The sequence below is a fragment of the Apium graveolens genome, chromosome 4 (genome assembly GCF_009905375.1).
Source record: "Apium graveolens cultivar Ventura chromosome 4, ASM990537v1, whole genome shotgun sequence".
Classification (NCBI taxonomy): domain Eukaryota; kingdom Viridiplantae; phylum Streptophyta; class Magnoliopsida; order Apiales; family Apiaceae; genus Apium; species Apium graveolens.
Window position 1 is genome coordinate 314,020,596 of NC_133650.1, and position 72,089 is coordinate 314,092,684.

General features: G+C 34.9%; 6 protein-coding genes across 7 annotated transcripts; 4 read left to right on the forward strand and 2 right to left on the reverse strand.

Moving 5' to 3' along the window:
* The first annotated feature begins 21,170 nt into the window (after positions 1–21,170).
* Positions 21,171–25,738, forward strand: LOC141721823 (uncharacterized). Of its 2 annotated transcripts, XR_012574910.1 has the most exons (4): positions 21,342–22,327; positions 23,692–24,446; positions 25,007–25,120; positions 25,214–25,738. XR_012574910.1 is itself a non-coding variant. In XM_074524944.1 (2 exons), the coding sequence occupies exons 1-2, from the start codon at positions 21,347–21,349 to the stop codon at positions 23,767–23,769; spliced, it is 1,059 nt and encodes a 352-aa protein (XP_074381045.1). In that variant the 5' UTR covers positions 21,171–21,346; the 3' UTR covers positions 23,770–24,522. The 2 variants fall into 2 exon arrangements, 1 of the variants encoding a protein (XP_074381045.1); XM_074524944.1 differs by lacking the exons at positions 25,007–25,120; positions 25,214–25,738 and having other exon boundaries at positions 21,171–22,327; positions 23,692–24,522.
* Positions 25,739–28,124: 2,386 nt separating this feature from the next.
* LOC141720226 (uncharacterized) lies at positions 28,125–29,291 on the forward strand. The gene is made up of 2 exons (XM_074522574.1): positions 28,125–28,696; positions 28,910–29,291. Exons 1-2 carry the CDS (start codon positions 28,125–28,127, stop codon positions 29,289–29,291), a joined length of 954 nt encoding a protein of 317 aa, XP_074378675.1.
* Positions 29,292–31,829: 2,538 nt separating this feature from the next.
* On the reverse strand, positions 31,830–33,092 carry LOC141721824 (uncharacterized). Its single transcript, XM_074524945.1, has one exon. It carries the CDS (start codon positions 32,937–32,939, stop codon positions 32,016–32,018), a length of 924 nt encoding a protein of 307 aa, XP_074381046.1. The 5' UTR covers positions 32,940–33,092; the 3' UTR covers positions 31,830–32,015.
* Positions 33,093–43,720: 10,628 nt separating this feature from the next.
* Positions 43,721–47,046, forward strand: LOC141720227 (uncharacterized). Its single transcript, XM_074522575.1, has 3 exons — positions 43,721–44,647; positions 44,735–45,852; positions 45,999–47,046. Exons 1-3 carry the CDS (start codon positions 43,721–43,723, stop codon positions 47,044–47,046), a joined length of 3,093 nt encoding a protein of 1,030 aa, XP_074378676.1.
* A 291-nt stretch (positions 47,047–47,337) lies between these two features.
* Positions 47,338–47,805, forward strand: LOC141720228 (uncharacterized). Its single transcript, XM_074522576.1, has one exon. It carries the CDS (start codon positions 47,338–47,340, stop codon positions 47,803–47,805), a length of 468 nt encoding a protein of 155 aa, XP_074378677.1.
* Positions 47,806–54,594: 6,789 nt separating this feature from the next.
* On the reverse strand, positions 54,595–55,502 carry LOC141720229 (uncharacterized). Its single transcript, XM_074522577.1, has one exon. The coding sequence runs from the start codon at positions 55,483–55,485 to the stop codon at positions 54,595–54,597; it is 891 nt and encodes a 296-aa protein (XP_074378678.1). The 5' UTR covers positions 55,486–55,502.
* Between the last annotated feature and the right edge of the window lie 16,587 nt (positions 55,503–72,089).

Consider the following 72,089-nt stretch of genomic DNA (forward strand, 5'->3'; position numbering starts at 1 on the left):
CTGAATTAAAAATAAACAATTATATGTACTGGAATGACTTTCAGCAAGACAATTTCAATTGTCTTGCCGATTGTCATTCTAGTATAAAATAAATTAGGTATTTATATAAATATACTGAAATGACTTTCAGCAAGACAATTTCAATTGTCTTGCCGATTGTCATTCAAGTATAAACTTAACACAAACAAACAAATATATATATTTTATAAACCAAATATAAACAGTTTTTAACAAAAACTGAACATATAAAAAATAAAAAAAATTACAGAAAACTACAATAAATACTAATATAGATATGGCAGAAAATATTTACACAATTAAAATATATCAGAGATAATTATATTTTCAGTCCAAAAATAGATTTCTTTTGAATTTTAGCAAATAAAATTCATAGAAAAATATTTTTAGAGAAAATAAAATATTCTGAGACATTAAAATTAACAAGTTGAGTAAATAAATAAGATAAGATAATAAAAAATACATAGAAATAAGCAAGAGATTTTGGAAAATGATAAAATAATTTTGCAAATGAATTTTTCATTTATGAAAAATTCATTTGTAAATTCACTCAAGAACAGATTTCAGATATTCACAAGATTAATCACTAAAGCTATTCAACATACCCAATTTACCAACTAATTTGGTAAATGTGGATTCATCAAGAGGTTTAGTGAAAATATCTGCTATTTGTTCTTCTGTTGGAACAAAAAATAGTTCAACAGTACCATTCATGACGTGCTCTCTAATAAAATGATACCTGATGTCAATGTGCTTGGTCCTTGTATGCTGCACAGGGTTGTTGGTGATGGCTATTGCACTTGTATTGTCACATAGAATAGGTATTTTGTTCAATACAGAGCCATAGTCCCGTAGCAGATTCCTAATCCACAAGATCTGAGCACAGCAGCTTCCAGCAGCAATATATTCAGCCTCAGTCGTTGAATTTGAAACTGTTTGTTGTTTCTTGCTGTACCATGAGACTAGTCTGCTACCTAGGAATTGACAACTCCCTGAGGTGCTTTTCCTATCAACAACACTTCCTGCGTAATCTGAATCTGTATATCCAACAAGGTTAAAACAAGATTCTTTAGGGTACCAAATACCTAGATTTGGTGTTCCCTTAAGATATCTTAAGATTCGTTTAACAACAACGAGATGAATATCTTTAGGATCCTCTTGGAACCTTGCACATAAGCATGTAACATACATAATAGCCGGTCTACTTGCAGTAAGATAGAGTAACGATCCAATCATACCTCTGTAGCTTGTGACATCTACCTTAATGGAGTTTTCACATGGTCCAAGCTTGACAGTTGTAGTTGACGGAGTCCTTGTTGATGCAGAATCCTCTAGATTGTACTTTTTGAGGAGTTCTTTGAGATACTTGGATTGAAAAATAAAAGTTCCATCTAACCTTTGATTTACTTGTAATCCAAGAAAGAACTTCAGCTCTCCCATCATGCTCATTTCAAATTTGTTGTGCATTAACTTAGCAAATCTCTTACAGAGATTATCATTAGTAGAACCAAATATTATATCATCCACATAGACTTGGACTAATATTGTATCATTCTTATGCTTTTTAGAAAAGAGAGTTTTGTCTATGACACCTCTAATAAAGCTATTTTCAATAAGAAATTCAGAGAGAGTGTCATACCATTTTCTCGGAGACTATTTGAGTCCGTAGATAGCCTTGAAAAGAAAGTAGACAAAATCCAAATGATCTGGATCTTCAAAACCAGGAGGTTGCTCTACATATACTTCTTCATCTAGCTTTCCATTCAGAAAGGCACTCTTGACATCCATTTGATAAACTTTAAAGTTAGAGAATGCTGCAAATGCCAGAAATATCCTGATGGCCTATAGTCTAGCCACTGGAGCATAGGTTTCATCATAATCAATGCCTTCAGCTTGAGAATACCCTTTAACTACTAGTCTTGCTTTGTTTCTTGTAACCACACCATCTTCATCTAGTTTATTCCTGAATACCCACCGAGTACCAACAGCTTTCTTGTGTGTAGGTCTAGGTACCAGTTTCCAGACTTGTTGATGTTCAAACTGATTGAGTTCATCTTGCATAGCAATCACCCAATCTGGATCAGTCAGTGCTTCCTCAATCTTCTTAGGTTCCATCTCAGAAAGAAATCCTGAGAACAGACACTCATTTTGAGTAGCACGTCTAGTTCTGACTCCAACATCTGGATCACCAATAATCAACTCAAAAGGATGAGCTTTATTCCAGACAGTCTGTCTTGGAAGATTTGATCTTGATGATTCGCCTTGAAATTCATTGGGATGTTGTGTCCTGCTAGTTGATCCTTCAGCATCTCCCCCTGAATTGTTGCCATGTTGACTTGAAGATTCTCCGTCAGTAGCAGTGGTATCTCCATTGTTGCTAAAGTTTCCATCACCATTACCTTGAGTATCATCATGACTAACAGGTTCTTCACCAGCAACAACCTCAGGTTCTTGATCATGTTCTGATTCTGAATCTGACATATCATCAAACTTCAGTTTCTCAGAAGGATCTTCAGTTTGGATACTAGGGAGTTTAGTGTCATCAAATGTAACATTGACACCTTCAGTTACTTTGTGTTGATCAATGATATACACCCTGTATGATCTTCTTCCATATCCAACAAAAATACCCTCATATGCCTTTGCCTCGAATTTACCACGACAATCATCTCCATCCTTGAGCACGAGGCATCTGGCACCAAATACATGAAAGTATTTGATAGAAGGTTTCTGTTCATTCAAAATCTCATAAGGAGTTTTCATGAAGCCTTTGTTGATTAGAGTTCGATTCTGAGTATAACATGCAGTATTGACAGCTTCAGCCCAAAAGTACATTGCAAGACCTGATTCACTTAACATCGTTCTTGCAACTTCAATCAATGTACGATTCTTCCTTTCTACCGCTCCATTTTGCTGAGGGGTTCTAGGAGCTGAAAATTTTCTGGTAATCCCTTTGTCTGTACAGAATCCATTGAGAAGTAAATTCTTGAATTTTGTTCCATTATCTGACCTTATTGCTCTAACAGGGACATTAGAATCTAACTCGATCAACTTGATATGATCAATCACAACTTGTGGTGTTTCATCCTTAGAGTGAAGGAATAAAACCCACGTATACTTGTAATAGTCATCAACTCTTCTAACCCCAAACTCTTCTCCAGCTCCTTCATTCCCCAACCCTTCCATTTCATACCCCAACTTGCTGGCCCCTTTCACTTCCCGGCGCACCTTCACTTCCCGGCGCGTGCACTTACGGCATTGCATTTGGTTTCCTAGCAACAGGGTCGATGCTCATTTGCAAATTCCAAAAAAACCATTTGAAGGCCTTAACCATTTGAAGGCCTTAAAGAAACAATTGAATTTCGGGGGTAATTACGTTTAAATGCCATCGGAGGCAACGTCGTTTCGTCATACTGAGTTGATGACTCGGATGTTTGATAGGATATATAATATAAATTAATATTTTAATTAGTTAATTATTAATTTAATTGGGGTATGCTCCTCTTATTTTTGTAAGTCCTTTTTCTTGTTATAATATATTTCTTAGCAAAAAAAAATATTTTCCTTAAAGAGATTATAATATTCTAAATTTTAAAATTTATTTTTGAGAACTCGCTTTTTAAAAAAAAATGAAATCACGATTTTAATCGATTTTATCATAAATACTACAAATAGGCATGTGGTAAAATTTTCTATTATGTTCAATTAATTGATTTTTTTGTTAAAATAATCAAGGTATAATAATTAAAAATTATTGAAATTTTGCATATATCATTTTATTTTAATCATTTTAACATTTGTATGGTTGGATCGTTCGATATTTATTCTCAATTTGAGAAACATTTTAGGGTTAGGATCAAAATATTGGTTGACTGTCAAAGAGTAGTTTGACCAGTACTTCTAACTAGTGCTTAATCCCATATTGATATTTCAATATTTTTAAAAATATTAATGAATGATCCAACCGTACGGATGTCAAGATCTATATATTTTAGTGATATGATAAAAATTTTAGAAATAAATAAATATATTTAATTTGCCTTTTTAAGAGTCTAATAGTAGTTTGACTAATACTTCTAACTAGTGTTTAATCTCATATTTATGTTTTGATATTTTTAAAAATATTAATGAACGATCCAACCGTACGGATGTCAAGATCTATATATTTTAGTGATATGACAAAAAATTTAGAAAAAAATAAATATATTTGGTTTGCTTTTTTAACAGTCAACTAATAAATTGACCAGTATTCCTAACTAGTGTTTAATCCCATATTGATGTTTCGATATTTTTAAAAATGTTAATGAATGATCCAACTGTACGGATGTTAAGATCTGTATATTTTAGTGACATGACAAAAATTTTAGAAAAAAATAAATATATTTGGTTTGCCTTTTTAATGGTCAAAGAGTAGTTTGACCAGTATTTCTAACTAGAGTTTAATCCCATATTGATGTTTTAATATTTTTAAAAATATTAATGAATGATCCAACCGTACGGATGTCAAGATCTATATAATTTAGTGATATGACAGAAATTTTAAAAAAAATAAATATATTTGGCTTGCTTTTTTAATAGTCAACTAGTAATTGACCAGTACTTCTAACTAGTGTTTAATCCCATATTGATGTTTCGATATTTTTAAAAATATTAATGAATGATCCAACCGTACGGATGTCAAGATCTATATATTTTAGAATGACAAAAATTTTAGAAAAAAATAAATATATTTGGTTTGCTTTTTTCATAGTCAACTAGTAAATTGACCAGTACTTCTAACTAGAGTTTAATCACATATTGATGTTTCGATATTTTTAAAAATATTAATGAATGATCCAACCATACGGATGTTAAGATCTGTATATTTTAGTGACATGACAAAAATTTTAGAAAAAAATAAATATATTTGGTTTGCCTTTTTAAGAGTCAAAGAGTAGTTTGACAAGTACTTCTAACTAGTGTTTAATCCTATATTGATGTTTCGATATTTTTAAAAATATTAATGAATGATCCAACCGTACGGATGTCAAGATCTATATATTTTAGTGATACGACAAAAATTTTAGAAAAAAAATAAATATATTTAATTTGCCTTTTTAAGAGTCAAAGAGTAGTTTGAGTTGTACTTCTAACTAGTGTTTAATCCCACATTGATGTTTCGATATTTTTAAAAATATTAATGAATGATCCAACCGTACGGATGTCAAGATCTATAAATTTTAGTGATATGACAAAAATTTTAGAAAAAAATAAATATATTTGGTTTGCTTTTTAAACAGTCAACTAGTAAATTGACCAGTATTTCTAACTAGTGTTTAATCCCATATTGATGTTTCGATATTTTTAAAAAATATTAATGAATGATCCTACCATACGGATGTCAAGATCTATATATTTTAGTGATATGAAAAAAAATTTAGAAAAAAATAAATATATTTCGTTTGCCTTTTTAAGAGTCAAAGAGTAGTTTGACCGGTACTTCTAACTAGTATTTAATCCCATATTGATATTTCGATATTTTTCAAAATATTAATGAATGATCCAGCCGTACGGATGTTAAGATATATATATATATATATATATATATTTTAGACAAAAATTTTAGAAAAAAAATAAATATATTTGGTTTGCTTTTTTAACGGTGAACTAGTAAATTGACCAGTATTTCTAACTAGTGTTTAATCCCATATTGATGTTTCGATATTTTTAAAAATATGAATGAATGATCCAACCATACGGATGTTAAGATCTGTATATTTTAGTGACATGACAAAAATTTTAGAAAAAAATAAATATATTTAGTTTGCCTTTTTAATAGTCAAAGAGTAGTTTGACTAGTATTTCTAACTAGTATTTAATCCCATATTGATGTTTCGATTTTTTTAAAATATTAATGAATGATCCAACCGTACGGATTTCAAGATCTATATAATTTAGTGATATGACAAAAATTTTAAAAATAAATAAATATATTTGGCTTGCTTTTTTAATAGTCAACCAGTAATTGACCAGTACTTCTAACTAGTGTTTAATCTCATATTGATGTTTCGATATTTTTAAAAATATTAATGAATGATCCAACCGTACGGATGTCAAAATAGTTAAAATTTAAATATTCAAATTACTTAAATTTTTCGGTGTACTTTTTTTTTGACAATTTTCATATCTGTATGGTTGGATTATAATTTAAAACAAATACAAAATAAATTAAAATTCAAACTATAATTATTAATTGAACGATAAATATCTACTACCATAATAATCTTTTTTACAAGAACTAAAATATAAATTTTGTGTAAATTTTATTCTATATTTTTTTCCTAAAATTTTCCGCCATTTTTAAAAATAATTCAACCGAAATCGGTTGAATTTAGTACAAAATTCGTTGGCGGGAAAATTCGACCGAATTCGGTTGAATTTAGGAGCACGCCTAAACTCAGCCGTATACGGTTGTATATATATACGGTTGTATTTATTATGTTGTAATTAGTAAGGCTAAATTCAACCGAATGCGGTTGAATTTAGGAGCACGCCTAACCTCAACCGTATACGGTTGTATATAAATACGGTTGTATTTATTCGATTGTAATTAGTAATAAATTCGACCGCGTAGATATGACCGTATTTAAATACGACCGCATGCGGTTGTATTTAGTCGTGACCTTAATTTCAACCGAAAATGGTTGAATTTGATGTCGGTTGTATTTGTGCGGTTGTATTTAGCCTTATTTTCTTGTAATGTAAGTACTCCCTCCTTCCCATTTGACTTTAACCCAGTCAAATTGACTAAAGTTACTGAAGTTTATTAATATTTTATAAATGAACAAAAGAAAATAATTACATCACCGGAAAGTAGTTTTAATCTACTTCAATATAAAAATTTTTTGTTTTTTGAAACAATATAATTAAGAGTAATGTTTAATCTTTATTCAAAGATTGGTTAATTTGACTTCTATAAAAGGAAACGTGACAATTAAAATGGGATGGAGGGAGTAGGATGTAAAACAGGTCCTCAAAATTTAGCACCAAGCCAAACAGCGCATTGGAAAACTCATAAACATTGTGTAGCGAAGGAAGAACTACGACTATTATAGAGTTTAGAGTGAAACTATAACTCATTAAGTAAATTAAGGGAAACCAAAGCAGATCATGTGGTATTATACCTAGGAAGGTTTAGTAGTGACCTGATTGGTGATACATGGTTTTTGTTTCATTGAATGAGAGGAGGTTTTATCCAAAAAAATTGAATCTAAAAAGGATATTATACTCTGAACCGTCCAGTTTTCATCATCTTTGCGATATGTTGAAACAACGAATTTGTTAATATAAGACAATGAATCCAAGATTAAGAAGACAATGAGTGTTCAAAATTCCAGAGTGAAGCACGTGAACAAGGAAGAAGTTGTTTGAGTGTCATAAATTATATACATGAGCTCTCCTTTGACCACAAAAAAATCACACCTCCCCCAACGGTTACTTTCATCAACGAAATCATAGTATGTACCTAAACTTTCTGTATTAATATCCTCCTTTATAACGTTATAAGATGCCACTTGTCCATAGGGAGAAATAATGTAAAAGATTCCCCCGGTATACATAGTCGTCCACATACTATAACGAAAATTATGATCTTTGGTAAATTGTCGAACAGTCCATTTTCATCATCTTTGAGATATGTTGAAACAATGATTTTGTCATAAAAATGGAGGGGATCTTAGAGTAAGTAGACACAATCCGCTGATTCAGGGTCCGAAGAAATCGATTGTTCAAAATATTAATGCAAAGAATCTAAGGAGGGAGGAAGTTGTTTGAGTGTTTTGGTTAAAGGATGGAACAAAATATAGTATATTTGAGCACAGCCTTGCTCTCTGGTAGTAATGTGATAAATAACCAGTTATAAAGGAAGGCACGACATCTGGAAACTCTTCTATAAGCTAAAAAGGCGAAGGTAAACAAATTTCATTCTTTCACTACTGGAACCATCAGAAGAAGGTGAAGGGCAGACTGTCAATCGGAAGAGACTGTACAGCAACATCGACAACAATGGTTGGATATGTTTTGATCATAAGAGTAAACTGTCAATAAATTAGTCCTAAATACTTTCTATCATCTAAATGTTAAGTTTTTAGATCTTTAAAGCAACATAGCAAGTCAATAGGTATTAGGTAGCATACAGTCTGGCAAAATATTATCTTCTGATTAGCAAAAAATTGAAAAACTTCTAGCCCTTTTCCGGACAACCATCATAAACTCTAGCTCCAAAATTTGTTCCACAGAAAAAAAACCCATTGTTGCTGAATTTCATTATGTTCAATGCAAACAATTTTACAGCTGCAGCAATGAGCATGCCAAGAAATCCGAAGAGGATCGATGCTGGTGAACCACTGTTGCAGACTGAGCGGACAACTGTCTGCACTTTCAAAATGGCACAAGAATTCAACAATGATGAGAAATACACAATTTCTTACAATGCATTCAAAGACATATATCATCTTCATTATCTTCATTCTTCACTTAGGGCAAAGTTAAAAGATCAGTGCTTTAAAACAGATCCTCAAAATTCAGCACGAAACGTAAACTACTAATTGGAAAGCTTCTGAAACTATATGTTGTGTGCCAATAAGTAGCTTAGTGAAGAAGATTTAACTAATTGGCTACAAGTATGATAATTGACAATGAAAAAGGTTCAATAATAGTTTACCTGATTGGAGTGTATGGTTCCTGTTTTATACAATGAGAGGAGGCTTCATCCAAAAAAATAAATTTCCAGAACCAAAAATAAATCGAGGTGAGTGAGGCATTAATTGACTAAACTCAGCACTCTCCAAGGAGCAAATTAGGCATCCGGAATTAAAAATCTCGATCATGTTTGGAACTGAATGTGATTTCTCATTATCAACAATTGCCGAATCTAGCAAGCTGCTCACAGGAATCCAAACCTTGTTTGATCGATCAAACCTTTTTACACAGGTGTTTGCTTTGTAGGCAGAAATATGCATGAGCTCTCCATTTACCATAAACAAGTTGTATAATCGCGGATGGGCAAAATTTTTAGCTAAATCATCGTCTATTGATAAACTCTCGAAAATGATTTCCTTCGTAACAACGTTATAAGATGCCACTTGTCCAGTTGGAGAAACAATATAAAAAATTCCCCCAAAATACATAGGCTTGCACGAAAAACAAATAAAATTTTGAACTTTTGTAACTTGTCTAACAGTCCATTCTATATCATCTTTGCCATAGGTTGCAATAATGAATTTGCCATAATAACTGCATGTATCCACGAGTAAGAAAACACAATCTGCAGATTCAGGGTCCGAAGAAAAGGATTGTTCAAAACACCAAAGCGAAGAATTTAAGCAACGAGGAAGTTGTCTGAGTGTTTTGGTTAAAGGAGAGAATAAAATAAAGTACAACTTATGTCCATGATTAACCGAGATGAATAACCAGTCATTTTTGCAAAAGATACTGCGGTCATTCCAAGAAGACGGTTCGGGAATACCCAATTCGCTCAAGGATATTGTATGAACTGAAATCGGGTCGTGAATTGAATGGCACGGTGCATAGAGACTTACTTCCAGTGTAATGTTATTAGATTGTCGAATTTTACGATCAACACGCACGAACCATGACAGAAGTGATGCGCCTTCAAGGCCCTCTGGCTTGAAAACTGCATGAGATTTATTTATGGGATAAACATGGCGCCAGGACTTGCAAACTGCATGAAAACGAGCCTGATCAGTAAGACAGAGTCTGCCCATGATGTCTCCTAATAAATCCGAAAACAGTTCGGACCATGATGAAACTGCTGTGATCAATCCTGGTTCTGTAGCTGCTAATTTATTTTCCTCAATTGGCTGCATGCTTAACCTTTGCTCTAACACGAGGCTATACTCTTTTTTAACCCTAATGCTGCTCTTACTTCTCTTATCCAAATTTTATTGAAGATGAGAATAAAGTCAATTAATTATATTTAACTTTAATTTAAATTTTTAAACATATAATATATTTTAGCCAAATAAAAGTATGTTTTCTTTTATTATAGTTGTCTAATGATTTTTTATTTTTATTTTGAATTATTTGTATAAATTTTTGGGCTTTTTTTAGAAATACCTTTGTTTAAAGTTTGTTTTTCAAAAAAATACGATTTTAATTTTTTTTATTTTACAAATGCGATTTTGACTTTTTTATTTTAAAAAATACGATCTGCAACTTTGTAACCTGAAATGCTAAGTCCAAATTATTTCATTGAAAGTTGATTACAAGGTTGATTAAGGTTGTGTTTTTTCTAGTTGGATTTATGCAACTTTACAAGCAATAAGATAGAGTTAAGTTCTACGGAGTACTAATTTTTTGTGGAGTCGTGAGTTTACATACGTTTTGCAATTAAAATATTACGTAAAATATTACAGAATATTTTATTTTATGAATCATCTTACACAAACATCACTATTTTAATGAAAATAATGCAAAATATATTCAATTTATGAGTAGAAAACTACAAATCTTATTATTCTACAAAACATGTTATTTTGCATAACATACATTTTTATACTGCAGAACTTGTACTTGTAAAAGTGAAATTTGCAAGATTTTCATTTGAATAGTGATGTTTATGTAAAATTATTAGCAAAATATATTATTCTGCAATATTTTAAATAATGGTTTAATTGCATAACACAAAGGGATTCCAGAACTCTAAAAAAAATAAGGACTCCATAGAATTTAACTCTATATAATTATATTGTTAATATAATCTATTAATAAGAGTTTTTTATGTTAAATATAAGAGTTAATTGCAGTTTGTAACACCTACCTTTCGTTGAATAACAAAACTATATATTTACTTTCAAAAATACAGTTTGCAACCCCAAACTTTAGACATTAAATACAATATGCATCCATTTAATTATTTTATTAAAAATATTTATATTGTGGAGGGTAAAATTGAAATTTAGCAAAATATTTAAATAATATTTTTTTTAAATTAGACTAAAATTTAGAATTTCAAATTATAAAAATAATATTAATGTCAATTATTTTATTACTCAGTATAATTTTTAAAATTTTAAAATATAGATATATTTAGAAACTTTATGATTATATATATAAACATATATTTTGCTTAATAAATATATTTTAAGTATTTTGCATTATGATTAATTTAGAGTATTACTAATAAAAATAGCTATAATTTTTTTCATGTAAAAAAAGGCATTAAAATAAATATTTTAATTAATTTAAAATTTTAGTTATTAATATTAACATCTCAATTTCAATGCATGTTATAGTTGATATTGAAAGTTAAGGGTTGGAAACTGTATTCTGCAAAGTAGGTATACTGTTTTGATTTTGAACAAAAGGTGGGGGTTGCAAAGTGTAATTAACTCTAAATATAATTATAAATTTGGAGTATGATCAAAATACAGGAAACTATCAATAAAACTTTCAGTGTTTGGTATATAATATAACTAACTATATTTAATTTATTAATTATTTTTTATTTTAGCCAAAATCAATAGACTTGTATATAATTACACGTGTATTCCTACGAGAATCTGTAGACTCTGATCCGAGTCTATAGACTTGTATGATTGTAACTCCGATCCTGTCAAGATTGACAAATGGTACCACCATGGCACCATTCACAATCCATCTCCTTCACTTTTATTGCTTGTGAGTTTCATCTCCTTTTAATTTTCTTAGATTGTCTATAATCCTTCATTTACTTTTAAAAAAATTCAGAATTCTTCATATTCTTGATCTTTCATTTTATTACTTCAACCAAACAGAACACCATACTTTGTTCATCTTGAACAATCTCCTAAATTAGTATCATTAAAAAGTTTGCCTCTTGTTTTGATACCAAGAAGTCCAAAATTAAGTAGAATGGGAACTACAAATATTCAAAACAAAATTATGAAACTAACCATTGTGTAGCAAATAAAGAACTACGATTTTAGATATAAATCTTAGCAACAATTATGAAAACCAATCCATGTCTAAGATTCAAGGTACTAATTCGGTAGACAGTCTAAGGTAAAAGAAGCATACCATATCGCGATATAGTAAGCTGCAACAATCGTTTGCCGTATACCAGACTCCGCTAATTATCATGCCTATGAAAGTTCAAAAGTTCACCTTATTGATGTGTCCTGTTTCAGGAAGAGAAGCTTCTAACCAGAAAAATGAACCTGGTCTTGTCCAGTACGAACTCCCTGAATAAAACATAAACTCAGGTGCCTCCCGCATTAATCGAACCAAATCAAAACTCTCCAACGAGGACATTACCGATCCGCAGTGAAAAAATTCTATCATATTTGTACCTGAAGGTGAACTGTCGACATCAGCAATTTCTGAATCTCGAAAGCTGCTCACAGGAATCCAAGCTTCCTTAGACCGATCATACCTTCTTGTACGCGAATTTGCCTTGTGGCCAAAATTAAACATGAGCTCTCCGTTCACCATAAACAATATGCACGTCCGGAAAAGGTATAGTTGTTCTTTAAATCAAAATATCCGAACAAACACTCAAGCTTGAAAAAGTTCTCAGTTACGTTATAAGATGTTACTTGTCCATAGGGACAAATTATGTAAAAAACTCCCCTCGCATACATAGGCATGCACACACAACGCTTAAAACATCGAGGTCTTGTAATACATCTAACAATCCACTCTTTACCATCCTTACGACACGTTGCTGTTAGACGTTCAGATTTATGATGATTTCCAGAATGCAGATAAACAGAATGCAAGTTACCGAGATTCAAGCATTTCAGTTTGCTCAGATTTTCCAGGAGACTATTTTTCAGGTTTAGGTTTGGTAGGGTTTTGTGTAAATCTTGTTTATCTTATTTAGTTTGGTAGGGTTTTGAGAATAAAGTCAATTAATTATATTTAAATTTAATTTAAATTTTTAAACATATAATATATTTTAGCCAAATAAAAGTATGTTTTCTTTTATTATAGTTGTCTAATGATTTTTTTATTTTTATTTTGAATTATTTGTATAATTTTTGGGCTCTTTTTAGAAATACCTTTGTTTAAAGTTTGTTTTTCAAAAAATACAATTTTAATTTTTTTTTATTTTACAAATGCGATTTTGACTTTTTTATTTTAAAAAATATGATCTGCAACTTTGTAACCTGAAATGCAAGTCCAAATTATTTCATTGAAAGTTGATTACAAGGTTGATTAAGGTTGTGTTTTATTCTAGTTGGATTTATGCAACTTTACAAGCAATAAGATAGAGTTAAGTTCTGCGAGTACTATTTTTTGTGGAGTCCTGAGTTGACATACGTTTTGCAATTAAAATATTGCAGAATATTTTATTTTGTGAATCATCTTGCACAAACATCACTATTTTAATGAAAATTATGCAAAACATATTCAATTTATGAATAGAAAACTGCAAATCTTATTATTCCACAAAACATGTTTATTTTGCAGAACATACATTTTATACTGCAGAACATATATGTTGTACTTGTAAAAGCGAAATTTGCAAGATTTTCATTTGAATAGTTTTGTTTATGTAAAATTATTAGCAAAATATAATATTCTGCAATATTTTAAATAATGGTTTAATTGCAGAACGCAAAGGGATTCCAGAACTCTAAAAAAATAAGAATTCCATAGAATTTAACTCTATATAATTATATTGTTAATATAATCCATTAATAAGAGTGTTTTATGTTAAATATAATTATAAATTTGGAGTATGATAAAAATTCAGGAAACTATCATTAAAACTTTCAGTGTTTCGTGTATAATATAACTAACTATATTTAATTTATTAATTATTTTTTATTTTAGCCAAAATCAATCGGTAGGATAATTTTGTTTAAATTCGGATATTGTTTTACTGATATGGGCAATATTTTTTCAAACTTCAGCATTCAATTTGCTAGTTATTAAAGTCCAGGTACCCAAAGTGCATATATCGCAAACTTTGGTTACACAAACTACAATTTATCTACTTTTTTCGTTAAAGGTGAGAATAATATGAAGTACATATTAGCATAGGGATAATTCTCTCTCTGTAATTCAAATAAACAACCAACTATATTTGCAAAAGATCCTAAAATCATACCAAGATGAGAGAACCGGAACACCTAATTCACTTAAAGATATTGAGTGAACTGAAATCGGGTCGTCAATCGAATAAGATAGTGAATAGAGATGGAACTCTAACTTGCTGACAAGTTCTTGATCTTTACGAAAACCTCGAACGAACCATGATGTGCTTTGGAGCCCCAATGAGTTGCAAACTGCAGGAAATTTATGAATAAGATAGACATTATGCCATGACTTGCAAACTGCTCGAACATGAATCTGATTAGAGAAACAGAGTCTACCAATTATGTCTCCTAGTAGATCTGAACAAAGTTCAGACCACGAAGATACTTTGAGCATATCTGGTTCTTTACTGTCGATTTTATCCTCCATGATTCGATGATTGCTTTGTCTTCTTTGGCCATTCTCTTATTCAACCCTAATGCTGGAGCAGAAGTTTATACTAATTCATTCATGACATAATTAAGCCCAAGTACATGAAGTTCGGTTTTTCTGTGGTATGCCCATGGGCACACTAAGCACAAACTTCTAAAGTTTTAACTTGTTTTGATTGACCAATACTTCTTAATAATGGTGGACCCCTGCATTTATAACAAATACACCAATCAAAACACTCCAAACTTTATAAGTTTTAGTGCTTAGCATCCCATCACATGAGCACACATTAGACAAACCCTTGAAAGTTTTACTTTTTCATATATAACGTTTCACTTTTCACACACATTTTTTATATATAATTTTGATCTCGATATCCATCCAAAAGTTTACCGTACAGAAAGACCAGCTACATCTGGAGAAGATCGCGATATCCATCAAGAAGAAGGAACCGGTATTACCTGATTACTTATAGTATGAAGTGTGAAGGGAAATTGGGATGTAAATCGAATGGCGTTGTTCATAAAGACGGAATTTTAGCATACTAACGGTGGCTTCTACGATGAAGTCGCAGAAACCATGACATTAATGATCTGCAGTTTTAAAGCCTCCATGACTTGGAAATGTGCACCAGTATATTAACGGGAACTACATTGCGCCAGGATTTACAAACTGAATGAAAACGAGCCTGAATAGTAATATAGAGCCTGCTCATGAGGTCTCCTAATAAGCCAGGAAGAAGTTCCTACCATAGTACTGCTGTGATCAAATCTCTTTTCTCACTGTCTATTTTCTTTTCCTAAATTCCTTGCATGATTACTTAATATAATTTGCTCTTTTCATCAATACTTGCCAACATAATCTAGAGTCTAGAAACTCGAATGCCAAACACGTGTATTCTTATGAGAATCTGTAGACTCTGATCCGAGTCTATAGACTTGTATAAATGTAACTCTGATTCTGTCAAGATTGTGAATGGTGATTCACAATCCATCTCCTTCACTTTTATTGCTTTTAAGTTTCATCACCTTTTGATTTTCTTATTATGAAATTTTATACAAATCGCACGTTTACTACTTGACAATACTTAGATTGTCTATAATCCTTCATTTACTTTTGAAAAAATTCAGAATTCTTCATATTCTTCATCTTTCCTTCTATAACTTCAACCAAACAGAACACCATACTTTGTTCATCTTGAACAATCTCCTAAATTAGTATCATTAAAAAATTTTCATCTTGTTTTGTTACCAAAGTCCAAACTTAAGTAGAATGAAAACTACAAATATGCAAAAAAAAAAATATTATGAAACTAACCATTGTGTGGCAAAGAAAGAACTACAATTTTAGATTAAAATCAATACATAAATTAAGGGAAGAACAACTTAATTAGCAACAATTATGAAAGCCAATCCATGTCTGAGATTCAAGGTACTACTTCGGTAGACAGTCTAAGGTAAAAGAAGCATACCATATCGCGATATAGTAAGCTGCAACAATCGTTTGACGTATACTAGACTCCGCTAATTATCATGCCTATGAAAGTTCAAAAGCTTACCTTATTGATGTGCCCTGTTTCAGGGAGAGAAGGTTCTAACCAGAAAAATGAACCTGGTCTTGTCCAGTACGAACTCCCTGAATAAAATATAAATTCAGGCGCCTCCCGCATTAATCGAACCAACTCAAAACTCTCCAACGAGGACACTACGGATCCACAGTGAAAAAATTCTATCATATTTGTACCTGAAGGTGAACTGTCGACATCAGCAATTTCTGAATCTCGAAAGCTGCTCACAGGAATCCAAGCTTCCTTAGACCGATCATACCTTCTTGTACGCAAATTTGCCTTGTGGCCAAAATTAAACATGAGCTCTCCGTTCACCATAAACAATATGCACGTCCGGGAAAAGTTATAGTTGTTTGTTAAATCAAAATCTCCGAACAAACACTCAAGCTTGAAAAAGTTCTCAGTTACGTTATAAGATGCTACTTGTCCATAAGGACAAACTATGTAAAAAACTCCCCTGGCATACATAGGCATGCACACACAACGCTCAAAACTTAGAGGTCTTGTAATATATCTAACAATCCACTCTTTACCATCCTTACGACACGTTGCTGCAACAAATTTGTCCTCATAGGACCATGTATCCAATAATAAGAACACACAGTCTGCAGATTCGGGGTTCGAGGAAAAGGTATGTTCAATACTCCAAGCTGAAGTGTGTAAGAAAGGAGGAAGCTGTTTTAGGGTTTTAGTTAAAGGAGAGAACAATACGAAGTACATGTTCGCGAAGGGACATAAATTTCTTTCAGTAATGCAGATAAACAACCAACTATATCTGCAGATGATTCTGATATCGGACCAACATGAGAGAATCGGAACACCTAATGCAGTTAACGATATTGAGTGAACAGAAATCGGGTCGTCAATCGAATGGGACAGTGAATAGAGATGGAATTCTAGTTCTTGATTTTTACGAAAAACTCGAACGAAGCATGATGTGGTTTTAAGCCCCAATGAGTTGCAAACTGCAGGAGATTTGTGAATGAGATAGACATTGTGCCAGGACTTACAAACTGCTTGAAGATGAATCTGATCAACATAACAGAGCCTGCCAATGATGTCTCCTAATAGATCTGAACAAAGTTCAGACCATGAAGATGCTCTCATCATATCTGGTTCTTTACCCACAATTTTATTCTCCATAATTCGTTGCATGCTTTGTCTTCTTTGGGTTAAAAAAATTGGATTTTTTTTGACAAATATGCTTATAACCTTATAAATGAATATCTGTTCTCGAAAATTCAACCACTTGAGTTATCCAACGGTGCTAAATTTGAATATCTAAAAATCTTTATAATATGTTGGTTTTCTATAAGGAGTAGAAAAAGTCTTTTATAATATGTTGGTTTTCTATAAGAAGTATTAAAAAATTTAAAATCGGGTGTTATTCAAAAATCCCTTAATATTTTATATTTTGATAAAATGGTAAATTTTGGTGAATTTCCCCGTATATTATGTCTTTTGAAATCTTAGCAAGATCTGTAAGATTTCGAAAGATTTGTAAAAATCTCTAATTAAATCAACAAGATTCTCATATTTTTCAACAACTCCGATGAAATTCGTAAAAAATTAAATTTAGTAACAATTGTTTAAAATCCTAGAATTGTTAGAAATTTCATAAAATTCAAATTGAATGCACCTCCTTGACTTGATCAACACTGGTGCTGGAGTAAAAGTTTAGTAAATACTTTTTGAAGAAAATAGTTTATTACTATTAATTCAGAACAATCTAAAATATAACTATAATATGGGTTACAACTTACAAGTACAATTAGTAGATAATTCCGGGTCCCAATCAAGTACTCTATCCGTCTCTTTCAATTGTTTACATTTTTTAGAGAGTGCCCGACACGTATTTTAAGGTGCATATAAAATATAGTTCTGTAATTTTTTTTTACAATTTTATGTTTATGAATAAAAACTAAAACATTCAATTTTTATTTAAAAAAAGAAAATTGTAAAAATAAGTTACATAACTATACTTTTTATACATCTTAAAATTCGTGTCGGACACTTTCTCAGAAATGTAAACAATTGGAAGGAACGAGGGAGTAAGAAAAGTAAGTCCAAGTCGAAATATGGCCCGTGTAGCATATACACATGGCCGACATTAGAAGTTTTAATACTTTTTTCATGTGACAAGATTAAAAAAACTTTAAAATATTTCTTTGGTTTTCCTATTTATAAAACAGAAAAATATTACTGTATCCTGAAATTGGTAAACTTTGTAAGAGTTACGGAGAGTCCAATGATCGTATTATCAATCTCAACAGAAAAATATTTCATTTTGGCCGATCTCATGTTATATCGGGTTTTCTACCATATGCCCATATACATATAATAAATGTAGAAATTTTTCGTCAATTTGAGTTTTACTCATATCTAATATTTGATCATTTTAATTGATACATTTTTTGCGTATGCAGGAGTTCATCACTTAGAAGAAGAAATTAATTAAAATAACTTAAAATTTAAATTTTCATATTTATTATGTATCTTGGACACGTAATAATAAAAAATTCGTTAAAATATTAAAGGATTTATCCAACGGGAGTGAGATTCCCCGTCTATGTACCAAAATTACTTATCGGAATATCAATGCATGGGTCGCGATTCTCATTTATGTTAATCGATTCGATAATTATGAATCAAACAATCCCATGATAAACTATATAATGTGTTACTCCCTCCGTTCCAGTCATTTGTCTACAAATGGTTTGGACACGGAGGACAAGAAATATAATAAAATAATATTATTTTTGTTAAGATAGTGGGATGAGAGAGAAATAAAAAGTGTAATTTATTGAAAAAAGTATAAAGTTAATTAAAATGGTGGGATAATTCAATATTTAATAAATAAAGTGAGTGCAGTGGGAGAAAGTAGTGGGTGTAGTTGATTTTTATATTATAAATTTTTTACTATTTTTGGTAAATTTGACATGTATATAATTGAATGAGACATCAAAAAAGGAAAGTGTATAGAAATGAATGGGACAAAGAGTAATAAGCTCCTATCAGGAATTGAAGTAATGTTTAATAATGTTTAATAGGGGGATGATCTCCGGATTTTTGACACTGAAATCTTTATTCCTTGTCCCACATTTAGCTAGTGAATCACCTTTAAATAATAATGAAAGAGGGATTCATAATTTATCGAATATGATTAAAGACATGGACTGTGATATGTTCAGTTGTCCATCAATTGATGCCTATATTATATGAAATTCACCAATAACACGATTGTCTCATTTATTTTATACAATATATTTTTTTATGTTCAAACCATAATTTAAAGAGAATATAAAGTATATTTTTATAACTTATTTTTAAAATTTTCTTATTTCGAGTTATACTTTAAATATTAAATTTTTATTTAGAAAAAATAATAATTAAAATAATTAAAGAAACCATATTTTAAAAAAATGTTATAATGTATGTTAAGTTCCCGTCCCCCAATATATATATTAGAGGGACAATTTTTAAGGGTAAAATGTAAAATGGTTGCCTATAATGATTGGTTATAATCATTTTGTAAAATTTTAGCTAAGGGTTTGATATACACTCCAATGGTATTATCTATAATATGATTATGTAAATTTATACCTAACGGTTTTTTTGATTGGCCAAATATAGCCAACTAAAATTGATTGTTTATAATTTTTGCTAAGCGGATACATGATTTGATTGGAGTGTAATTTTTTTTACATATTATATGAATATGCCACATACTTGACATTTAAATGTCAACTAGATTATTTATCTAAGGTTTTTGGAGTATTGGAGATGCTCTAAGTATTTGCTAAAATTACTCCCTCCGTCCCAATTTATCTGTCTTGTTTGACTTTTTACAGTCAAATTGACTCAATTTTGACCAAAAATTTCACATGGTATAATATCAAAAATACTTATAAAAGTTATATCATTAAAAAGTATATTTAATCTACTTTTATATGTATATTTTAATTTTTCAAAATAATGAAAGAATAAATTTTTATTTACGGTTAAAGTTGAGTCAATTTGACCATCAAAAATCAAACAAGACAGATAAATTGGGACGGAGGGAGTAATAAATATGGTGACAATTATTTTAGGCCTCGTTTATTTCCCCAACTATGTAACTTGAAATTTCTTAGATTTGAAATAATAACGATATTTGGTTTGTTATATTTTAAATCAAGTAACGGAAATTGCAATTTCCAAGATTTTTACATTTACTACAAAATATGGGAAGTGAGTTGTCAAGATTCACCATCATCAGAAGTTACATAGTTATTCAATATAAAAATATTAAATAATTACCAAAATTAATGATGTAATTTATAGTTGTATTCTAATAAACCAAACACAAGTACTCTATTTACCTCAGAACTTGTAATTACAACTTAATTATAGGGAAGTTTAAGTTCCTTATATATTTATAAAATTAACTAAACAAACGAGACCTTAATATGAACAAAATATATTTTAAATCGATGGAGGTAAATAACGAGAGTCGTAAAATATTTATAATTTATTATTATAAATTTTATAAAATACAATTGTATCTATACTATAGTATAATAACCGGAGTGTGGTATAATTTGATATGTTTTTTTTTGTTGATTTGGTTATCCTCATTTATGACCGTCGGATCTTTTTAATCAAGTGATCAGGACCGTTAAATTCAAATACTAAAAGAATATATATAGTACTCAAGCTTCCGGGTTCAAAACCCGATAATACAAAATATTTATATTATTATTATTTTTTTAACAAATATGGCTTATAACCTTACAAATGAGTATCTGTTCTCATAAATTTTCGGGATGAGCGAGGATCGAACCTAGTACCTGAGACGACAGATGATAACAAATATTTATATTATTATTTATACATTACCGAAGATTCAGGTTCGAATCATACCAATAACAAATTTTTATATTATTATTTATACATAGATTAATAAGATAATGATAAAAAAAATTATTATTATTTTAAATAATATAAAATTATTAATAAAAATTTGTGGCTCGCGCGAGTTGTAAAGCAAATTCGGAGAAGCCCGAAAATAGGAAAAAAGGTAAACATGGTGGAATACATGAACGCAAATGGATGGCGGACCTTAAGCCAACAGGCCCAGCACAATAAATGAACAGACAACAAAAATAAAACTATCTTTTTCACGTGCCTCTCTTCCAACTCAGATACTCTCTTCTTCCACGTGTTCTCATCATCATCATCCTTCATCTCTTTCCTTTCTCAATACTCATTCTCTCTCAAATCTCTCCAATCTCTCCCAACACAAATCTTTCCGACTAATCGGAAAAAATGGAAGCCGATATTCAGACGAACTTCACTTATCTAGGAAGAACTTTCAACTCTCTCAGCCTCAACGACTCTTCTGCGGCGTTCAGCGATTGCAACAGCGATCGCTCCGGAGAATTCTCGTCTACTTCTGTTACGAGTCGTCAGATGCTCACGTCGTGCGCGACGGTGAACTCTGACGACATGATAGAGCAGTTAGTTTCTGATCTGGACTCGAGCTGTGTCGATGATCAGAAACTAGCTGCTCTCGAATTACGTCTGCTTGCGAAGAATAAACCGGAGAACCGGATTAAAATCGCGCAAGCAGGCGCAATCAAGCCGTTGATTTCGTTGATTTTATCAACTGATTTGCAGTTACAGGAGTACGGTGTGACTGCGATATTGAACTTATCGTTGTGTGATGAGAATAAGGCACTGATTGCGTCAGCTGGCGCGATAAAGCCGTTAGTTAAGGCTTTAAGGATCGGGAATTCGACTGCGAAAGAGAACGCTGCTTGTGCTTTGTTGAGATTATCGCAAGTCGAGGAGAATAAGATTGCGATCGGACGGTCAGGAGCGATTGAGATGTTAGTTAATCTTCTCGAAACGGGGAATTTAAGAGGAAAAAAGGATGCGAGTACTGCTTTGTATTCGTTGTGTTCGGTTAAGGAGAATAAGATTAGAGCGGTTGAGGCGGGGATTATGAAGCCTTTAGTGGAATTGATGGCGGATTTTGGTTCTAATATGGTCGATAAATCGGGGTTCGTGTTGAGTTTGTTGGTTAGTGTGGTGGAGGCTAGAGTTGCGGTGGTGGATGAAGGGGGGATTCCGGTTTTAGTTGAGATTGTGGAGGTTGGATCACAGAGGCAGAAGGAGATTGCGGCTGCCATTTTGTTGAAATTGTGTGAGGATAGCTCGGTTTATCGGACAATGGTGGCGAGGGAAGGTGCTATTCCACCTCTGATTGCATTGTCACAATCGGGTACTAGTCGGGCTAAACAGAAGGTAAATTCGATACATAATTTATTTTTGTTGTAAATTATACTGCAATTTTGAATTACCGATGATGATCAATATATGCAATTGAATTGAATATGCAAATTTATTGTGCATACATTTAACACATTAGTTACTTTGAACATATCCAAATGAACAGTATATGATTTTAGGTGAATATGGCATACATTTATGAAATGTGAGTCTATGTTGCTAAAAAGCTAGTGAACTCTGCACATTTTAGATTTGCATATTGTGTTTCTTCTTAATTGCGGAAATGGTCAATAGAATCAGTAACAGGAACTTGTTCTGTCCAACTCATTGGGGTCAATAGAAATGTTCATTTACAAAATTTTAAATAGTCATACTCAGGGTGGTGAAAAGAAATGTAAGATAAGGAAGACTTGAGTAGTCATTCTTATGACCCCAATGACTTGAAGCCCCACCTTACCTCTTCTTACCAATAGCGGAAGGTATCCGCTAAATTACAATATAAATTGGGATATAAAATTATGAGCCTTGATTGCACCTTCTACTACCCGGAAAAGCTATCTCAGATACGCATAATGAAAATGTACATCTCCACCCAGTGCGTAGTGTTTTTTTTTTAAAAACTCTTTACCGCATACACATTACTCATATCATATCTGTAGTGTATATGATGTGGTATTCTGATTCCTCCCTTCGAAATCGTTGTAGTTAGGTCACCACTTGTTTAAATCGCGGTATATACTATCCAAGACATTTTCTGATAGACGGAGTGGCCTACAAGAACAGGGGCTGACGATTATGTTTGACTGTGTAAAAGTCTCAATGTTCAAATATTCTAAGTGGTTTAGTGTCATGAACCATGATTTGTTGTGTTAGGCTAGATGTTACTTTACTAAGATATTAAAATATGGATGTAGCTTGATCTAGAATAATTAACTACATCCATCACCTGGTGGCCACCGAAGAAGTCGCAACAAGGTGAACTAGTGGCATTAGTTTATTTCTTGTCTTGCGGAGTGACTTTAGTGATTATAGATAGTTTCTTTTTGTATGTAGCATATCAAATTGCACTGGAATCTTCACGTCGTGTTTGAAATGTTTTGTACTGACTTGGAACAAGTTTATACCTTCACCAAGTTAATTGGGCACTATAAAGAGTGTAGGTTTCTTAAGAGCCTACCAGTTAGAATATAAAATCTATTCCTTTTTATCTTATAAAACCCTTTACCCGCCAAACAAGTTAAGCCAGCCTATCACGTTGCCAATAGATTATACTTTTCTTTTGCTTGTTTAATCAAATTAGTTTCTTTATTAATTTTGTTGATTGGGTAAAACATGGAAGTCCCTGAAGTGATGTGTGAAATTTTTGTCGTTATGTACAGGCAGAAATATTGGTTGAACTTCTACGGAGACCAAGATCCGGTAACGCAGCTGCCAGGACGTCAGATGTTTCAGATTAATCAAATGGTTCATGTGATATATGATAATCAAATCCACCACACAATAGACAAACAGAAAGTAAAAAAATGTTCTAAAAATTTCATATCTCGGGAAAAAGAAAAGGAGGCATCAATTTAGGATATAATTTGTACATATACTGTAGTATTAGTTGTAAATTTATCGAGATTCGAGACAATCAGGTTTTGGTTCATGTATGTTTTGGTTTTGGCGAGAGCTCAGGGTTCAGAGTTTTGATGTGCGGTTGTTGAATTTCGTTAAAGGCACATCTGTTATCCGGAGTTTAAAGCGTGTTTTGCAAATTTGAAGTTAATCCAAGCGAAAGGAGAGGTACGAGACAAGCAGACTGGTCTGAACTATGAAGCATGCATCAGCATGTATCAGAAGACATATTTCAGCAGGAGATGACAATGCTTATTGCTTACTATAACCTCGGCTTGTGTAGTGTATACAATGTAATAAATTTACAACGAAAGGTGCGACAAACCATCATGTTTAATGGATGATGAGACATGCAATGTGCACATTGTAAGAGACAGACAACTGCAATGTCAATGTACATTTACCAGTCTTTGACCCTTATGGCCTTTCGTGACCCCTTACTCTCAATTAAAGAAACAACGGCATCAGATGATTGCTTGTCGTACAGAATATTGTAGGCATCTTACAACAAAGCCATGTGAGTTCAATAAGCCAAGTACTTTGATTTTAATTTTGTTGTACGGTTTATTTCCTCTTAAACCGGAAGGTACTCTATATATTTAGATTACTCTAATCTTAATCTTAAGAATGTTTAGTTGCGAAGCTCTCAAATCCGAACTAGTCATAAGCCTCGAAGCCTAAACTTTAACTCTCTCTGAACGGCATGGGAGGGTATCCACTAGGTTACAAGAACGTACGTCATCTCAGCTCTTGCTACGAGAAAAACTCTTATTTGAAGTGATTACGAAAGGAGGTGTATTCTAATCCCTTATGTTACACAAGAACCGGTATAAGATTTGTAATTGACCAAGTAAAACGAAGAATTTTGAATCATCCTAATTGTGGTTAGTACACTATGTTATGTTAAGCAAAATGTCAATTTGTTAGGATAATAAAAATATGGATGCAATTTTGGTCTAGAATATTTAAGTACATTGCCACCGTAGAAGTCGCAGTAAGGCGAACTAGTGGAATTAGTTTATTGTTTAATCTGCGGAGCTAATGAAGTAATTATAAATGGTTTGTTCTTGTTTGTAGCATTTAGATGTTGTGGAATCTTTCTGTCGTGTTCGAAATGTTTCGAGTACGGATTCAGAGCAATTTTATTCCTCCGCCAATTTAACTGGAGTACTGGACATATCGAAATTGCAGGTTTCAAGTTACTAATAACTTATACTTCTTTTTTTCTTGTTTTTGTGGAATTTTTTGATTGGGATGACATTGATGTCTCTGATGCGTGTGCAGTTTTTGTCGTTATGGATGGGCAAAGACACTGGTTGAACCCCCACAGGGACCAAGATCCGGTAACACAGCTGCCAGGACAGGTTGGATGTTTCAGATTAATCTAATGCTCTGTAATGATATTTCTTAAGTAAATCAAGGCAAATGACAGCAAAAAACAGATAAAAATTTCGAATCTCATGCCCAGAAACAAGTTTTTTTTATCTCGTTATGTACATTAGTATCAGTGCCAACCGACATTGGAAATTGATCGAGACAAGCAGGCTGTTCGTGTATGTTTTGCTTTTGGAAAGAGCTCCGGTTCAGAGTACTAATGTACTTCTGTTCAGTTCTTAAAAAGTGTTTTGTTGAGATTAATATTAATCCAAAGGAAAGGGGAGTTCAGAAACAAATAGACTATCCCAGAACCTGTCTGAATTATGTATCAGAAGGCATATTTCAGCGGATCAATCGTGCATAGGATTAGTACAATGACAACAAATGTAGTAAACTGGTTGTCATGCCTGTAGTTAATAAATCAGTAAAAGCTATAATTTTTTCCATCGGAACTGTCAAGTATATTATGTAAGCTGTCATATTACCTGCATCTGTTTCATACTACGTGCAACAATAATTTTGTAAGTTAGACCAACCATAACTAACAACGATAAAACACCCACCCGGGGTAGCTCAACAGGTTAAGACCGGGACTTTAGGAGCTTACCATCTCAAGGTTCTAGGTTCGATTCCAAGTGGATGCTCGGATTTAAGTAGAGGGTCACTGCAGATGTTGTTCTAGCTTCATGGAAACATCGAACTGCCATGACTCCTACTTAAATCCGAGTGTACTCTTGAAATCGAACCTAGAATCTTGGGGTGATAAGCTTCTAAAATCCCGGTGTCAACCCGTTGAACTACTTTTGCTAGTACTCTAAACATCATCTTTTATATAGGTATCCTTTTTGAAGAAGACGGAATGTTTACTTGAAATTTGATTTAACTTCATTTTTTAACTCTATTCACACTCTGAGATTTCATTATATGCATAACTCGCCAGCAGATCAGCCCTTTGTTTTGTTAATCTTTTATCTTATCTACTAACCTTCACCTTCTCTGGTTATTAATGTTCCATCAAGAACGAAGTTTTGCTAGATCTAGGCCTGCTGAAGAAAGGATAATGCTGAAGAAAGGATAATGTATAAAAATTATGATTATAAAATTATGACTCAATAGCATGAGAGTATGACTAGCATAATTTTAACATTCAAATATCAATGGCTCGAACAATCCAACTTGCATCTCTCCCGGACGGAAACAATATATTCACAATTGATCTTCGTATTAATTTTAAGGTTAATGCAATGTTTAGACGACTTATTTGTAAAAACTGAGTTTAAAGTCCTCTTATAATGAACAAATATTAACCAAAATATTTAAGAATTTTGAAGCGGAAGAGTTCAAATTTTGCAAGCTTGACAAGCCCAGCTACATGCAAACCTAAATAAATCGTTGATAAATCGTACAATTTTTAAAATCATCCGATAAATTACAAATCTGTATCTCAGCCGAATCGTTCCGATTTTAATTAACATGTCATGGACAGGGGCCTTATACGTGACACCAAGCTCGTCCGCAAGTACTATTCGTGCTTTTGTGCAAATTACATTGAACTAAATCTAACTCTGACAAGTATACTAAAAAAATTAGGGTTTTGAGAGTCGACCCGAAACTAGAGTTCTAGCCACCATTTCTCCATTCTTCAACCTTCATCCATCAATTGATCAAACCCCTCTTCGCTTTCCCATCTCCTCTTTTTTAATTTATCATTTTCTCAATAAATCAAGATCTAATTATTTCCGGGTGAGATCTTGTCGAGTACGTTGTTATCAAGATTGTTAGTCATGCCCATCTTTTTGAGATGTTAGTATTTTATATTATGATGTTATTTTGTCTTTTGTTGCTGGTTTCGGCCGATCTGAAAAGGATTTATATGATATTTTTTTAGATCCGTAAGGCTTGTATCAGATTTGAGACGGTGGTGGATATCACAAAAGCTCACATTTCACAACAAAAAAATGTTCGTATTTTAGGGGTTTTTGTTGCTCTAATATTAATTGATATAATTGATAGTTCTGAACATTGGGTTACAGATGATACTTATGTGAAGGTCAATTGTGGTACTACTAATTTCAGAATTGATGTAGGTTGGATTATTCGAGATGTCATTGTAATACTTTTTAGATTAAAGAATTTGAATATTATATGCGTTAAACAATTTGAAAACAAAACAGCTATTTGGTTAGCTCGATTTTTGTTTTACAATCAGATTGCAGTTGACAGTGAGGGAGTTTGTCCCGGCTGGGTTCAATATTTTAACGAATTCTTCATTTTGTTCGTCAAAAAAATCTAACTCTGACAAGAGTACAACGAAGGAGCATTTTGTTGAATTATTTTGTAAAATGTCTTGCACGTAATCTCAACTTGTAATCTTTCCATGATGTTTCTTCCGGCATTAATGGAGACCAGACTGCTGAGGTTTTGATACGCCAGCCATGTATATCGTGCACACGTTACTGGCTTAGCATGCAGCCCAAATGCTTAGAGCATCTCCAATGGGGTTGACTATAATGGTTGGCTATAATAGTATAAAATAATGATTGACTAAAACTTGCTAAACCTGTAAGGTGTGTGACTCCAACGAGGTTGGCTATAATGGTTGGCTATATTTTGAAACTACTATTTTATTGTTATTTTGAATACTTTTTGAATTCAAATTACAACGGCTATATTTCCAACGGTCATATTTCCAACGGCCATATTTCCAACGGTCATATTCCAACGACTATATTTGAACTTGTTATAAATAGTTGGTAAAACAAGGGATTGAGTAAAACACAAACTCAAATTCATTCTCACTTTAAAATCTTCTATATCGATGGATAACACCACACAGATGATTCTCGATATTATGCAAGCTGAAGAAGAAGAACAACAAAAAAGAATGAGAATTGCTGCTGTCCACCTTCATCATCGGCGTCAGAGAGCAAACTCTATCTCACAACACGGTGGTTCTGTAATGAATCATCGTGTAATTGATCGAAATAGAGAAGAAGGTCATGGTAGACTGTATCAAGATTATTTTTCTGATACACCTACATACACGGAAACACAATTTCGTAGAAGATTTCGAATGCGCAGATCATTATTCTTACGTATCGAGGAAGCTGTTGCAGCTCATGATAATTATTTTACTCAAAGAACTGATCCTCTGGGAGTTCGTGGATTATCATCACTTCAAAAGGTGACAGCTGCGGTTAGGATGCTTGCTTATGGAACGGCTGTTGATGCTGTTGATGATTATGTACGTATTGGCGAGAGTACATCAATAGAGAGTCTAAAAAAGTTTGTTAAAGCAATTGTTGAAATATTTGCTGCAGAATATTTGAGACGACCAAATGCGGAAGATGTATCTAGATTATTGGTAGAGAACGAACGACGTGGCTTTCCTGGAATGTTGGGAAGCATCGATTGTATGCATTGGAAGTGGAAAAATTGTCCAACTGCTTGGCAAGGTATGTATTCAGGTCATGTTCGTGAACCAACTATTATATTAGAAGCAATAGCTTTAGAGGACTTGTGGATTTGGCATTCCTTTTTTGGATTACCAGGATCTTTGAATGACATCAATGTATTAGATCGATCACATCTATTTGAGAATTTGGCAGAAGGTCGTGGACCTGAAGTGAAGTATACTATCAACGGTAATGAATATAACATGGGCTATTATCTTGCTGATGGTATATATCCTTCATGGCCGACATTTGTTAAAACTATTCCAAAACCTCAAGGTAATAAAAGAAAGTTTTTTGCGGCTGCACAAGAATCTGTGAGAAAAGATGTTGAAAGAGCATTTGGTGTGTTGCAATCTAGATTTGCAATGGTTCGTGGCCCATCAAGGTTTTGGGATGTGGGCACAATGAAGTATATTATGACAGTTTGTATAATCTTGCACAACATGATCATCGAAGATGAAAGAGATATCCATATGGAACAAGAACACTTTGATACAGATGCTGAAATACCAACCGTAACACCACTCTGATTTCTTCCACTGATTTGGTTGTAAAAACCAATAAACTTGCTTACAGAGGTGTTAATTGCAGACCACCTATTACACAACGAAGTAGGCGTCCGATCACTTGCAAATGTCTTGTTTTCATGAAAGTAGTTGCAAATTCTATTTCAATAAGTTGTTTGTGTTTGATTGTTGCCTTGAACTGGATCCAAGCTAACGTTTAGCCAACCAGATAAAAGTAACATGTCCTCCTCAATTAAAAAATTCTTTGATCGTCCTTTTTTCGGTTTGCTTGGCACTTGTTGACTCTGTTCCTGCGTTAAATGGGGTGTTGGAGAGTACGAAATCTCCTCAGCTTCATTATACGTGCCGTCACTTAGTAAGGAAATGAAAGTGTTGGACATTTTTATGACACCTGCAAAAATTATATACATGAACAAGTCAGCTTATTCAAGAGATGTGATCACTGTCCAAATTCAACAAGTGTCCGCAATAGTCTGCCTATATTATAACTACATTCTTTGTCCATCTCTACTATGATTTCAACTACATGTTTTGTTCATCATACCTAAAGTCGAAATTATAGTACTAATATAAATATAAAACCGGACACTATCTAATCGCTGAAATACAAATCCCATTATCCCTATTATACTCCTTCACTACTTGAGCAACAAAAAAAATTTAATCATTCTTTGAGACAATTAATCAAACATGTGTGCTGCTTCACAAATCAATTCTATACACACAAAAACAATTTGCTATAATTTAATTTTCCAAATTTTTCACAGATTAAAAGCCCCTGATTATACACTAATCACAATAATAGACCTAATTTGAAACAAAAATTAAACAAATAAATTACAAAAGAAGTCATACCTTGGCTTGGAAAAATCGACGGGAGTGAAGAAGAAAGCAACAAATGTAGAAGAGCGGGAGGAGAAGAAGAGCGGGAGGAAAAGAGCGGGAGCTGAGGTGTCCAATGCTACAGATCTGTATGGCTTCAACAAATATAACCACGCAAATGGCGTTGGCTATATTTTTAGCTAACAGCTTCTGTGAGTTGGAGAGCTCAAAAACAGATAGGTTGGCTAAAAGTGATACTGTTGGGCTGCCAACTAGATTGTTTTAGACAAGGGCTTCTTCAGTTGGAGATGCTCTTACGAGCCTTTTCTATTCAAAGGTTTATTTGACAACAAAATCAATCCAGTAACCAAATTTTATTAGTAAATTTCATTATAATTAAGAAATATTCCTACCTACCTCTAATCGTTTATCAAACTTTTTCTCCGATGAAAGGTGACGACACCTCGTATATATGATATATTAATTTAATTAATTTGTGAGTGCATATATACAGACGCGTTATTATATTTTACTGTTTTTTCTATTTGTCATTTTAACTTTTACACACATTTCAATGTCTTTTAACCGGATAATTAGAATTCTCTTTTGTAAAATTTTTGTTTTGTAAATAAAAGTAGACAACTTATATTTTAATTCACAAAAATAAAATGTTTAAAATTATATTTTCTAATTAACCGGTCAAAATACATTGAAATGTGTGCAACAAAATGACAAAAAAAAATATTTATTATTAAAAAACTTACTAACTATGCGTGCTACCCATAAATATTTAGGAACGAATATGTGAGCCAATCAAGGGTATCAAACATTTATCTATTGTTAATATAAAATGCAAAATTACATTATTACGTAACAGTGTCTCTCCCGCTTCCTTAACAGAATTTTGAGAATTAACAAAAAAACTTTGTTTAATAACAAAAAAATATATAAACATAAAACTTTGTTTTCTATACTATTATTGTTAATTAAGATATAATTTTTTTTCTTGACAAAAAAAATGTACATTGTTTTTTTTAAATTTTAACATAAGATCAATATTTTTGTATTATAAATTCTTTGGCAGAATGTAATTACATCATTCGTTAGAAACCGGACCCTTTGGAATAATTTAAGCAAGATCGATCTTTACCAAGTCTTCACCTGCCATTGCCATTTAATTTAATCCATTTTTCACCCAGAAAATATTTTATTATCTTAACTTCATTATGTCACTTAGCACTTGTCTTCATACATGATACATCCAATTATTAGCCCAAAAGCCTTCAATTATTAGGCCAAAAAGCCTCCTGCTGTGGACTTAGATATTTTGTTTTAGGAATAAAAATATTACATTAGTATCCAAAAATTGAAAATAAAACATGCAAATTTCGCCAATATATTAAAAATTTATCAAAAATTTGAAAGGGTTAGATTCTGACACGACTATATACGAATTAAAAAGTAATTATGTAGATGAACTTGGTGAATGCATAACTTAATCAATCTAAACTATGAGTTTTAGAAAAGCCCGGAAGGAATCAGATTGTAAAATTCGGAAATCGGTTGGATTCGGTTATATTTTTTAAAACTCAAGAAATTTATTAATTTTTGAGTATTCGCTTAAATTCAAATTGAACTTTAGATCTCCGATCAGTACTCCTTCAGTCGATCAACTAAACTATATGTGCATATCATGCGATTATCGAAGTTAATAAGAAATATTGGAACTCATCATTTAAATGCATAAGCACGCATTATGTAATATTTACATTGGTCAAGGTTTAAATCATAAACATCCATATTTACATATGATCAAACATCACCAAAACTTACACTTCAAACAAAACTAAATTTGAAGATCAAACTCAAGGTAATAAACCAAATAACAATGCTTAATTAACTGGCTTATCTCAGAAAACTCGTCCGATGATCTTGCTGCGGTGGCGAAGCTGGTGTTGGCGGCGTTTTATATCCATTAAGCACACTCCGAGGAGAAGATAATCCGTGATCACTAGTACCACTCTTGACGAACTTGTTATTGTAACTCATAGCTTTCTTCATTACTTTCGACTTCTTTAAATTCGACATTTCATGATCACTAGTTGTGGTTAGGTTACCACTATAGCTCAAAGCCTTCGTATAGTCTTTCTTCGCGGCCTTTGTCTTGGTCGCCTTGGTCTTCTTATAATCCAAACTTCGGATCATTGGTACGAAGTACCAGCAAAGAGTTGTACATAATATCGCAAAAGACCTTCCAAATATCATCAAGAAAATTAATATTAAGATTGTAATTAACGGAACGTAATATGCAGGCTGCCTCGAGTTCTCCAGCACGATGTTCTTTAACAAATCGAACGTGACCTTCTTAGGAGAAGTCTTGATATTTGATACGATTCGTGATATTGATTTGACTTGATTAGCATTAGCTGGCTCGATCTCAGAAGACGTTGCAGGCGGTGAAGTAATAACATCTTTAGTTCTGAGCTTGTCTTTTTCAGTACTAATAATCGGTTGTTTTTTGTTCTTCAATCTGACAACAATAGGCTTATAATCATCCGAGTTCGAGTATACGAATCCGAGAAGCGAAATGTCTTCCGAGCCCTTCTGCGTATAAATCTTCTGTCTCTTCGAATCAAGCTCTGCTAAAAGTGCAGAAAACTTATCAAGCCCGCGATCAGCATACGGGTTTTTATTGCCTTTGCTTGATTTCCCACCGAAACTATGCCATTTGGTCGGTTTTCGAGTTTTCGGACTTGTGCATGATCTTAGAAGCTCCAAATCTTCGTCCTGTTGATCTTGAAAGCTTCCACAGATTAGAGGACTGATCATTTTAGGATGGATGGTGAATGAAAGTTGAGAATGTTGCTGAAATGAGACTTTGATTGTGGGGAATGATGACTTGTAGATGTTTTCTAAAGAATAATAGGAACACTAGGAAATTTTACGTACGGCAATCAATATAATCAAAGTTGTAGTGGTTTAGACCAGATCTAGTAATTGGTTTGGTCAATTTATTAGAAAATTATTTAATGTTGTGGAAGCTTCTAAATGGATTTGTATAACTTGACTTTCTTGTCTTGGGGAAGGGGTTAATTATATTAAGATAGGCAATTAGTACTAAAAGTTTTTCTTTTTCTAATAATTAGACTTATTTATCTTTGCAAATCTATATTATCTATATAATAATAACCGGAATGTGATATAATTTGGTATGATTTTGTTTTGTTGGTTTGATTATGTCCATTTATGATCATCACATCTTTTTAATCAACTAACCAGTACTGTTAGATTTAAATACTAAAAATAATATAAATTATTCAAATTCCGAGTTTTAAACCCCACCAACAGTAAATATTTATATTATTATTTATACACTATCCAAGATTTATATTCAAATCCCGCTAACAACAAATAGTTATATTATTATTTATAAATATACTAATAACGTAATGATTCAAAAAAAATATTATAACTTTAAATAATATAAAAATAATAAAAAACCGTGCATTGCACGGATTGTGAAGCAATATTTAATAACTGTTATACTTATTTATTCTAACGAGTACCTTAAATCTTTGTGACTTGAGTAATCTAAAGCTGAATTAAAAATAGAGTTAATTTATTAAGGTATGTTAAGTGCTTATTATTGTGGTATGGACATAAATTATAGTACAGTTAAGACAATTAAAGAAACTAACATTGCAAGACAAAAAAAATGTACCAAATGAATGTTAAAATACTTGTAAAACGGTGAAATAGTCAACTTTCATTAACCACGTCACGTCCCAAGTCATCAAGACTCAAGTCAGTCAATGTGTCTGGTTTTTTATGCGTGTATTGATGTAGCTAGATCAGGATCTATCTTCTTACTACTACTAATCATAATCGCAAAATAATAATTTAAACCGTTAATTGTATTTAAATCTAAATCTTAAGTATACGGGTGCTCTTAGGTAATATAACTCATCGAATAATATATATAATTTTTTTATTAATAATTGACGGACATATATCACTTATTAGTAAACCAAAACTCGACGTCTTTTTATTATTTAACTAAAATTTTCAAAAATACGTAATTTTATAAAGAGAATTTATCAAAAATACTATTTTTTTAAGTTTTTTTTTGCAATTTTACTATCTTCTATTTTTTTTTGTAAAAATACGGAATCAACTAAAATCAAAACCTTAATGTAGTTGCAGAAACTCGTCAAACGTTGTATAAAGTTGATTTCAGTTGCCAAATATTTTTGCAAATTTTTTTAAAAATAATAGTATTTTTACATAAATATTTTTAGACTTGCGTATTTTTTTTTTCAGAAAAACCATTTTTAAAAAAGATAATTAAAAAGGGACATGGTAATGGAAAATAGTGGAAAAGTAAATGAAACGGAGACTGTGTTTAACATGTGAAGAAACACAAGCATCATTTTAGGTTAAGACAAATGACAACGTAAACATCAATGCCTTGGAGTGCTTAGCCTATTTGCTTTGACGATTTATATGCAAAGAAATTATCTTGTTTCTGAAAAGAACAAGCTACTACAAGCCTACCTCTAGTCTTAGTTGTCTTCTTTGGAAAATTTGGCGTCAATAGATTTGTAGTGCGCAAATATTTCTTTTTATAAAAAATATTAAATCATATGTTGACTAAATAATATAAGGTTGTTTTCCCTAATAAATATGATTGCCGTAATTATACGTCCCTTATAATTTTTTTAGAGAAACATATATAATTGATCACTCATTTTATTTAAATATATGAAGTAGGTCATTAATTTTCAGTTCAACTCAATTTAGGCACTAAATTTAAATTTTGTATCAATTTAATTATTGAAAAGTTAAAAATTTTTGTAACAATTTAGTCAATGACAGGTAATATATTTGATACAAATTTTTATACAAACTATCAAATTGAGTCAAATATAAAAGTAATGACATCCTTGATATTTGAACAAATATTTTCCCATTTTTAATAGTATTAACACCAAAATTTTGTGAATATACGAGGTAATGTACTTAATTCATCCTTTCTATATTTTTTTTATAGGAGTACAATAATTAGCAACAATAGCTTAATAAGATTGGGAAGTTATGTACTTAATTCATCCTTTTTATATTTTTTTTATAGGGAGAGATGATTAGCAACAATAACCTAATAAAACCGGCTTTTAAGAATAAATATCTTGCATAGAGGGAAAAAAAGGAAAATATCTTAGGTGATGTTTGTATCATGGAATTTCAACCCGGTTAACGGAATGAGATTTCAATACTCCCGTTAACCGGGTTGAAATCCTATGATCCAAACTGCCCCTTACTCAATTGGTCTTGTTGTAGAAATGCTGCCCTTTTCTAATTACAAAAGTTTTAATTACTGAGTTCTGAATTATTTGAATAATGTTCTAGAGTATAGAAGGTAGAAGCCTTTAACCATATATAGGGGAAAAACTTCTAGAAATTTGTAGACCAATAGAAAATGATGCTTACTTATTACTTACTGGTCCTTAATTTCAAAACTCGTGTTTGATTAATCAAGGGAAAGATGGATAATGTTTCGGAAAAAATATTTTATGGTAATTCTAAATTCTAATTGGTCCATTTTTTATAGGATTTCGATCTCATACTTCTTTTAAAAAAAAAAAAATCTTTTTGGTATAGTTTTTAGGGTTTTTTAAAAAAAATACCCAAGTTAAAAAATATTTTTGTAAAAATACTTTCATTTTTTAAAAATTTGCAAAAATACTTTTTTATTTGCAAAAATACTATTTTTCAATTTTTTTTAATAAAAATATGATTTTTGGCAATTGGAATTAACTGGATGTAATAGTGGATGACATTCTTCAACTACATGCAACCAAAAATACCCGATTCAACTGATAGCATATAAGCTTGATTTTGGTTGATTTTGGTTTATTCCGTATTTTTGTAAAAAAAAATCACAAAATAGTAAAATCACAAAAAAATAAAAAAAAATAATATTTTTGGTAATTTTTTTAATTCTTATATCTTTAATTTGAATGTACTGATGTACACGCTAATTAGTTAAAAAAAATTAAAAATTTTAAATAGACCAATAGCTTAACAAAATTCATTTAAGATTGTTTGTTCCAACCGCTCAAACCAGTGTCTTCTCCAAATTAATTATTACAAGCCCAAGTCCAGGTCCAAGTCCAGATTGAACTTTTGAAGAATGTAGCCTTGGCTAACTCCGTTTTCTTGCTTGTTTGTTTCTCAATTACAACTTCAATTCAACACTTCTTGTTTTTTGAATAAAATATGAATACACTTTTATCACACTTTATAAATTTCCTTGTAGTTTTTACTTCTTGCTTTCTTTTTCTCTATCTCATTCTCTGTGTGTTATTATTCTTACCCTTCTGATCACGAGCTAGCGCATAGCTCAAGTCAATCGTATTCTTGTACTAGTCTCATCTCGTATCCGAACACTAGTTTGATAATTGTATGTTCATAGTAGTCACTCTTAACTTTTAATTGAAAATATCTATTAAAATATCTATACCTATTTCTTATGCCCAAAAATTGGTAAAATCTATATTCAGATTAAAGATAAGAAAACAGTCAAAATTAAGATATAAATATCTGAAATCAGGGAGAAGACAAAGAAGGTTTCCTTCTCAGTAAAGGGCAAGGCGCGCCCTAATGATAGGGGAGGCGCGTCCAATGAATATGAAACTAAAGATAAGTAGAAGCCGAAGGCGCGCCCTCAGCATAGTGGGGAGGCGCGTCCAATTATTAAGGAAAGGATGAGGAATTCCCTGATTGAATCCCTTCTTGTGGTGAGCCTTAGGGTGCGCCCTGAATGAATAAAAAAATCCTGGGAAGACTTCAACATGATTACCTGGATGGAAATTATTATTACTAACCTATTTGATGCAGGTACTCCATTGAAGAACTCCTTCATGTAGCATATTTACAGAAAAGGCGGTGTCCGTGGTCAGAGACCTCCAGGGGTATGCCTGGACGGAAGGCCTCCTCTTATAGTCCATGAGTGTCCTCATTGGGGATGTGGGGTAAATTCTGGTGTGTGCTTTGAGAGCTCTGTCTCTGTAGTCAACGGGTGTCCTCGTTGGGAGACTTCGGAGTATCCTGCACTTTGCACCCAAAAGCTTGGGATCACTTGTCCTGTAATCTGGTAGGGGCTCCTTATCAGGGGACAAGGATGCGTCCAACATTTGGGGTGAACCACAGCTATACCTGCGTCCACAGTCTAGAGAAACAGCTGGTAGCGGAGGGTTATCCTTGGCCAGGGAGATGCCCTATCCGTGAAGTTTTGAAGCTGCGGACGAGCCTTGGGCCTTTGTGGTTAGGCCTCATCGGCGGACATTCCTAAAGCTAGTAGAAGACGATTTCCAGTAGGTTTTCTACTGGGCCCCGGGACAAGAAATCTAAGCCTGTTAGGTTTCTTGTTCCCCAAGAACTACGTTGGGTTGATTCCCTATAAATAGGGATACGTAGGCAAATTGCAAGGGGTCAGAAGCGAGAGCGTAAAGGAGCCATCACTAACCCTAAGCAATCTTAGCCACCAATAATCATCACCACCACACACTGTTCATACTTCCCGACGAACACTGTTCATCGGATCCACCGGTTACTGTTCACGTTTCCGATAAAGAACCACCGTCATAGATCTGCTTTCCAGCTACGAACCTTAGACTTTGTTGTTACCAAATTCCTCCGTCAATAAATTGGCGCTAGAAGGAGGGGGGCTAATCAAGATCTGCATCTAGGAAGAAGGATGTCTCAATATCCTGATGGAAGTTTTTATGATAGAAGTTCTGAAGAAGGATCTGATCATGGCTATGAACGCCATGAACCATACGTTCCACCCATTATTGATCGCCCCACTCTAGATGTTGGGGGACAGCCGCCTGTGCTTATCAGCAACGCTGACTTGCTGGAACAATTGTATCGCATGTGAGATGCTCTGAACGGTTTCGATTCAAGGCTGAGCACCGTGGAGCGACGCAAGACCAGAAGGGGCCTTCGCCACAACCGTGCTACTCATGCACCTGGGAAAACACATATGACTGATAAAGATGCCTCGACCGGTCATGGTCAAACTGGAAGAGGACGTGTGCTGATAACCCTGCGATGTCTGAACTATTCCAACGATACATCTCCAATCATCGAGCTTGTTAAAGAGGACGCTGATGGTCGAGAAATACTGCGGATAGATAATTGGGGGGTTGCCCATCCGCACCGGTCTGGGCGTAGTCTTGAGGAGCGCCGACAGGCGGAGTCCATGCCAGTGAATAAGTGACGAGGCTTCGCAGCTTTAAAGGATCGTTTGGGGATCCGCTTAGGCGATGAGGATCTGAGAATGTTGTTACTTGAATGGCAAAAGGATGCTGATCGTGGAGATGTGACGCCCGATGGTACAACGCGTGTGCCCCTGAATTCTCATGGGAATCAGGAGCGGCACCGCGATCATGAGAGTGCTTATCCCCGCAGATCACTGGACCGGTATGGTCGAGGATATGGAAGCGACCGTTGGAGAAGACTCCAATGGAGGGGAATATGTGGAGGTCGAGGTAGATACGTAGATGGATATCTCCGCGATGACTACCGTGGCCGCACTGATGCCCGATGGTACAATCGAGCAGACAACGATAACTATATTGAGTATGATAATCATAGAGATGCGGCAAATTATGATCGCGAGGTGGCTTGAGGCCGTGACCGAGGTCAAGGAGAAAATCTGGGGGAAGATCAAGGTTGAAACCAAGAAATGATCGTGATACCAGAAGATGCACAGAACACCAACCAACAATGTGGACAGGAGTACCTCCACCGCAGCCCCAAGGTCCGCAACCTCACATGCAAACTATCCCAGGTGTGGGAACTTTCAATATGGACGATCTGAAAAGGCTACTTAACCATTTGGAAGACAGAGTGACGGCCACGGCCGAAATCCCTTCTACGTTCTCGGTGGATGTAAGAGAAGCGTAGTTGCTAGCCGGATATCGCAACACTACTAGTGATCTCTGTTTCCACGGAAGCTCAGACCCTGTGGAATTCCTGGGCCGATTCAATATAGAGATGGACGTATATCAAGTCCCAGACTTGGCTCGATGTCGACTCTTGGTGGCGACTTTTAGATAAAGCGCCCAACAATGGTTTCAAAATCTTGGGCCGGGAGTAATCACTTCCTGGGAACAAATGAAGACTATGTTCTTGACCAAGTTCCAAGCTGCCGTGAGATATGCTCCCTCTGTTACGACTCTCGCCAACGTCAGACAGAGGGAGAATGAAAGCTTGACGTCGTACTTTAAAAGGTTCAACGCTGAATCTACCAGCGTAAGGGGGGCTTCAGACGAAGCTTTGAAAAGCTTTTTGATAGCGGGGCTAAGGGTCGGTTCGGATTTCTGGAAGCACTTACAGGGAAAAGACCCAGCCATTCTGGCGGATGTCTTTGCTTTGGCAGAATCATTTAAAGCTATAGAGTAGTCTCTGGCGGAAGAGAAATAAAGCAAGGAAGAGAGTCAGATCTCCAAGCCCAATGTATAGGAGTAGTCGAAGCCCAAATCGGGTGAATGCCACAACCACAAGGAGGGAATGGAGTCCTCCTCAAGCTATGACTACAGAACAAACAGGTATACGCCTTTGGCCGCGTCTATTGAGCATATCTTTGAGGTGAACAAGGATAGAGGGCTGTTTAGAAAACCTAAGGCTCTATCATCCTGGCAAAGTAAAGACAAGGAAAAGTATTGCGAATACCACGAGTCGTCCGGACATAACACACTTGAGTGTCGGCAACTAAAAGACGAGATCGAAGCACTTATCAAGGAAGGATACCTTGGCGAATGGGTGGTTAAGGAAGTAAGGAGGTATAAGGATAGCACTGACAGGGTAAAGGAAGAAGGAGGGTGAGCCCCACGGGGGTCGAACAATGAAACTTTGGAAGAAAATAAATTCGTTAGGGACGGCAGCATCCGAACAATCTACGGGGGAGATCCCGGGATGGAATGCAGCAACATAGCCTTGGCAAGATATGCTAGGGAAGCCCGGTTCAGACCTCTCACAGACATTCATAGGGTGGAGACTCGACCACCCAAAGTGTTTAAGGGCGAATCCTTGGATATCACCTTCAGAGAAGCAGATGCCCGGTGGGTACATCACCCCACTACAAGAAAAAAGTCCATAAACATCAGTTTTTGGCCGATGCCTATGCTGTTTGGCAACCGATGTTGATGTCGGTGATGTCTATTCTAGACATCGGCCATTAACCGATGTCTTTACTGGCTTAGACATCGTTTCGAGCAAAAAAGCTGATGTCCATGCATTGTTTTTTTACAAAAAATGTTAGAAATAAATAATTTAATAAATAAATTACACCTATTACAACATATTAAACATATAATGAGATATGTTTTTTTCCACATAGACATCGAATATTTTCATTTAGGTGATGTAAAATCAGATATTAAACATCGATTTCTTTAGTGAAAGGTGATGTCTATGTCTACATTTAGACATCAGTTTTATCCCAAATAAAGTGATGTGTATGTCTCTTTTAGACTTGAACATGTCAGTCTTTGACATCAGTTTTTTAGCAAAAAGCGATGTACATTAACTTTTTTGACATCAGTTTTTTTCATTAAAAGTGATGTACAATTCCTTTTTAGATATCAGTATTTATTCATTAAAAGTGATGTACAATTATTTTTTTGACATTAGTATTTATTCATTAAAAAAGTGATGTATAACAAGTTTATAGACAAAGTCATCATGTCTCTTATGCTCAGCAAAGTTACACTTCAACATAAGTTTTTTTATACCGGAAAACCTCAAAATAACTAAAAGTCAGGATAGGCAGTAACAAAAACTAAGTCTGCAAAATTTCATGGCCTTCCTAAACACCTACCATATTATCAACTGTATTATTTTTGTAGTCCATCTCTCCGGTGTATAATTTTATCTGCAAAGTTTGGTAGATGGGTATATTTTATACAACAACTTTTGTAAGAGGCCTGAACTCAGTTTTTCTAGCTATAGCTTTTGGATCGTTCAACTTCTTCATCTTCCATGCTATCACCAATTGTAGTAGAAGTCCTTCTGGTGGTATCAGTCAGCCGTAGTAGAAGTCCTTCTGGTGGTATCAGTCAGTCGTAGTCAGCCGTAGTGGACCCTCTGAAATAAACGGAAACCATTTTAGCATTTCAAAAAAAATTAGGGGATTATAGAAGATTATGTGATGGAGAACTTAAACTTACTTGCAAATGACTCTTCACCTCGTCATTTTTAAGACAATCAACTTGCATTAGCTCTCTAATTAGTTCCAGGAGTCACAAGAGAAAGCCTAGCAACTGGAAATGCATACTTAGCTTCTAACTTTTCCTCCATCCTAACTGAAGCTAGAAAAAATAGGAAAAAGAACAAAGAGAAAGTTTTCTAACAATAATAGAAAATTACAGTTGCTTGCTTTGACGGTCCAGAGACAATATATTTTGCAGCACATATCAAGATAATTAATATAAAACCAAGAAACTAGAGACCATTTAAGAGCACCATCTTTGACATACTCGGTGAATGCCAAGGCGACTAAACCTAACATAGCAATTCTATCATTCCACAGCTCAGCATCTAAAGTCATCACTCCTTCAGGTTTAGATTGAACAGTTACTCCCTTGAACAAAGGTATCAAAGATGCTAGTGAGAACAATACACTTGTTCCCAAGAACCGGAAAAAGCATCCCCTATGACACGAAATCATGAGATCCATCCACTTCACATATGATATTGGTATCCAAATGCATAAATAATTATATATAATAATATAAGGGTACAACAACCTCATTATTCAGATTATGTGGCGAAATTCTTTATAAGGATTTGTATGAATAGAACATGATAAGATGTTCAAAATACGAAGAAACCAGGACTGATACTACAAATAAAGAGCAAACAACAGACTGAAGGGAAAAACAAAGAGTTCAAATTTTGACCTTGTAGCAGAATGAGCATGTCCTAATTCATGTGCAGCCACTGATATCACAGTAGATATACATATGTATCCAGCATCAACAAGTGAGAAAACCTGTATAACAAAATAGGAAAAGAAAATATACAATTATATAATGACAGGATTCAGGTGGTATAAGACTGTTAAAAATGTACAATTCAGTTCCAAATTAACAGAATTGAAGTTAAAATGCTCATTGAAGGGGAATATCGGAAGAGTGTGTCACTTAAAAGAGTTATAATTTCGTAGTTGCTACCAAACAAATTCAAAAATCGGGAGAATTCCCAAAGAAGCACCTGAACAGAAGTCAAAACAATTGTACAGGATCGCCATCAGGGCCATAAGTCAACATTCAACTAAAATTCGAAAAAAGAAAGAAATGATTTTGCTGCTAACCAAAGTTACTCCAAAAAGAGTAGTGAGACTAAAACCAGTCCCCACCGAAAACCAGACCCTCAGGTACCTGAGCAACAGTGGTCACTATAAAATAAAACCACTAAAATTCAATACCACTAGCAAAAGATCGAACAAATCTAAATTTTCAGTTTTTTCACAACAGAAAAACAGATATTCACTAGCAACTAACCTAAAAGATGAAACTTTTATTCTTTTCAAATCAAAATACTAACACTAAAAGTAAAAACAAAAAAAAATAGTGAAATTGGAAATGCAATTGGGTATAAACCTGGAATATCTTCTTCTAAAATGGAATAATGGGTCATTTAAAGATGAAGATTTTAAATCACAGTACCTGTTAAATTTGCAATTTTGATCAAGAACTCATATACCCACTTCCATAACACCTAGGGAGAGAGGGGGGGATGGAGAGAGAGAGTACAGAGAGAGAGGGGGGGAATAGAGAGAGATGGAGATAGAGAGGGGGGGGAGAGGGAGAGAGTGTACAGAGAGAGGGGGAGAGAGAGAATACATCGATGATTTGTTGCTCAAGATGGGCAGCCAAGAGTTCTTCTTGAGTTTGAGCAGTCATTTTGAGATACACTAATAACCCGGCCACAAGGCAAATAGATCCTTGCTCAAGCATGAACTGCAAATTAGGGTTTAGAATTGAAATATCCCCAATTTAAAATTAAATGAAACTAAGAATTCGAGTTTTGTAGCTTACTTATGTACCAATTCGAGCTTTATATCTTCGAACAAATTGAAAGATTTAAGACTTAGGAGGGGGAGGGATAGAGAGGGAGGGTGGGGGTGGGGGTGGGGATGAGACGAGAGAGAGTGAAAATTTTATTTTTAATTTAGCTTCTGAAAATGGGGGGGGGGAATTGGTAAAGGAGGGGGGAATCTTAAAATATTTCGTTAAGGGGAAAAAATTGAAGGAGCGCGCCCTGATTTTTTTTTGGTAATTTTAGACATCAGTTTTTAAATAACCGATGTCTTCAAATAACATAGACATCAGAAAAACACGGGATGATGTTATTGCTTCTTTTAACATCAGTGGCAACATCAACCGATGTCTAATGTATGATGTCTATTCAACTTTTTCTTGTAGTGCCCCCACAATGACGCACTGGTCATTTCCATCCAGATCGGGACCAAAAATATTCCTAGGGCCTTCGTAGACAATGGAAGCTCGGCAAACATCCTCTACTACAGCACCTTTAAAAAGATGGGGCAACCTGATCGGGATATGTCGGGGGAAGATTCGTGGGTCTATGGTTTCTCTAGCGCGGGAGTTAGAGTTAAGGGATCAATTCGGCTGCCATGTACTTTGGGGGAAAGTCCGTTATCCGTAACAAAGATACTCGAGTTCAAGGTTCTAAATCAAGAGTCATCCCACAACGTGCTGTTGGGGTGGCCTTTTCTTCGGGAGATGAGGGTCATTACTTCGATCCACCACCTTATCATCAAGTTTCCAACCCCAAATGGTGTGGGAAGTATAAAAGGCTCTCAGTATGACTCTCGGGAATGCTACAGGAAAGCTATGAGGGGCTTTAGGAAGGACTCCCACAACGAAGATGCATCAGATGATGATGATCGAGAAAGGAGCATCGAACAGCCGATCGAGGAAATCCGAGTCCATTACTATGTCGGGCATGAAGACGAACGCCCCTCTGAGCTACCTCCAGCAATGTTTTTAGAAGACAAAATCAGAATTGAAATGTTGGAAGAAGAGGAACCCCCAAATACCATAGTCCAAGCAGATTTCAATGGGGAACGGCTCGAAGGAAGATTTGATGTCTTGCAAAGTCTTGGGCTGGATAGGCATAAGGTAGATGCCGCTCTCTCTGAGGGCACTCCCTTATCTTCAGAAAGTTTAAAGGAAGTTGATGCCCCTGTGATACAGGGCGCGCCTTCTAAAGAAGTTGATGCTCCTCTCCAAGGGGATGCGCCTTCACTGCAAAATGATGAGAACCGTGATCTGCCCGACCTAGATCCTCGAATTCCAATGCCAACGGAAAAGATGGGGCCAGCGAAAGACATAATTGAAATCCCTGTCGACGAAAAAGATCCAAGTAAGGTTTTGAGAATTGGATATCAGTTGGCGCCAAGATTGAAAGAAGGGCTTTCAATATTTCTCTTGGAAAACCTTGATGTATTTGCGTGGAACCATTCTGATATGGTGGGAGTTGACCCATAAGTGATATACCACCGTTTGAATATTGATCCCAAACATAAAGAGGTTAGGCAAAAGCGAAGGGCCGTGAGTGGCGAAAGGGCAGTAGCCTTAGCAGTAGAAGTGGATAGACTCTTGGATGTTGGACTAATCAGGGAATCTTTCTACCCAGATTGGCTGGCAAACCCAGTGTTAGTGAGGAAACCTAATGGCAAGTGGAGAACATGTGTGGATTTCACCAATCTGAATAAGGCGTGTCCAAAGGATAGCTTCCCTTTGCCAAGAATTGACCATTTGGTCGACGCCACAACAGAACATGCCTTGCTCAGTTTCATGGATGCATACTCCCGGTATAATCAAATTCCCATGTATGGGCCTGACCAGGAGCACACCTCTTTTATCACTGATAGAGGACTCTATTGCTACATTGGGATGCCGTTTGGATTAATCAATGTTGGGGCCACTTATCAAAGATTGGTAAACAAAATATTTAAGAGGCAGATTGGGAAGATGATGGAAGTATATGTGGATGATATGCTTGTAAAATCTAAGAGGGCGGAAGATCACATCGCATACTTAGCTGATATATTCCATATTCTTAGAAAATTTAGAATGAAGCTGAACCCTCAGAAGTGCGTATTCCATGTGGAATCAGGAAAATTCTTGAGATTCATGGTTAACCACCGAGGAATTGAGGCGAACCCGGAAAAAATCAAGGCTCTGTTAGACATGAAGTCTCCCACCAGCGTTAAGCAAGTGCAGAGCCTGACAGAAAGGATTGCAGCTTTAAATCGATTTGTCTCAAAGTCATCGGATAGGTGCAAAGAATTCTTTAAGGCAATCAAAAGAATGGGTAAGGATTTCGTGTGGACCTCATATTGTGAAGAGGCTTTTCTAAAAATCAAAGAGCAGTTGGGGAATCCCCCAATATTGGCCAAGCCAGAAGAGGGACAAACTTTGATTCTTTACTTGGCAGTTTCAGAATATTCCGTCAGCGCGGTGTTGGTAAAGGAGGAAGCAAACCATCAATGGCCCGTGTACTACGTGAGCAAAAGGTTGCTGGACGCAGAAACCAGATATACCAGCATGGAGAAATTGGTATACGCTCTCATTCTTGCAGCACGAAAGTTAAGACCATATTTCCAAGCTCACCGGATAGAGGTTCGCACCGCGTATCCACTCCGGCATATTCTGCATAAACCAGAATCGTCGTGAAGGATGTTAAAGTGGGCGACAGAGCTGGGACAATTCAATTTGGAATATTGTCCTCGCACGGCAATCAAGGGACAGGCGTTGGCTGATTTTATATTTGAGTTTGATTTTGAAGCAGACAACAAGGCCATAGTGCTGGCAGAACAGAACCTCTCCCGCAAGGAAATCCTCCTACTGACGAGAGGGAGGAGTTCCCACACCTTTGGTGGTTCTTGCATGTTGACAAGGCTGTAAATAATAACGAAGTTGGCGTCGGGATTGTCTTAGTCACCCCGGAAGGGCATCATTTGATGAGTGTCATCCACTTCAAATTTTATGTCACCAACAATGACGCTGAGTATGAAGCTTTGATCAATGGTCTGAAAATAGCTCTGGAAGTGGGGGTTGTGAATCTAATTGCTCGAAATGACTCTGAGTTAGTTGTAAACCAAGTCAACGGAGGTTTCCAAGCTAGGGGACCACAGACAGAGTTATATATGAGATGTGCGCAGCGTTTATTGGAAAAATTTGGAAGTGCCAGACTGGAAAGTGTTCAACGGGAAGAAAATAGTATTGCAGATGCTTTGGCAAAAATGGGATCGCAGATGGATAGCGTCCAACTTAGGCAAATCCCTTTGGGAATACAGAAAATCCCAAGCGTTCCAGAGGTAGGAGTGTTCCAGACACAGGAGATCCTGCGGGAAAATTGGATGACCCCCATTCATAACTATATTCAAACGGGAGCTTTTCCAGAAGATAAGCTACAGGCTCGATGCCTTCGATACCAGGCTGCTAAGTATGTTGAATACGATGGGATACTATACAAGAGAGGATTTAACCAACCATTGTTACACTGCGTGCACCTAGAAGAAGGAAATTATATCCTCAGGGAGGTACACGAAGGGATTTGTGGCAATCACTCGGGGGGTGGATCATTGGCATTAAAAGTCCTCATACAAGGATATTACTGGCCAACTATGAAAGAAGATGCCTTCAAGTTTGTTCGGGCTTGTGACCGTTGCCAGCGATTCGCTAATTTTTCCAATGCCCCGACGACGTCTATTACTTTATTGGCAAGTCCTTGGCCTTTCGCCATGTGGGGGATCGATCTCATTGGAAAGTTGCCCAAAACAAAGGGGGGGGGTGTGAAATATGCCATGGTGGCTGTTGACTACTTTACTAAATGAGCGGAAGCCATGTCACTGGCCACAATCACAACAAAGAAGATAAAGGACTTCATTTTCAACTCCATAGTCTGTAGGTTCGGCATTCCGTACAAGCTCATCTCGGACAATGGGAAGCAATTTGAGAGTAAAAAGCTAAGAAAGCTTTGTGAAGACTTAAACATCAACAAATATTTTGCCCCTATCTATCACCCGCAAAGCAATGGTTAGACAGAAGCTATAAATAAAATTATAAAGCATACTTTGAAGGCTAAGTTGAAAGAAAAGAAGGGAAATTGGCCAGAAGGGATGCCCATGGTCCTTTGGTCTTACAACACGACTCCCAGATCAACCACAGGTAAAACCCCATTTTTGTTGACTTATGGGTATGAGGCTATGGTTCCCGTGGAGGTAGGTGCTGGATCCCTACGAAGAGACTTGTTTGTTGAAGAAGATGCAGAAGTTAACCAAAGGCTCCACTTGGATTTGCTAGACGAAGCCCGAATGAACTCTCAGTTAAAGCTTGTTGCGTATCAGCAGAGAATCGCGAGGTATTTTAATAAGAAGGTAAAGTCCGTGCCATTCAAGGTGGGGGATCTTGTGTTACGGAAGGTCATGCCAAACACCAAAATAGCTCAGCATGGAGTGCTTGGAGCTAATTGGGAAGGACCATACAATGTCAAAGCTATACTTTGGAAGAGGACTTATCGCTTGGAGGATTTGGATGTCAAGCTTTTTCCCCGAGCATGGAATGCAGAACACTTAAGGAAATATTATCAATAGGGTGTGGCCTTGGCCCCCTCGTTTCTGCGATTGATTTTTATGTAATAGACTAGTAGTAAATAAATTCCTCCTAGCCTAGGGGGGTAGTATGCATGAATACTAACCTTGGATTTAGCTGAAGGATAGAAATTTCCAAATAATTTCCCCACAGAGCATAGTAGCCTGGGACTGGTGTAATTTCTACACTAGAGCGCATTATCAATAAAAAGAAAAGTTGCTTCAATTGTTGGTTTACTTGGCAGTTTCACTTTAAAAAGAACCAGGGCGCGCCCTGATTTACAAAGTACTTCAGTAAAGAAAAACTATAGATACCCATGATATGTGAACAATTTCAAAATCTTGTAACAAGATAATTGTCCATTAATGTGCTAAATAACTTTCTCTAAATATTAAAGGGCGCGCCCTATTGTAAGGCACGCCAAATGCGGTTGACCTTGGAAAAAATTGTGTTCTAAAATTAAGGACGCGCTCTTATGAAAGAACGCACCTCGCAACTGAAGTGTATAAAGGCTGGAAAAAGAGCTAAAAACAGCAACCTGTGTAACAAGGTGCACCAAAATGGTTGAGGCACCTTGACCGACTTCATATGCATCCTGGAAGATATAAAATTAAATAAAACCATATGATGAGTCGTAATGCGAAATTAAAAAGTAGCAGGAACCATATTGTCATACAACTTTGCACAATATCAAAAGAGGGCTGACACCTCAAAGTATTTAGAAACAGAATTAGAAACAAGCCAAGGCAAGTAAATCAGGGCGCGCCCTCAACATTATCAGTTGGGGGAATGGACTGGAGGGGAATGGTAGGATCAGCCTCATACGCGTCCTTAGGGGACTCCTCTGTTGGCGCGCCCTCAACATCTTCCTCTAGCCCAAGCTATATCCTCCTTGCCCTGATCTCTGCAGCATGTTCTCTTTTAAACTCCACCATCTCAGCCATGGTCTCCTCCCCAAACTTCTCAAAGGTATAGTCAGGATCGTTGGCAACAAATCCGACCCTGTAGAAGATAAATCCATTGTCAAAAGCAACATCTGCAACCTCCTTCTTCTCATCAGGCCATCCTTCCTTCTACTGCTCCTTCAGGTACTCAATCCTCAGGTTGGCACCACCTAACTCAGTGTGAAGAAGAGTAGCCTTCTTGTTAGCAATTTCAAGCTGAGAAGTTAGGTTGACCACCTCACCTTTGAGGAAGGAGAATTCAGAATCCTTAGCTTTGATGTCCTTAGCATGAAGAAAATCCTTGTCTTTCAAGGTATTCTGCAGGATATTGTTATCACCTTGCAGCCTTTCATGGCGCACCCTCTCTGCTAAGAACTTGTCCACCATCTGGCTGGAGTGGATGACCCGTTGGCAAGATTCCTTGACTGAAGCCCTGGTGGCATCCCCCAGACTCATAGCTTGCCATTGCTCCACCTCTTCATTAGTTACATGAAGGGAGCCCAATGGGCCAAGAGAATTCAGAGCAGCAGAAGACCCTGAAGGCGCGCCCTCTATCCTTAGTTTCTTGGACGCGCCCTGTTGGTCAGTAAGATCAATAACTGGTCTTTTCAAGATAGGAGTAGGTTGAGGGACAGGAGTTGGAGTAGGTGCAGAGGTCTGGGCCTTGGGAGCATCCTTCTTGGGAGGTTTAGATTTGGGTTTCTCCGAAGGGCGCGCCCCAAAGGATCTGGGAATCTTAGGAAGAGCCATATCTGCATATAAACACATAAAAATGATTAGTAGGTGTAAGTAAAGGTGCGCCAATATTTTGGGCACGCCCACGTGAGACTAAAAATATCAGATATAATATGTTAACAACAGTGCATGAAAGATGGATGCAAATGCAAGAAGATTATATAACACAAATAGAAGACATGAAAAGAAAAGCAACTGAGAAAACTAAGTAGGACGCGCCCTAGTAATAAGGCGCGCCCTCCTATGAGAAGGCTATATTCAAACCTAAGGGAGGTTCATTCTGGGTAGTGCTGTCTTCATGCTCCTCCTCATCCTCTTCCTCACCGCTATCAACTTCCATTACACGGGTAAGGGGGGAACCTTTCCTAAATTCTTTATAACTACATTTGGTCCCCACACGGTCAGACAAAATACCAACTCGCGTTAAGTTGGATTCAGTTACAAGCATCTTCAGGTTCCACTTGGCCGCAGCAACTCTGAGAAGGGCCTCCGCCCTCTCTTTGGGCGCGCCCTCGAGATCCCGTACAATTGGTTTGTATGATAAAAGAAGATATGAGAGAGTAAGAAATATGTGTGCAAATAAAATTGAAATGTAAAAAGAAAGGAGAGGGCGCACCCTTACTTGGATCTGTGTTGAATCGGATCCTGACCCTGGGGACATCGTACATGTAAAAGAAGTTCTTTTTCCATCCTTTCTCATGACTAACTTTTCCTGATGAAAAGCCCTTTTTGTTATGCTGCTTGTCTACGACCAAGTAGAAGTAGCCATGATCAGACCTCATGAGGCTAAAGAAATGGCTCACCTCATCCATATTAGGTATGGGGAAACCAAGGTTCATGTACATGATGAATAAGGCTAGAACAAGTTTATAGCTATTGGGGGATAACTGCAGAGGGGCCAAGTCATAAAGCTCAATCACATCCCTCATATAGGGGTGAAGAGGCGCGCCCACAACCAGGGAAACCAGCTTGACACTAGTCACCATACTGGGAATCCTTAAATTCCTGCCATAATTGAAGAGGTGAGGGCGCATCATGCTCAGAGGGCGCGCCCAAATGCCTTCCATATCATAGTACTCCATCAACCAGCCTAACTGCTCGTCCGAGAAATTGGAAGAAAGTCCCACACAAAATAATTTCCCTTATTCCTTTCTGAAACGTTTCTTCACAGCCTCCTTACAAACTTCATACTTGCTCTAGTCAAAATCCAGCTCACTATCAGATACTTCCCAGTGCTCGAAAGGAATGGGAGAAGGGAGAGGAGAATTAGAAAACTGATAGGATAATCTTCATCAAAGAAGTTGGATTCATCTTTGAGTTCAGGCGATTCATCTCCAGACGCGCCCTCTGAATGAAGAGGAGTGGGCGTGCCCTCTTTTGGAGATGGACTTGGACAAATCGCACGGTAAGAGACCTAGTGCTCCTATACCTATCAACATTGAGGGACTCCAACCAGTCATCGTCATCATGTTCAGTTGCAGTAGATGCAGGAGATCTCTCCTTCTGGACTAGCTTTTGTTTTCCATGCCTACGAGACAAGGGGACATTGTCCATGGAAGAACCATTTGAAGAATCAGCCATCAGGGTACCTTTTTTGGAATCTCGAACAAGGCGCGCCACCTGATTCAGAAATTCAAGAGTGTGGTGGGCGTTTGGAGGCTGAGGGTCGAAGTAGGTGTTTGGGGGTGAATAATGGATGAAAAGGAGAGGACGCGCCCTCATTTTCCAGCTGTCAAGAAAATCAAGAAAGGTTGAGAGCGCGTCCAGTTCAGAAAGTAAAAGAAGAAAAAAATAAAAGCAATGAAAGGCATGCATTGGAAAGATAGCATGCCCCAATTAAAAGGATGGGTTTAATAGTTATCCTATTGAAACACAAAACATGCCTTATCATAAGAAGGCGCGCCCTGTTTAAAAATAAGGTGCATCCTAGGATCCATCTCTGATTAAAAACTGATATCATTGTTGGGAGAGGTATACGAGGGCGCGCCCTAAGTTGCTGATAAGTTCTAAAAATGGATATGGTTATGTACAGACTATAAGTAACGGTTTTCTGGGCATAATCATGGTAACGGTTGAAATTCTCAAAACAAAAATTTGAAATTAATTATCCTATAATTTATGATCTAAATGGGCAAATACAAATATATACACCTATATATACACATATACATACAAGAACAATATGCTTCAAGAAATGGAAGATGAACAGTCTTGTAGCATGCATAATGATTTAATGGATGAAACTCAGAAATACAAAAGGTTAGGTGTACCTTTGTGATTGTAGAAGAAGATGGACTGAAAAAACTGAAGAAACGATGGAGGATTAGGTCAGATTTCGAGCAAAATACCCTCCCGCCGGTGTGGTAATTTTTTGAAGAAAAGTAAAGTAGAGAGAAAGAGTAAAAGTAAAAAGTAAAAAGAAATGATATGACTGGTATTTATAGCTGAAAATGACAACTATCAAATCAATCACGTCGATCACGATTCCCTAAAAATAAGGGGAACCGTTTCCAAACCGTTTGAAATTCCAGGACGCGCCCTCAGGAAGGCGCACCTTATTTGGCTATCATAGCAGCATTGAATTTTAAGGAAAAGTTGGAAGGCAAGCCCTGTTGAGGGCGCGCCTTGACAAAAACATTGCTGAATATGTTTATACAAATTTTGATATAGATGAGTAAAAATTCCAATCCTATTTTCAATGACATATGGAATTTGGGGGTAGTTGTAATGCCCAAAAATTGGTAAAAACTATATTCAGATTAAAGATAAAAAAACAGTCAAAATTAAGATATAAATGCCTGAAATCAGGGAGAAGACAAAGAAGGTTTCCTTTTCTGTAAAGGGCAAGGCGCGCCCTATTGATAGGGGAGGCGCGTCCAATGAATATGAAACCAAAGATAAGTAGAAGCCGAAGGCGCGCCCTAATTGAATCCCTTCTTGTGGTGAGCCTTAGGGCACACCCTGAATGAATAAGAAAACCCTGGGAAGACTTCAACATGATTACCTGGACGGGTTCTTTGGAAGATTTAAGGAAGATGGAGATTATTATTACTAACCTATTTAATGCAGGTACTCCATTGAAGAACTCCTTCATGTAGCATATCTATAGGAAAGACGGTGTCCGTGGTTAGAGACCTCCAGGGGTATGCCTGGACGGAAGGCCTCCTCCTGTAGTCAATGAGTGTCCTCATTGGGAATGTGGGGTAAATTCTGGTGTGTGCTTTGGGAGCTCTGTCTCTGTAGTCAACGGGTGTCCTCGTTGGAAGACTTTGGAGTATCCTGCATTTTGCACCTAAAAGTTTGGGATCACTTGTCTTGTAATCTGGTAGGGGCTCCTTATCGGGGGACAAGGATGCGTCCAACATTTGGGGTGAACCACGGCTATACCTGCGTCCACGGTTTAGAGAAACAACTGGTAGTGGAGGGTTATCTTTGGCCAGGGAGATGCCCTATCCGTGAAGTCTTGAAGCTGCGGACGAGCCTTGGGCCTTTGTGGTTGGACCTCATCGGCGGACATTCCTAAAGCTAGTAGAAGATGGTTTCCAGTAGGTTCCCTACTGGGCCTCAGGAGAAGAAATCTAAGCTTGTTAGGTTTCTTGTTCCCCAAGAACTACGTTGGCTTGATTCCCTATAAATAGGGATACGTAGACAAATTGCAAGGGGTCAGAAGCGAGAGCGCAAAAGAGCCACCACTAACCCTAAGCAATCTTAGCCACCAATAATCATCACCACCACACACTGTTCATACTTCCCGACGAACACTATTCATCGGATCCACCGGTTACTGTTCAAGTTTCCGATAAAGAACCATCGTTATTGATCTTGTTTCCGGCTACGAACCTTAGACTTTGTTGTTACCGAATTCTTCGTCAACACTATTCAATAATTTAAGAGAGAAAATAGGGTTTGTAAAAGAGCTCTTCATTCGATTTTCTTTTAGTTTTTAATGGATTTAATGGTCAGTGTCCCGAATGAAAATTTCTTCATTTTGATGATCAAATTGTAAATTTTGAGCGAGTTGAGTGACCAAAATACCGCTTTATTTAACTATACATGCCATAATAAATTTATTTAAGTCAAGTCACCAATCTTAGTCAGCAATCCATCAAGTTTTTAAAGAAATGTAACAACGAATGACCCGAATGAAAATTTTTAAGAGTAAAACGATATGATTGAAAATTTTTTGAGTTGAATTACCCAACTGAAAGTTTTCGGCCAGTCAGTGACCAAAATGCCATTTAACCCGAGAAAAAAGTTCGGTGAATTGCTTGCAAGATGCAATATCATCAATATTTTCGTTCAATCGAATTCTAAACTGTATGCATATTGGCATTAATTTTGTTAGCTGACATGCGCAGAAAGAACATCCCTGGATAAATGGGTCTGGAATCTAGACAATCGATAGATATAATTACTTGTCCATGAAAAATTTACGTGTATAATTTAACAAAGAAAACTAATACGATTAATTTGTGCTTATAATTTAACAAAAAACTGATATGAATGCAGGGAGATCACGGACATCACCCTATTCCAATTTAAGATTTTTATTTTTAGAATTCATTGTATTTGCGGGACACATAATTTGCCAAATCGTTTGACATGGACAAGTGCTCGAAATAAATTGTAAAAAGCTGCTTCTGCTGCATTATAATGACGATGAATATTGTTTCGATCTGCTTGTATAGAATTTCCTCGAAATTGTAAACCTCTCAAGTGATGGCAATCAACCAATTCGATAAAATGTATAGCATTTCTACCAATCAATGCTCTATATTTGTGATTTGAATGTTGTGCAAATTTTCATCATTTTGATCAGCTACATCTCAATAAATTCATCTCGCGAGTAAACATTTAGGATTTTATTAGAACTATAGAATTGATCTCATATATATTCATATTACTACTCACACCCCTCGTGAAAACAGGGGTTTTCCCGACCGCACAATACCGACCGACATACAACCCGACCGCACAATACCGACCGACATACACACTAGCTAAGTTAATACACACCAAAACATTTCACACAGTTTCTGACAACTGTGCCCAGCTATAGCCAGGCTAGTCCCCCCACACACACAACTGTATATATGCAGTATACAAAAACATTCAAAAATTAGAAGCAGGAATAACAGCCCCTTGTGTATGAAACCTCCATGCAAACACATAATCCCTGGACTCACAAGCCAACCTCACTGCCTCACCAGAAGTAGTAATTGAACTTCTATACTCACTATTCCCCCACTCTATAACCACTAAACAAACCACCCCTTTAGATGATCCTGCAAGCTCATCCCCTACAGATTCCGGAATCTTCATCACCACCTCCCCACAGATTCTATTGCATGCAGCAATTGAATCAAGCCAAACACACTCTGGCTGTCCCACCAACTTCATGTACGCTGAATTAGCCAACCTGACTTTGTTGTTAGAGTCTAATATCACTGTTGGTAGGGTTTCAGACTCCACTCCTTTCTCGATTTGTTCCGCTTTCGCGGGGCCCTGCATGATCATCTCAGGGTTTATGACTGTGGATTGTGGATGAATTGTAATTGCAGAAGATACTAGTTTAATAGGCCTTGGTGTAAAAAGACAGGGAGCCTGGTTGGGAAGAATCTGGTTTGGAATCTGGTGGGGAATCTCTTGGAGTTGTTGGAGAAGATTCTTTTCTATTGGAACTTGCTTGTTTACATCAAGATTCTGATAAGATAATGAGTTTCTTATTGGAGTGTAATTTGTGAAAGACTTTGACCTTTTGCATGGTATGGGTGGGCCAATTGAAGTTCTGCCGCGCTTTCGAATTCGAGTAGGCCTGGATTGTAATTGAGGCCAGACAGTTCTTAGATAAGGAGAGTCTCTGATCTTCTGAGGCATGCATGATGAATCTGAGTTGGGGCTTGAATTGGAGGTGTTTTCATCGAGATCAGGTGGTTTGGGAGCTATGGGTCTGTACCTAGCAAGGATTTGTGCTGTTTTTGAAGAGTCCAGGGTTTGCATCATTTTGGGGGGGGGAGAGAGAGAGATCAGAGAGAGAGAGAGATGGAGAGAGAGAGATGTAGAGACAGAGAGAGGGAGGGTGAGATGCACAGAGATGGATAGAATGGGAGAGATATGAGAGAGAGAGAGGTGGGGGAGAGAGATGTGGAGGAGAGAGATGTGGAGGGTGAAGCTGAAGCTTGGATTTGGAGAAGAAGAGGGGTGAGTGTCATATAAGGGAGAGGAGGAGCCAATAAGAAAGAGGCATGTTGAAGAGCAGAGAGGACACATGTATAAGTATATGAAGGATACGTGTATGGAGTTTAGCAGATGAGTCCATCGATATTACAAGATCTCTGCATGCAGATTTAACCTTGTACAGATCATCAAATGCATCAGTTATCTAGACATATCTCTGCTGTTGTAGTTTCACTATTACTGTTTTACAGCGTGGTTTCTTAATGGTATTAAATATCAAGGTTCTAAAATCAATAACAGCCGTAAAAGTCTCAGGTTAAAGTTTGATTGCGAAGGATATCAAGTGTAGACAGCATATAATTAAACTAACCCTACTGATTCCATCGATCGACCATTTTATGTTTAACAATGATTTTTCGGTCGAATTGTATAACAAGAAAACAGTGTAACTCAATTATATTGATCATCTGAATTTCGATCGAATTTATCGATTTACAATAAATCTGATCGCTCTTAGCTCCGTCCGTCCAAGTTATAATTTTTAGTGTGTAACGATATTTTCTATAAGGAAGACATTTAAAAAAAAATTCTATAAATTATGGTAACAGAAAAATCTTTTCCTTTTCTGCATTACTTTAACATGGAAAAATATCCAAAAGGCCAAAACATGAATCTTGAATCACATTTGTCATAACAAAAGAAAACAAGGGCAAGGGTCTGTGTTGGCTTTGCATGCATACTTCAGCCTAGCACTGTTTGTTCACCAACAAGCTTGAACTCGACTTGTTAAGAGCTCGTTCCGCTCGACTCGTTAACGAATTCGAATTCGAGCTCGAACAGAGAAATATGTTCATTAAGAAAAACGAGCTTGAGTCGAGTTTTGGGTTGTGCGGCTCGAGCTCGGCTCGAACTCGCTCATTAAATCACGAAAAAATTATAATATATTCTGATTTTTTCATATAGGTATGATTTTTTTTTTCAAAATCCGACTTCACTGTATTTTTTTTCATCTTTCAACGATCATTTTGCATAACATATGCGTTATATTTTGACATGATTTAAATTTTTTTATTTTAGTTTCTAAACCCAAAATTCGGCTTCATAATTATATTTTAGTTAAGATTTTTTTTAAAAATATTTTCTATCGATCCAACCGTATGGATGTCATAAAATATATATTTTAATGATAAAACCAAAATTCCAAATCAAAAATTTTTTATCCGACTTTCTATTTTAACGGTCAAGCATTAGTTTGACTAGTACCGCTAACTAGTGTTTAATCCTGATTTGCTATTTCGATTATTTTAAAAATACTTTATATCGATCCAACGGTATGGATGTCATAAAATATATATTTTATTGATATAACCAAAGTTTCAAATCAAAATAATTTTATTTGGTTTGCTATTTTAACAGTCAAACATTAGTTTGACTAGTATTAGTTACTAATGTTTAGTCCTGAATTGTTGTCTCGACTTATTTAAAAATATTTCTCATTAATCCGACTGTATGGATGTCATTAAATATATATTTTATTATTATAACCAAAGTTTCATGTCAAAATAATTTTATCCGATTTTCTATTTTAATAGATAAGCATTAGTTTGATTAGTATGTAACTAGTGTTTAGTCCTGTATTGATGTTTCGTATTTTTTTAAAAATATTTTCTAGCAACTAACCGTATGGATGTCATAAAACATATATTTTATTCATATAACCAAAGTTTCAGATCAAAATAATTTTATAGTTATTGTAACAGTCAAAAATTAGTTTGACTAGTACAACCAACGAGTGTTCAGTACTATATTGGTGTTTCAACTTATTTAAAAATATTTGTCATCAACCTAACCATATGGATGGCAAACTAAATATATTTTAGTGATATAACCAAAGTTTCAGATAAGTTAACTTTATTTGGTTTGTTATTTTAATAGTCAAATATTAGTTTGAAAACTACTGCTAACTAGTTTTTTAGTCAGGTGTTTTGATTTTTTTGAAAATATTTTTAATCTATCTAACCGTATAGATGTCAATATATATATATATTTTAGTGATATAACTAAAATTTCAAAAAAAATAATTTTATCTGATAAGTTATTTTCACAGTCAAATATCAGTTGACCTGAATTTTTCCGACTCGGCTCGGCTTATTTATATTCGCGAACAATCTCGTGTTTGACTCGTTTATTAACAAGTTCGAAATCGAACACAATTTTTTCCTATCTTAGGGGCTTATAATACACGATTTTAGAGTGATATTATGTATTCCGAAATGCTCGTAAAGTTATTTTTTAATAACAATTGATATATTTTTATTGAGAGGTTCCATTTCATTTAATAATGATTGATCAAAAATATAATATACATACGTATCACAAAATGCATCTTAAAGTTACTTTCAGAACATATTTATGTATATGGAGTTCATACCCATATATGATAGGTTTATTTTATTCAAGGGTGGTTGACCAATAAATTAATAATATAATAAACTTTATCAATCAGGAATCGTTTTGAAAATTATTTCTTCTCGCATTTCTCAAAATTTTACTATTGTTGGTTAAATGACTAGAGTCGACAATATTTGATGTTCAATACTTATTTAAACACGCAAAATACCTCACCAAGAATAAAAGAAACCTCATAAAATAATATGAAACTTAGTAATTAATATGTGTTCATACGTGCATATTAGACAATATCTACCGCGTATTGTTATTTCCGATATTTGATTTCATACCGGTTACACATGCTTTAAACTCATAATTTAATATACAATTACGGGTATGAAAAAAATTTGTATAATTTAATTGAAAAATAATTTATATAATTTAATTTTCCTTATGAGCTGTATTTTTTTCAAATATGACAATTAAAAGGGACATGGTGTAGAATCATCTTTAAAATTATATATATATATGAGTTATTTTTTAATTTAATTTTTTTCTAAATATTTTTTTTGAAAGGTAAATAATGCATTAATTAAATATCATACGACATCTATAAAAATAATTACAACTAAACAAAAACGTGTTGAAATAAATTAAATCAGACTTTGATTTACCAGATTTTCAACTACGGCCGTTTACCAGATTTTCAACTGTGACACACCCTTTTCGCATCGCGAAACTACGACCGTTTACCGGATTTTCAACTGTGACACACCCTTTTCGCATCGCTAAACTTTGTAACTTTTTTGAAAAGACAATTTAACAATCTGGTAAACTACGACCGTTTACCAGATTTTCAACTATGACACACCCTTATCGCATCACTAAACTTTGTAACTTTTTTGAAAATTTGTAACTTTTTTGAAAAGACAATTTAACAATCTGTTGTATAGGAAAATAATATATATATATATATATATGTGTGTGATTACGAAAACGGAGTACTAAACTCTCAATTATAAGAGAGATTTATTTGAAAATAAGGTAAAATAAAAATTTATACTATATTATAATAACCAGAATGAAATATAATTTGATTCAACAGTTATTCCTTATTTTTGGTTATTAAATAAATAAATAAATAGTGTTATATATCCGCTAAACTACTAAATTATTAAACTACTACACATATATTCTACTTATCCTACTAAATTACAATCACAACTTATCCAATTATTAAAAAATAAAATAAATAGTGTTATATATCCGTTAAACTATTAAATTGTTAAACTAATGGATATTGTATACTTATTCAACTAAATTACGATCACATGTTATCCTATTATTTTTTTATTAATTTTTTTTTATTTTTATATAAACATTTTAAAATTATAATATGACGGGATAAATAAAAATTTAAAATATTAACAAAAACCTGTGCATTACGGGATAAATAAAAATTTAAAATATTAACAAAAACCTGTGCATTACATGGAATATAAGCTAGTAAATAATAAAAAGGGGACTTATCATTAATCAAAAGACTAATGACAATACCTAAACTCAAAATTAAATTTTGGGTTCGTGGCAGAAAAAGGATAGAAGATGATTAATTAGGGTTTATGTAATATCAATCACTAGCCTAATATCCAAAGTCTAATATCAAATTATATAAATTTGAATTATCTTTCTAGTTCGTGTTTTTTTGTTCTACGGATTTTTATTTACAATTTTATATTGTGTTTAAATTAAATAATTTTAAACAAACTTAATTCAGTAAATTCACTTTAAGTTATGTTAGACAAACTGCCGTAAAAGTTAAAATTAAATATTTATTTTCTATTTAAGATAAATAAATTGAATTTAAAAATACAAAGCAATTTTATTTTAAGTTGGACCGGCTCCACAATCCTCATTCACTTGTCCATTCAAAATTGAAAATCTGATTTCGCCGGCTAAAATTGTTGAATTCATGTTATTAGCTTTCTCCTATTTCTCTCATCTTTCGTTATCACACTTACTCTCGAGTAGTTCTTCGAAAAATATTTGTGATTTATATTTCCATTTGTCACATTTATTAGGCTTCTTGGGCAAAAATGAAAATGTTGCGACTCGAGATGAGTAATTTGACAATTCAAATTACTTCATTATCCACATTATTATTGATGCATATTGGTTAAAATTTTATTATGATGACCTCTTTAAATTAGTCTAGATCTGCTAATTAATCTAAGATCCATTAAGTGGCGGATATCTGATTATAAAAAAAATGTTATTTTATTAAGATTTACTATATAATTCCAATAATTCCCCCTAACTTAAAATTTCAATAAACCGGTTTATTAATATAAGATCAGAGCTATTTGGAACTTATATTAAACCACTTTCATTATCTTTGGGATAATGATACTTTTATTAAACTTATAGCTAAATTCCATCAAATATATTTGATGGTGGATTTTAGTAATTTTTGTTGTAGTGGCAATGAGTATTTGTTAGAGAATTTTACGTAAAAATATCCAGAATGTCAAAGAAAATTCTTGAATCACATTCGACTATTAATAAAGATATTAGCTTGAGGTTATTAGTGAAAAGATTTAAATTATTTATTCCAATTATTTGATTAAAAAAAGTTAGAAGTACATGTCAAGAAATAAACGTCAAATTTAAAAGTGATCAGAATAAAAAGTACAAAATAAATAAATTCGATATATATGTTAAATTTGGGTTTACAACCAATTTATGCATTATCATAATATTGTAATTGCATTATCATAATATTGTAATTGCATAATCATTTTGAAAGGCCTAAATAAGAGACCGCTAAATAGGAAGGGGAAAAGGCCATGAAACAACTACGAAATGTGTTTCCAGACATACTTTGATATTAAACAACATTTTGTTGAAAACTGAACAAATGCAAAACCACATAGAGTTATTTGTTGGGAGTTTGTTAAACTTTGTACATGTCTCTCCCATTTCATTAGTTCTCTCAAATTTCTCATCCTCCGCTAACTTATTAGCTTTTTTTTTTAAACAATAGATCTGTTAGTTATATTTACACTTGTCACAGCTGTTAAGCTTCTTTGGCAAAAATGAAAAGGTTATGACTATTTCCGATAATAAAATGTGCAATTGACACTTCACAAAGTTCCCTTATCGGCATTATTGAGGCGCAATTGGTTCAAGTTTTACTAACAACTGCGCTTAGTTAATTAACGTTAAACTAGAGTTATTTAAAGTATTTGAAGTTGGATGATAATTTGATACCGTATTATTCCTATCAGTGTCCAAATTATAAGATAGAAATTGGATGATTATTTCTTATATATTTTCTGATTAGATTTGTATGGTTTATATACAGTTGTACAAATAATTAGAGTGCTAATAAAATGGTTATAGAGTGACTAAAAGCTAAAATATAGATATTTGTTTTATCCGTTAAGGCAATGGTCAATGGATTTGATTTGCTAAATCTACTTCTGGAATATGATTGTAATCTTCAATATTTTATGATACGCCCCAGCAAGACGGTGCTCCCATTGGAGATACCGATCTTGAAACAAATGATTTCAAACTGTGAAGAAGGCAGCGTTTTTGTGAGTACATCTACTAGTTGATCCTTTGAGGAAATATGTGACACAATGAAATAACCTTTTCCCATGTGATCTCTTACAAAGTGGCAGTCGATGGCAATATATTTTATACGGGAGTGAAACATCGGGTTAACAGACAAATTTGTTGCACTAATGTTGTCGTAAAAGATTGTTGGAGTAGTTCGACAGGTGACACGAAGCTCTTGGAGAATATTTTGTAGCCAGAGAACCTCAGTAGCACAAGATGCAAGAGCCCTATATAATTGTTAGTGATAGTGACCCGATTTATGAGGCCCAATAGCTGAAGGTCCATTAAGCAGTCATGGGTCGACCGTTGGACTAGCAAACTACAGAAACGTAACCCCCTCCAACATTCATCTTCCTCCCAAGCGTAACGGCCGAAGCATTTATATCCGAGTTTTGGATAAATACTCCATCATATACACACAATCATATACACAATTTCACGAAGAATGACATACACTAATTTTGGTACAATCATAGCACTTGTACGTTCCATCTTACTCATGAAAGGCCTGATTACTGATTCTCACACCGGAGGTGAATCGGGGGACAAACCCTCACATTCTTCTCCTTGCAGATCCGACCGAACGACGCTCCATATAGCCGAAGGACGTTCTACCATCATCAGAAATTTGGTCTTAACATTGGCGCCGTCCATGGGAACGTACAAGTAGCTTAAAGCAAAATCCAAACAACGCTTATGTCTCCGTTAAAGTGATGGTGTAAAAAATAAAAACTAGTTTCGATTCCGACGGGTGAAATTTAGCGGCGTTGAAAAGGGCTGATGGCAGATGGTCCTGTATAAATATTATGCCACCATTTGTTGCGATTTAAAGAAAAATCATGATTGTATATACTTTATGGTCGAGAGGCGTTATTTGTGAAAGGAATATGTGCTAAGTCCAATCATGTATGAGGATTTAGGAATAACTTTTATGTAATATGTTTTGATTTCATTGATATTAATAAAAGACTTGTTTTGTTTTTATTACGGGCTTTATCTATTTAAGTGTTTAAATAAGATATACCATAGTTTAGAGTAAAGATTTTTATGGATTATGATGAGATCATAATAGTGAGACTTAAAAAGATGATAACTCTAAACTTAAATAGTTCCTGGTCATAGGATTACTAACTGGTAATTAATAATCCGCAAAGATCGGTACATACTATGCTTGCTTCATTATGAAGGATGTCTGTTCTCATAGACATTTGTGTGGTGACACTATAGCTAGTATGTAGGTGCTTATTATAGAATAAGTTCACTGAACATGACTCACACAGCTGAACAACTGATGGAGTTCACTCACGTGTCAGCAGTTGTTCGCTTAGTGATAGTTGTACAAGTATCCTTAGACTTGAGGTCATCATAGTCATCTTGTGTACACTGAACTATGCTTTGGTTTAGTTCTTAGTCTCCAGGGACAATTATTAGGGCTCTTCTGGGTATAGGAATTTGTACACGAAGATAGTGTATGATCAATAAAGGATCTACCCCTTTCAGTGAAGGAAGCGAATGTTCAAGGCTGATCCACTTATGCTAATTCAGGAATCTCTGGCCAGAGTGAATGAAATTAGAAAGGAGTTTCTAATTTGCATAGAACTACGCATAGTAAATGGTAAGCAAGTGATTGAATTAGATAGGCTTGACACGAGATCCATGCCTTGTATTTAATCGGGACATTGTAGGGTAGAAGGAGTTTATTGTACGGTAACTATTCACTGACAGGTTCTTGGTATTCTAAGCAGTAAATTCATATTATCCGGATAGTCGCGATATGTTGAAAAACATCACTCACGATGTAGAATAAATGTGATTAATTAATTAATCATATTTAATAAATTAGAGAATTTATATAAATAATGATAAAATAGTTTTATTATTATTTATTTCTACTACCGGCTTAATATTGAACCTACAGGGTCACACCATAAAAAGAGAATGATTTAATGGTGGAGGAATTAATTAATAATGGCTAATAATTATTTATTTGTGAAATAAATAATTAATTGGTAAATTTAATAATTGATTAAATGAGATTTAATTGATTATAAATTAATTAAGAAAAGTTCTTAATATTATTAATTAAGGATTTAATTTTTGGAAATTAAATCAAGAGAGAGAATTATTTCTAAAGTGTTTAGAAAAAGGATTAATAATTAAAAGGTGTTTTAATTATTAATGAGAATAATAAATGGGATAATAATAATAATATTTATGGGAAAATTTCAGCTGAAAATTTTGCCTATAAATACACTATTATAGACCCTATTTTATTCTAACCTGTGAAAACCCAAAAGTTTCAGAAAACCAAATTCTCTCCACCTCCTCCTCCTAAAAGTCGTTTTCTTGGTGGATACCGGTGGAGTGCTTCACACTTGAGGAGCAACTGCTAAGGATCTCTGATCGTTGTCTCCGAATTATTTGTAAAGGTTAGATTCGATCCCTCGAATTTTTATTCACGATTTATATGCTTTTATTTGGATTTTGTGTGTGTAAAAGTGTTTTGCCATGCCCCGCTGCGTTTAAAAATCCAACAATGGTATCAGAGCATAGGTTGTATGCATATAGATCTGTGGTAAAAATTTCAGAATTTTATGTGCTTGTATGAATTAATTATGATTTTTACAAGTTATATTATGGATTAATTTTTCCTGATGAGAAATCGTTTCTCAGAATAATTTTGAATGTTGATCTGGGTTCTACAAGTGTTGTAGATCGTCTGGGTATTTTTTTCATAATTTTAGGATGTATAGATTTTTTATTATGAATTTTTGAAGTTCTTAAAATTAAATTCGTAATTAATTAATCATATATATATATAGTAACTATATATATATACATCTGTTATATACATAAGACACATCACATGTTATTTGCTGTTTGCACGGAAAGAAAGAGTCAGGACGGCGGCACGCTGTTCGAGGAGAGAGAAAATCGGCGGCTGACTGATAACAGGTTGAAGGACCGCGCGTCGACCACGCGCGCGTGGGGCTCACGCGCTGGCGTGCCACGCGCGGCGCGTGGAAGACACGCGCTGGTGACGTCATGCTGACGTCATCAGATGACGTCATGCTGATGTCAGCATAAGGGTTAGGGGCGCGTGAGGCGCGTGGGCGTGTGGGCGCGCGTGGGGGAGGTCTGACACGCGCCTGACAGCGCGTCTGCGCGTGGCGGCGCGTGGGACATCTTCTTGGGGCGCGTGAGAGCGCGTGGAAGCTCAGAATTGGGTGATTTTGGTGCCGTTGGATTCGTCTTTTCGAGATGCTTCTAATGGTATATTATATGATATTTTATGAAATTGTTTCGAACTGTTTATAGCTAACAGAAGTGTTTTTAAGCTGTTTTTAACTGTTTAAATTGCTTTTAAATGCTTCATGTGATATATAGAGATGTATAATGCTTAGACCAATGTGCTAGATGATATAACATGCCTACCTTGATGTTTATTCATGTTGATATATGTGATATATACTTGGTTTATCATGCGATGATAGATTTAGGTGAACTTAAATGAACATAAGGCGTTTGTTAGACAACCTAGTATAGTGAAATTGTTTCATAACCTTAATAATAATATTATGAATACAATCATGAGATTCTTGTGTTTATGAAACATGTAATTGAATATAAATTTTCGATATGAGAGAAAGGATGATTCTGTCAACAACAGATTTCTATCTGTAAGAAAGGGTTATTAAGTGACGCCTCTTGACAATGTTCCACCCGATCTGGGAATCATCTGATTATTGATTATTGATTTGAAATATTTAATTTAAAAGGAAGAATCTCTTTATAATATGATTATGATTGTAACGTAATATAATCCCTCTAAAATTAAATAATATCAAGTAGTAATTGGCCAATGATACAACGGCCTTGTGTCGGTCATAGCCTTCCAACATGGTAGAAAGTAGTTCTTATTTTTGAATTATTGTCGTTTCGTGCCACAGCCGAGGGCTTTGATTTCGAAATAAGAAATACTTGTCTATTACATAGAGATGTGTACATTGAATAAGAATCTAAAGATCGTTACGTGCCACAGCCGTGGGCCTTTGGGGACTGATTCAATTGTACGGAATGTTGGGTTAGACTTGACTTAGAATATTGAGTTTGTCGTGCCACAGCCGTGACTCAATTATTCAAGAGGCTAAAGTTTGATTAGGGAATAACATAAGATGTAATTGACAAGAGTTGTCTGCCTATTGAACATTACATGGCGTTTCGTGCCACAGCCGGGGTTGTGTAATGGAATGTAGGATCCCTATTCCCACTAGCATTATGAATGCTTAATTTTTCACGTAGGGGGTTGAATAAATTAGATAAACTAGTGGGAGCCACTTATGAATAAAGACCCGATTCATATAGTGTTTTGAAATAAAATCGAATATTTGCTAAGTGTTGTTATGTGTTTATCATTTACAGATTTACTTTGTACGTTATGTCTTCTGCACTATCACTCAGGAGCATACTAGATGCTCACAAATTGACTGGTCCTAATTATGCTGACTGGCTTCGAAACTTGAGAATTGTTCTCAGGATTGAGAAGCTGGAATACGTGATTGACTCACCTAAGCCTATTGAACCTGCTAGTGATGCACATAATGATGAACACGTTGTGTATCGTAAGTGGATAGATGATGCAAATGTTGCTCAATGCATCATGCTAGCTTCCATGAACATTGAGCTACAGAAGCAACATGAGCATATGGATGCTCACACTATCCTCATGCATCTACAAGAGTTGTATGATGTGGCGGGGAGGACAGCTCGATATGAGATATCGAAGGAGCTGTTCGGTTGTAGGATGTCTGAGGGATCATCTGTGAATGACCATGTACTTAAGATGATCAATTTGATTGAACGTCTTGGACAACTTGGTTTTGCCATGGATGGGGAGCTGAGCCAAGACTTGGTCTTGCAATCGCTTCCGAGTTCGTTCTCGTAGTTTGTTGTGAACTTTCACATGAATAAGTTGGATGTCAGCCTGCCTGAACTCCACAACATGTTGAAGACTGCGGAATCGAATTTTTCCCCTAAGAAGAGTTCTGTTCTTCTAATTGGTGAAGGTTCCAATCCTAAGATAAGGAAGAGGAACTCTTCCACCAAAAGCTTAAGACCCCAAGAGCAAAGTTGTTTGCTTTCACTATAACAAGGCGGGGCACTGGAAGAGGAACTGCAAGGTTTACCTTGCAGAATTGAAGAAGAAGGGTAGTGAGACTATCGCTTCTGATTCAGGTATGTTCATGATAGAAGTGAATATGTCATTAAATCAAATTTCTACTTGGATATTAGATACCGCCTGTGGTTCTCAAATCTGCAATTTGTTGCAGGGACCAAGGAGAAGTAGGACTATTGAGGAAAAGGAGGTGATTCTACTGATGGAAATGGAGCAAGAGTTGCTGCTGTAGATGTAGAATCATTTCATTTACATAGGCCTACGGGCAAGACTATTGTTTGAAATAATTGTTATTTTGTTCCTTCGATTGTGAGGAATATTATTCCCATGTTAGACTTGGGTGGATTTTTCATTTATTATTGAGAATAATGAATGTTCTATTCTTAGAGATAATATTCTTTATGGACGTGGTACTTTAAATAATGGTCTGTATATATGTGACATAATTTACTTCAGATTGAACAAACTAATAAAAGAAAAGGGATGATGAAAATCTCACTTCATAGTGGCACTGCAATCTCCATTTAGTGGACATGGAGAGAGGGTTGCAAATTTTCTAGGAATGGTACACACAGACGTATGTGCACCAATGTCTTAGCAAGCCATAGGTGGATTTTCATACTTCATTACTTTCATAGATGATAGATCTAGATTCGGATATGTGTTTGATGAAACACAAGTCTGAAGCCTTTGAAAAGTTCAAAGAGTATAAGTATGAAGTGGAGAAACAACCAAACATAGTATTATAATTCTTCGATTAGATCGAGGTGGTGAATACTTGAATGGATAGTTTCTGGATTATCTCAAAGTAAATGGTATAGTCTCCCAGTGGACTCCTCCAGATTAGTATCTGAAAGGAGAAATTGAACTTTGTTAGATATAGTTCGGTCCATTATGAGCTATGCAAATCTTTCAGTATTCCTATGGGGTTATGCATTGGAAACCTCAACATATTTACTGAATAAGGTACCTTCCAAAATCTGTTCCTCAAACTTGGTATGAGATATGGAAAGAAAGGAAACCGAGTCTTAAACACGTTAAGATTTGGGGATGTCCAGCTTATGTCAAGTAAGTTGATCTAGATAAGCTGGAATATCGATCCGTAAAATATAGTTTTATGGGATATCCGAAAGAGACTTTAGGGTATTACTGTTGCACCGATCATCGGGTGTTTGTCTCCAGACATGCTACCTTCTTGGAAAAGGAGTTTATCCTTGAAGGAAACAGTGGGAGCAAAATTGAACTTGATGAAGTTCAAGAAGCACAAACTACTATGAATCAAGTGGAAACACCTGTTCTGACTGAACAACCTTTTGTGGAACAGCCCATTCATAGATCAGGGAGAGTGTCTCGCCAACCTGAGAGGTAATATGGCCTTGTCATTGAGAATGACAATGAGTTGTCGATCATTGATGATGACAACCCTGTGACCTATAATGAGGCTATGAGTAGTGTTGACTCAGAGAAATGGCATAGTGCCATGAAATCCAGAATGGAATCTATGTATACGGTATACAAAAGATAGATTATAGCAGATGGCCAGGTGGAGACCTATAAGGCCAGGCTTGTGGCAAAAGGATTCAAACAAAGGCAATGTATTGACTTTGATGAAACTTTTTACCTGTAGCCCTGTTAAAATCAGTTCGGATTTTGCTTGCGAATGCTGCTTACTACGACTATGAAATCTGGCAGATGGCCAGATGGTTTTCTTTCCAAAAGAAATGAAAACCTAGTGTGTAAGCTGCTGCGAACCATATATGGTTTAAAGCACGCTTCTCGAAAGATGGAACATTCGTTTTGATGAGACAATCAAAGAGTTTGATTTTATCAAAAACGTAGATGAACCATGCGTCTACAAAAGGGTTAGTGGGAGCGCGGTAATAGAGTTGACACACATAACAACATAGCAGACCCACTCATAAAGCTACTTTATGAAAGTTACTTTGATCGTCATAATGACAGGATGGGTATTAGATACCAGAGTGATTGGCTTTAGTACAAGTGGGAGATTGAAAGAGATATGTCTTAAGTCCAATCATGTATGAGGATTTAGGAATAACTTCTATGTAATCTGTTTTGATTTCAATGATATTAATAAAAGACATATTATGTTTTTATTACGGGCTTTATCTATTTAAGTGTTTAAATAAGATATACCATAGTTTAGAGTAAAGCTTTTTATGGATTATGATGAGATCATAATAGTGAGACCTAAAAAGATGATAACTCTAAACTTAAATAGTTCCTGGTCATAGGATTACTAACTGGTAATTAATAATCCGCAAAGATCGGTAGATACAATGCTTGCTTCATTATGAAGAATGTCTGTTCTCATAGACATTTGTGTGGTGACACTATAGCTAGTATGTAGGTGCTTATTATAGAATAAGTTCACTGAACATGACTCGCACAGCTGAACAACTGATGGAGTTCACTCACGTGTCAGCAGTTGTTCGCTTAGTGATAGTTGTACAAGTATCCTTAGACTTGAGGTCATCATAGTCATCTTGTGTACACTGAACTATGCTTTGGTTTAGTTCTTAGTCTCCAGGGACAATTATTAGGGCTCTTCTGGGTATAGGAATTTGTACACGAAGATAGTGTATGATCAATAAAGGATCTACCCCTTCCAGTGAAGGAAGCGAATGTTCAAGGCTGATCCACTTATGCTAATTCAGGAATCTCTGGCCAGAGTGAATGAAATTAGAAAGGAGTTTCTAATTTACATAGAACTACGCATAGTAAATGGTAAGCAAGTGATTGAATTAGATAGGCTTGACACGAGATCCATGCCTTGTATTTAATCGGGACATTGTAGGGTGGAAGGAGTTTATTGTACGGTAACTATTCACTGACAGGTTCTTGGTATTCTAAGCAGTGAATTCATATTATCCGGATAGTCGCGATATGTTGAAAAGCATCACTCACGATGTAAAATAAATGTGATTAATTAATTAATCATATTTAATAAATTAGAGAATTTATATAAATAATGATAAAATAGTTTTATTATTATTTATTTCTACTACCGGCTTAATATTGAACCTATAGGGTCACACCATAAAAAGAGAATGATTTAATGGTGGAGGAATTAATTAATAATGGCTAATAATTATTTATTTGTGAAATAAATAATTAATTGGCAAATTTAATAATTGATTAAATGAGATTTAATTGATTATAAATTAATTAAGAAAAGTTCTTAATATTATTAATTAAGAATTTAATTTTTGGAAATTAAATCAAGAGAGAGAATTATTTCTAAAGTGTTTAAAAAAAGGATTAATAATTAAAAGGTATTTTAATTATTAATGAGAATAATAAATGGGATAATAATAATAATATTTATGGGAAAATTTCAGCTGAAAATTTTGCCTATAAATACACTATTATAGACCCTATTTTATTCTAACCTGTGAAAACCCAAAAGTTTCAGAAAACCAAATTCTCTCCACCTCCTCCTCCTCCTAAAAGTCATTTTCTTGGTGGATACCGGTGGAGTGCTTCACACTTGAGGAGCAACTGCTAAGGATCTCTGATCGTTGTCTTCGAATTATTTGTAAAGGTTAGATTCGATCCCTCGAATTTTTGTTTACGATTTATATGCTTTTATTTGGATTTTGTGTGTGTAAAAGTGTTTTGTCATGCCCCGCTGCGTTTAAAAATCCAACAATTTGAGCGTTAACAAGATTGATGAAAAATTATTTATATATATGAAAGACTCACAATAACCAGCAGCTCTTATTAACGAGATAAGTTTGTATTAAGTTTTACTTATTTCACTTGGAGATATTAATGATTAAGATTCATAGTCTATTTTGAACAGTGAACAAAACCTGGCCTTTAACATGTTGTGTCATGTGTGTTAATTGTTGTCTACATATGCTGTGTGAAAATATTGGTATGGCTTTGTCAGGATAAATTAATATTAATTATTCCTGGTACGCTATGAACAATTGATTGCATATGCTAGAAATATGTTGTATACTTAAACGTCTGGGATTGAATTTTTCACTTGTTTTATAAATTCACATGAACACTCATTTTAAATAGATTGGATTGGAATCTTGGGAAGGTACATATGTTTGTTATACATGTCCTGCACTACAAAGATAGTCGAATTCATGTGTTATTCTAATTACGTGCAATAGGACACACCTATCACTCACAAGACATGTATGAATGATTTTTGTACATAAATTATGTTTGTCAGCTGACAAACAATACCAATCCAACAATTAGCTTGATTGCAGGAGATATATAGTAGGTTCAGAGTTATTACAACTCGCCGAAGGACTACAACAACTCTAGAAGCAAAATTGCAATAAACGGAAAAGGGGGCACAAAAAAAAAGCTCATCCTAGTGAAGTAAATGGGTTGACCTGATGAGAGAAACATGATTGTTCGTTCTTAGAGAATGATCAAAATATCTCAGATAGTCAGTTAAGCTACGATGAACTCGGGACGCGTAATGCAATAGAAGGTGCAACAACAAGTAGTCCTCTAAAATCTGAAGTGGGTGCTGAGTCGGATGCATCAGAAAAAAGCACGTGAGCCAGAGATGTTTATGAAGTTGTTACCCCCATTGGCGATAGCACTGAGCCTATATATGCAGGAGAAGAATGCATTTTAGAGCCTGTCATTAATTCATATGTAGATTTGATGAACTATATACGAATGTGTGAGCCTAATTTGGTAGAAGAGACTAGTAAACTGAGAAAAAAATGGTGTAAAATGCGGTTCAACAAACAGCGCACATGCCAAGTAAAGCAGAAAAAGAAGAGCACACGGTGGTCGAAGCAAAAGGAAAAAAAAAGGATTCCTGGTGACACCCGAAGCAAAATAAAAACAGTTGGAAAAGTAAGAGACAAAGGGCATGAGTTTTGCTTGTTCCAAGCTTAAAAATCTACAGAAAAATTACAGGAACAGAAGGAGACAACTCGCCTAAACCTGCTCCGAAAATGTTCAGAAGAAACTGCTGGGAAATGGGCCTGAAAATCTCCAGAAAATATTTTGTAATTACAAGAAAGTCTTCTGGAAAAGGGCCTGAAAAGCTGCTGAAAAAAGGTCTAAAACCAGCAGAAAACATGCAGAAAAAATAGCAGAAATGTTGCTGAAAACAAGCTGAGACGCTGTTGAAAAACAAGTAGAAAAGCTGCTGAAAAAAGAACCTGGAACGCAGCTAAAAATTCCAGAAAAGCTGCTGGAAAATGATCTGAAATCAGAAATCTGCAAAAAA

Coding starts and splice junctions, on each gene's coding strand:
- LOC141721823 (XM_074524944.1), top strand. CDS start 21,347: ATGGAAGCCGATATTCAGACGAACTTCACTTATCTAGGAAGAACTTTC. Junction 22,328..23,691: donor CTAGTCGGGCTAAACAGAAG/GTAAATTCGATA, acceptor CGTTATGTACAG/GCAGAAATATTGGTTGAACT.
- LOC141720226 (XM_074522574.1), top strand. CDS start 28,125: ATGGATAACACCACACAGATGATTCTCGATATTATGCAAGCTGAAGAA. Junction 28,697..28,909: donor AACGAACGACGTGGCTTTCC/TGGAATGTTGGG, acceptor ATTTGAGAATTT/GGCAGAAGGTCGTGGACCTG.
- LOC141721824 (XM_074524945.1), bottom strand. CDS start 32,939: ATGATCAGTCCTCTAATCTGTGGAAGCTTTCAAGATCAACAGGACGAA.
- LOC141720227 (XM_074522575.1), top strand. CDS start 43,721: ATGGGGCAACCTGATCGGGATATGTCGGGGGAAGATTCGTGGGTCTAT. Junction 44,648..44,734: donor TTCTCTTGGAAAACCTTGAT/GTATTTGCGTGG, acceptor AAACATAAAGAG/GTTAGGCAAAAGCGAAGGGC. Junction 45,853..45,998: donor CGCACCGCGTATCCACTCCG/GCATATTCTGCA, acceptor ATTTTGAAGCAG/ACAACAAGGCCATAGTGCTG.
- LOC141720228 (XM_074522576.1), top strand. CDS start 47,338: ATGGTCCTTTGGTCTTACAACACGACTCCCAGATCAACCACAGGTAAA.
- LOC141720229 (XM_074522577.1), bottom strand. CDS start 55,485: ATGATGCAAACCCTGGACTCTTCAAAAACAGCACAAATCCTTGCTAGG.